Here is a 70192-nt window from a genome sequence, read left to right on the forward strand (position 1 = left end):
AGCAGCACAGCTTTCCACTGCCCACTGCTTTTGGAGAAGGGGCCATGGGAAAGCACCTCTCCTGGTTCTTACCTCTGTAGATCTCCAGCCTGTCCTCATGGGAGGGACTTTTTAAGAACACATCCTTTCTCCTGTTGATTTTTTTTCTTTTTGAGAAAAGAAAGTGGTGACAATCTTTGCTGTCATCACTTTCCCAACAGCAAGCTCATGGGGTCCCTGATAGCATGTGGGTTTTTACTTTAGCAGTTACACTTTCAGTGACAATTGTGGCTAGAAAAATGTGTGTCTACATGTCATCAGACACATGTATGTGTTTAAAAAAAATTGAGCTCATCCTAGCAATTCAGATGAATAACCATTGAGTTGATTCATAGATTTCTGTATAGATGCTGGTAAAGTTCTTTATTAAGACTAAGTCAAAGGGTCGGGGCATGGAAAATTAAAGCTAAGAATCTCTTGTGCCTTAAACAGATATTCATGGCCAAATCAACTGAATGGTCAAATCAGCTGAAGTCTTGAATAGTATGTCCCTATGGGGCAGAGAAAGAGATGTGAATTTGAAAGCTCCAAAGCCCTAGTCCTGAAAAATTTGTAATGGCCAATTATTTGTTAGGAAAAGTGAGGACTCAATTTGGCTTCAGTATAGTAAAAGATAAAAAATTAGAGCCTGATAGTAGTCTTGCTCTCTGTCCCTCACTGTTTTGTTTTGGTTTTTTTCAGTAACTTTTGTTTCTTTATTTTGTTTTTCTGACTCTTCCATCATTCTGTTTCCTAAATGCTGTTGCTGTCTGTCTTTTCACTCAAGCTCATCCCCTTGAGTTTACTTGAAACTTGGTCAGGGTTTCAGCACAGTGCTCGGCGCTGGAGGAGGTCAAGGGCTGCTCACGAACAACAATACTGGCCTGCTGCTCCCTACTCATCTGCAGAGTCAAACTCTTTAAAATGAAGATCCTGCTTCCACTCAACTTCTCCACTTGGGGTTTTCCCCAAAGCTTCCCAGAAGCAGATGGCACTTCCTGGAGCTGTGCTTGCAGAGCGCTACACTTTCTGCAGCGCTGCCTCCTCCTGAAGGATCCAGCTGGATGTGCCCTTCCCTCAGAGCTGCCAGGCGCAAGGGGAACCTGTGTACAAGCTGTTGTGCTGTTCTGGTGCCAGCCTGGTCAGAGGTGTTGTGTAGTCTACAGCCTGACCAGGAAGCAACCTGAGGACAGCTGCTGGTGGCAGGGGATGAAAGGACAGTTTTTGGGTTAAAAAGCTTGACTGTAGGAGGGAGCTTAGGCTATGCTGAGAAATGCAACTCAAATCAATTTAATTGATCCAGTAAAGAAGCATCATGACTGCAAATTGGTGCCTTTCCCTTTGCCACTGCACTTCATGATGCAATGACCTATCTGTTCCAGAGCTTCGTGGAAGGTTCAGGAAAACATGCCATAGGTTGAGATACCTCCTGGGAGGGGAGGTGGAAATTGAAATAGATTAGGAATGCTTTGGGAGAAAGCTCAGTTAAAGGGAAAAGGCAAAAGAGGATATATGTTGCATTAAGTACAAAAGAGAATAGAAACTTTATTTGGAAAATTAGTATTTTAAATAACAGGAGACTTAAGAATTATTACTTTCAGAGAAAATACAATAGGTTACCGTAGGAAAGGAGGGGAAAAAATTAAAACAAGAGACCAGAAAGCAAAGGAAGAGGGCAGAGAAGGATAAAGAAATCTCCAAAGAGATGGAGCCTAAGGCACTGCCATGGGGGCAGCACATTTTGGACTGGGGAGAGAGGCTGAATGCACAAAGAGGGAGATGGAGGCTGCCAAGAATCCTGCGTGTACAAGTAAGCTCAGACTACAAAACCATTAGGGTTTATGGCCACTTAAGTTATTACAAAACCAAATAAATTGTTTATTTTCTTAAAATGGGTTTTATTTCTGTTGGAGAGTTCTGTTTGAATGTGACATGCCTGTGCAGCCTGTGGCATGAGCTGATGTGACCGAGCCAGTGCTGCTTCCTCTGTGAGCTGTCACTTCACTTCCTGCAATGGGTGGGTGCACCCAGCTTTGCCAAGGCCACTGTGGAGGGCTTCACAGGACTGGACCTGGGTGTTTCTTATGTCCCTCTGTGTTTCCTGCTGCCCTTGTGCTTCTTCTTTGATCACATCACTCACCAGTTTTGTGGAAGGTGAAATCTATTCTGTATCTTGGATTCCAACTGTGAGAAATGTCCTTGGTAACCTTGTGTTGCTCCAGATGGTAAAATCTGCAGTCCCTACATCATTGCAGTAAGGCAAAATACTTTTCAGTGGCTTGCCTTTTATCCTAACACTTCTAAAACATTTTTATACATGATCTTTTCAAAGCTGCTCTGGGGGATTTCCACTCCCTTGCTGTTTTAAAATGCTCGTACTGCTGTGTTAACCACAAAGCTCATGCTGCCTCTCTCTGTCTCTCATTCTCTCATTTTCTCCCCATTGAGGACCAGCTTCAGTTTCCAGGTATGGCTTTACCAAAACGTGTCTTGTTGATGCTGGCAGGAGCTTGACTTTGCCAGAATTATTTCTCATTTCTGAAGGGCTATTCAGGGGCTTGGCAGGGGTTGGGGGAAGGCTGCAGACCCAAAAACATCTTGGGAACAAGTTCACTCCCTGAACCGGCAGAGTGGTGCCAGCATGTCGTAGGAGTGAGAGGCAGAGCCTTCTTACAGAGCTTTCTGTTGGTGCTTGGGAAGGTGATAAAACATTCAAGGATTGCCACAGAAGTGATAGCAACAAGGTTATTTTCCAGCTGCGAATGAGGTTATTTTAAGGCATAACACTATTGTGTTGATTAGAAGTAGATTTCTTGATAATGCAGAATTAATTAATTAATTTTTAGAATCTCCTGTGAAAACAGTAGATGTAGCAAATAAGTAAATTTGCTTTAAAATCAAAGCTGCTTTAGCACTAGACACACTTCATTAGTTGTAAGAGTGTATTTTAAATTTTTTTTTAATGCTGTGTTGTAACCTGTGTCTTGAAACCCTGATGAAGACACAGGGTCTAGTCTTATGGGAATTTATTGTAATGCTTGACTGTACCTCTGTGCAAAGGAAACCCTACTGTCTTACTCTGCTTAGTGAAAATTTGCCTATAGAGATGAGCAAACTGATGCTTGCTTAGTAAGCTTTTACTGTGCCTTGAGGATGAGGTAATATTACAGTTGGAACTTCAATATTATAGTGGTGCCTGTATACAAAAGAAAACGTTTATTCTGCTGTCCTCTGCAGCAACATCCCCTGGGGTGGCTCAGGCACATGTCCAATAGGAAATTGTTGCTGTTAGAAATACTCTCTCCTGGGGACCAGCTGGTCACTGCCCTGCAGCTTTTAAGTGATTAGGATAACAGCAGAGCAGCTCCTGGGGTTTGCTGGCTGCCAGGTGAAGTGGGAGTGAGCCCTGAGTGTTGGCAGTGAGTCTGTGTTGGTGTAACAGCGGATCCTTTCGCTCCTCAGCCTCTGTGCTGGGGGGACACACATGATGCAGCCAGGGTCCTTCTCCCACACAGGGACTCTGCAAGGGTGTTTTGTTGTCAGCAGTCAAAATGTCCCAACTCTTCCGGGGCTGGAAGGGACAAGGATGATCCCCCAGTGAGATGTCATCATCTCCTGGTTTCACATGACTCCATATAACTTGCTATATCTTAAATATATATCTCCAACTGTATAGATACTTCTGGTCATTCTTTAGCAAACTGTTATCTCTTCCACTCTGTGTGTTGAGTTGGGGCATATATTTCTTGTTCCCAAAATAGTGGGGTTTTGGAGGGCCTTAGAGTAGTAAATCATAAATAACTTCATTATTTTAATTCAGAAGTACTAGAGGCAGCTAATCTGTTTATAAATTTAATAGTTTATAAGGCAGCTTGGAGAGAGTTGTTTTAATGCAGGATGTGTTCCACTCCATCCTGTTCCTGCCTGTTACCTCCCAATGAAGTGACTTGATTGTAGACCTCTAAATTTGGCAAAACTTTTCCCACTGTGACTAAGACAGTTCTGATCTACCATAAAAGGTAGATAATTTTAGAGGGAGGAACAGGGCACCTTCTAAGACTTGCCCCTACCAAGTGTCTTAGGGCAAAGCAACAGAGCTGAACTAGAGCTGCAGAAAGGTAGGTGCATAACCTTTTTTCTGTGCCCTGTTGTATGTATGACATGGAAGCTGGTAAGTGAGGAAGGTGCTTTTTTACTGGAATAAAAAGTCCTGGAGGGTGGCTGAGCATCACCCTCCCCTCATGCAGTGAACATGGCAGAAGCCAGGCTCTCAGCCCCATTTGTAGGGTGGCGGGAGGAGGGACCCTTGTGCATGTGTAATGATCAAATCTGCGCTAACAGCCTGGATATTTTCCCTTCTCAGTCTGAGACGTGGTGGTACCAGTGCCTGTGTCTGGCTCTGCTGTCCTGGAAGTTTTGGCTGTAATGGTGCACTCACAGCTCATGGGGTAATGTGCTAACCTTTTGGGAGGGCTTGGCTTCATTTGAGAGAAAACAGGAAAAACATGTTCTTTCTTAAAAAAAGCAACCACATCATAAGGAATGTTTTTTTCTGTTTGAAGAAAGTATTTTTTTGTGGCTAGAAGAAGTTAATCTGTCCACAGTAGTTCAATGTGATATCAAGATTCCACACAGCCTCTGTCATTCTGACTGCTGGTGCTGTAGATAGAGAGCAGCAGTGCTGGAGGGAAGCTGTTTGAACATGGCTTTAAAATGCTGATGTAATTTTATATTCTAGTAAGTCATGCCCATGCTGATTTTCCTCAGTATTATGTTCTGCTCAGTTTCTGAACAAGAAGCAATTCTAAGTGTGGAGCATTTTACTGGAAAATGTTTGGGCTCAGTTTGGTGCAGTGGTAGTTAAAACGAGATAGCTCTCAATTTATAAACTTTATTTTTGTTATGAGAATTCTCCCACTTGGATTATTTCCAGTGAGGTTAAGGCATCTGCATGGAAAGAGTTGTTCCAGAAGCATTTTGCTTGTGCAGCTCATGGTGCAGGCAGGGCTGGGATGCTGAAGTGGTGGGAAGGTGCAGCTGGGAGCTCTTTGTACTGCACTGCCTTTGAGCTCCCACTCATCGGTAGCTGTTTATAGGACTTGGGTTTAGCTTCTAGTGATTCATACCACCTTTTTATGTGTGGGCAGAATTAATTCTATTTATTTTAGCATAGGGAAATCCTTTTTTCTTTTTTAATGTGTAGATTTTCAGTCTCCATAGACTGGGGGGTTTTGTGTGTATGCTGTTGCAGTGGAGTTGCAGTGAAAATCCCTTTACAGCGTGCCCTGTGTCTGTCACATCATTATGCAGCACGAGCCTCTGCTCTCTGCTTTTAAACCAGCCTTACAGTTCATGCATGTGCTGAAAAACACAAAGGCAGGACACCTTCCCCTTGCTGGAAGCTGTGAGCAGACAGAAGTGAAAGCTGCCTCAGCCCCTACCTACGCTGGCCAGGCATCAGCGTAAGCAGGAAATTGATTCAGATAACCCTTGGGTGCTCTCACTGTCACAAAGCAGCACTTTTTCCCCTGATGGTTTCCCTTTGGTTTCAGTTCAGAGAGCCCATGTGCTGGAAGCCAGAAGTAGGAGCAGAGCTGCTGCAACCCTCCCTGAGTCACTGGTGAGTGCTGGGATGGGAATTACACGCTGCCTGGGCTGGGTTGGATCACATCCCACCGAGTGCTGGCTGGCACAGGGCTGCTGTTTCTCAGCTCCTCTGAGTCTCCCCAGCTGATTCACACGGGCACCTCTCCAGCTTGGGCAAAGCACTGCTATCCACAGGGCCCCTCCTGGGGCAGCCCGTTTCTTCCAGCAGAACAGCTGCAAGCCCTGCAGCAAAGCTCCTGCAAGGCAGGCAGCAGCAGTGAACCCCTTCATCTTCTGGTTACCCAGAGGTTTCTGCTCTGCCCTCTGAGCAGGCAGCCTCCCCTTTCACCTGGGGTGTCCTTTTCTGTGCCCTGAGGTGCCCTCAGCTGTGCAGTACTATCCTGGTTGAGGCTGAGGTAGAGGAGGTGCTTTCATGGAGATACCAAGAGTCTCCATTTTTAGGGATGGCCTCTGGGTTGGGTGCATTATGAAGGTGTTTAAAGAGATACAGGCTCTCATTTCAGCAAGAGATTTGGAAGGTGGTGTACCACAGCAGAGTGCTCCTTGCAGAAAGAAATGGGAGTGATTTTGGTTGATTTAATAAGCAGTGAGAGCTCTGGATGGAAATTTGGGCTGCTGACTGTTTCTTTCTAATGTGTCCCATAACTTTTTTCCTAAAACATGTCACCCCAGCTCGAGTTTCTGGAGTTAGGGAAGATCCCCTAAAGGCAAAATGGGTAAAATATAAAATTGTTGTCGTTGTTGATTTTATTTTGGTGTGTTTTTACACATTAGCTTGCTAAACCATACCATCAGATGAGGTAAGTGCTGGAGCATAATAGGACTGGGGAAATTGGGTGCCAAGTAAACGGGAGAGAGAGCAGTAATAAGAGAGAGGAAGGAAACTTGTTTCAGGGTTGTCATCGACCCATGGCAGAGTTCTTAGGCAGTTCATCCTGTGGGTGGTCCATGCTCTGGAAATTAATGGTGACAGCTCTCCATCTGCCTTAGAAGCAGCAGGAACACTCTGCTGCTGGCATCTGCTACCGAGGCAGCCCAGACATGAGACTGGTAATCCCTCTGGCTGCATTTTGTCATCTCTGGTTGATGTGAGGAAAATAGAATTGCTCCTTATTAGATGTCAGGGAACTGGGACCCCCATTTTCAGAGGAGGAAAGATCAGCTGCTTAAAAATGAAAAAGCAAATGGACAACCATATCTGGTTCAAAGCAGAAGGCTGTTCGTTTGGAGGGACCAAACAGGGTAATTTGCAAACTCCTGTTGGAATAATAAGTCTTTAATGGCTGGAATATGATTATGGCTCATATTCCTGAGGGCTCCTGACATTAGGTGATCAGTTGTGCTGGTGTATGTCAGACATGCAGCCTGGTGAAAGGCAGGGAGACTCTCAGAAGCTGGGAAGGTGGATACTGTGTACAACCACTAACGAAGGTGCTGAGTAACAGGAGCACTTAAATGCCAGCTGTGGAATACATTTTAATTGGTTAAGTGCTTTGGTGTGTTTTTGAATCAGGCACATTATCTGTCCGCAGGATTTCCTCATCAGTCTCGATGGTTAAAGGAGAAAGGAAAAGGGATGTAGCTCTCTGAAGCCCGAGGTGCTCTGTAGCAGCTCACTCACTAATTGCTGCTCTCGTGGTCCAGGCGGCCGCTGCAGCAGGAAGGGAGGGCGGGCGGAGTGTCAGCACTGGGCACACCCTTCAGTGCCACACACAAGGTTGTTAATGGTGATGTGCCAGCCCTGCTTCCCTCCAAAAGCAGCAGATGCCCTTGGTGACCTCACAGGAGATGAGTGAAAGCTCTCAGAGAGATGCTGATGGAAGGACTCCAGTGACTGACAGGGCAGGTGGTGCACACAGAGGAGAAATAGCATCCCACAGCACAACTGTAAAACTGAGCACTTCCCTCAAGAAATGATCTGGGAACTCAAGTGTGTTGTGCTTTGATACAGTTCTGTAAGGAAAACATCTTCTGAGTGCAAAGCTGCAAGAAATGCCAACCAGAGTGGCTCTAGGGCTTGAGATACTTGCAAGAAAAAAAAAAGAAAAACCTGCAAGGCTGAGAGACTGGTGGCAAATCTCAAGGTTTGTGACTTAAGGCTTGGAACAAATGTTGATGGTTTTTCCTGTTGGAAAATTAATGTTGCATTCCTGTGCTGTGTATGAGTTATGGTAGGTTGAAAGAAAAACTTACATCACACTTCTGATTGCAGCCCTGCTTTTCTTTTTTTTCCACCACTTCTTTCAGACAGAATTAATATAGCCAAAAACGTGCACATAATTAAGTAAAATAAGAGTCTACTGCTAGAAATGAATGATCAACAGGAAAAAGAAAAATGTCAAGTTAAGTGGCTTCAACTCCTGTAACACCTAAACTGAAGGTAAAATCCCCCTGCTGCCTTTTTTTTGTATGCTCTTTGCTGGGAACCACAAAGCTATCTCCTTCTTGAATCAGTGCAATGAGCTTGTAAATTCGTGTGGGTGGGCTCTACTTTAACTGGACACTTTCCTGGTGAGCATTAAGGCCAAGACGTTTGGCCTCTGCTTTCCCCAGCTGTGTCTGAGACTCTTGTAGTTTTTTTAAGACTCAGAAAGAAAGAGTTTTCTTTTGCTGCAAGAAAACAAACAAACAAACAAAAAACCAAAACAAAACAGACAAACAAACAAAAATCAAAACACAACCGAACCATAAAAATCTCAATTCTGTGAAATAATTTTCAGATTATGAAAAGCTCTCTTCCAAAGAAGTGAGCTTTGATGCTTGTAGCGTAATCTTCGTTTTGTGGTTCTGTGAGTGTTCTATTGTTCTTCCATAGCTTGGCACCGTGTTTCCCTCTGAAACCTGTCCCCCCCTGCAGATGAGAACCCTCCTGCCAGCGGTAGCCGAGGCCGAGCGGCTGTCGGGGAGTATTTGAGCTTCTCCCTGTGTCTCCTTCGCTTCCCAGAGTAGCTCCCATGGCCTGCGACGAGCCCGCCGCTCTCTCGGGCACCTTCACGCGGCAGAACTCCTCCGGCACCAGCTCTCTGGATTTCGAGCCCGACGCCGACTACAGATTCGTGGAGAGCCTGGAGGAGCGCTACAAGTGCGCCTACTGCCGCCGGGTCCTGCGCAGCCCCCACCAGACGGGATGCGGGCACCGCTTCTGCCAGCAGTGCATCCTCGCTCTGAGGTGAGAGCACACTCCTCCCGTGTCTGCAGGCTCCCCTGGTTTCCTTTCCTAAAAAAAAGCAGCCCGCGAATTCTGTAAGTCAGCCGGGAGTGCCATAATATTACCGACCCAGTGAGAGGCTGAGGGAGTCAATGGAAGGGCTCTGTTGAACTCTGTGACTGCGTGCCCAGTGTTCTAAAGGTGTCTCTAAAGAGCTGACCCGGCGAAGTCAGCATAAAGAAACTGTTGATGTAAGCTGATACTGCTGGGTGAGGTGCTGCTGTGGTCTGTCTGTCTGCCACTGTACTCTTCAGAGGAATTCGCTGCATTGATGTCTCACAGTGTTGGATGCTGGTGGTTAGATTAAGCTGTGTTCATTTGCTTCTGTATAATTCCACTGAATTTAGCAGAATTATAAAGCTGATCTAAATATTACCTGATGCTGCAGTCAAATCACAAGGCTGCTGGCATCCCTTTGGCTTGGTACAAATTAATTTACCCCTCAGACCTGTCTGGGAATACATCACGGACTCTTTGGTGTACCTGAGGGCAGGATTTCACCTGGAAAGGCTGCAGAGGAGCCTCTTTATGTGGATGGATGTCACTCTTTATGTGATGGATGTCATTCACCTTTCATGAATTTTAGATGCTTCATGTTTTCTGCATTGTCTCTGGGTTTCCTCCCTTTTGCACTGCCTCTATGATTGTTTTCCTCCTACCTATTGCAGGATTTCTGGAAGCCTTTTAAGAAAGAAGCCATTAGATCTCCTTTTACTGGCGTAGCAAAGAGGGCACTGCTTGCAATAGACAAAGGCTGGGTTTAAAGCACACAATGAGATTTTTTGAGATATTACATTTGTGAGCTGCAGATGATCAGAGAGTGATGAAGTCCTCTTAATTAAAAAACATCTTGTGGTTTTTACCACTGAACACTCCTAGCACAAACTCTGCTTTCTGTTATGTATTCACAGTTAATGCTTTATACCCTTTCTGAGCTGTGGGCAGAATTTGGCTGTGTAGTTCCCAGATGAAAGTGTTTTTAAAGGACTTGTTTTGTTTTTATGCTATCTACTTCTGACTTCTGTCAGAGTCAGATTATAGTAAAGCCAAATTTCATAAAATAAATTGAATTTCCGTGGGTTAACACAACTCTTCTTTTGATCTAGAGAATTAAATGCAGTACCCACCTGTCCTGTCGACAAAGAAACAATAAAAATGCATGAGGTAAGTGGCTATAGCTTTATTTCAGCAGTCAGCATTTACATAGGAAAGGCAAGACATTTGAGAACAATGTGGCTTTTAGTCCTCAGGGCAGAGCAGGTTTTTTGTCTCTGAAATAGTGCTGAAGGAAGCAGTGTACCCAGTGATGCTTCCCCAGGAAGGAATTATGGCTGTCTAGCTAAAGCTTGATTTTATACCTCATGTTCTAAAGTAATTTCATTTTAGTCTTCTGTATTTCCAGTAAAGTATTGAAGAATTTCACAAAACTTTGAATCCTCCCAAGTCACCAGATGTCTGTTTTTTATGGAGATTTTATTGACTTGCTTTTTAAATGCCCTACCTTGCAAGGATATCTTGTTTATCTGATTGTCTTCATTTTCACTTGGCTAAAATTTGTTTTCTTGACTATCTCCATTAGATCTCGTTAACCCTGAGGACTTAATTTACTTTTGGGTAACTTTTAGAGGAAAAGAGAAGTTCATCCTTTTTATTTTGCAGGCTATTGTTGGTTTTGGTTGTTTTGTTTTATAATGGATTCATTTCTCCTTATTTATATTCCAAGGCTTAAAAGTATACTATATACTGGTGCTGCCAGAAATTTTCAAGAGAAATCAAATGTTTCCTTCCTCTCTCTCCTAGTCCTGATAGGAAATTATAATCAGACTGTCCACAGGATTTTTGTTTTTCATTTGCCATCTTCTGCTTCTTGCAAATTTTGATGACAACAATGCAGGAAGATCTCTAAATAAGACTGAGTGTTTGCTCTGGGGGCTTCATTTGCTTCTGCATACACAGCTGAGAATGATGCTGCTTCTCAGAGGTGACAGAAAGGCCATCTCAGCATTGCCTCCATCCCAAAGGCACTGCTTGAACTGCATGAACAGAGCTGGTTTGGCCTTCAGGGCCTGTTAACTCCAGCTGCTTTCTTCTAGATACAGGCAGGCTCTGGCAGTGGTTATACAGCTCCTGTGCTACTATTCCTTCTGGCTGTGGGATGGATCAGCATCTGTGGAATAACTACATGGGGGAAAAATCCTATGCTGACTAGAAATGTCATAAATTATTTAATTTATAGTTTTAATACAAATTTTCAATATGAATTATCAGTTATACTCACAATTATGGCATTGACATTTGAACACCTAGAAGATCTGTAGTGATGTTTTGTTCTTTTATATTATTTATAATATTCCATGTGATGGCATATTAAGGCTGGTTTGGTTCCTTTGCAGGTATTCAAAGACAACTGCTGTAAAAGAGAAGTTCTCAACTTGCATGTGTTCTGCAAAAACTTTCCTGACTGCAATTCAAAAGTAATTCTGGGGCGATATCAGGTTGGTTTGCTTGATCAAATTTTGAAGCCTTTGATTTTCATGACAGCTCTGTGTATTATTATCAGCTAAATTCCCATGATTGTCTTCAGAGTTATTGTAGCAATGTGGTTTAAGTACAAAGATTATGACAGCTGTACATTGTAAGTAGCACATATTACAGCTTTTAGCTTGTTCCAGTTTTGCCTTAGGGTTGGTTGTTTTTTTTTTTTTTTTTTTAATAAGAACCATTTGCTTTATGTAGCCTCTGTAAATTGCAGTGTTCATTCATATTCTGAATGCTTAGGTGATTGCTGATTTGAGGAAACATGCCAGGTCACACTGGGCATTTGGTATTTAATCTGCTGGTGTGTGTTGCAGGAGCATCTGCTGCAGTGTTTGTTTGAAAGCATGCAGTGCACTAATGACGGATGTCAGGATCAAATCCTTCGCAAAGACTTGAAGGAGCACTTGAGCCAGCACTGTAAATTCCGAGAAGAGAGGTGCCAGTACTGTAATACGTATGTGCTGTTAATTAACATAAAGGTAAGATTATGAAGCATTCCCAGAAATTTATAGCACCTGTTTCCCCTTGATATTGCTGAGTGAAAAGTTTCCAGCATTGCAATGGCACTTAACTCCTGAAACAAGACTTGACTGAGTATCTGAAGGAAAAAGTATAATAAATGTGCTTTAAATCATACCAATTATTGATGCTCTCTTAAGAACAGCAAGGTGATATGGGGCTTGCATTTGTATGTTTGGGATTACTTTTTGCATAGCTTCCTCTGTATATATTGCTTTACAAAAATAGAAGCCATTGCCTTGTTCTCTTTCTTTTTCTTCAGAACCATGAAAAAAATGACTGTCCTGATTATCCTGTGCCTTGTCTCCAAAACTGTTCACAAATAATTCTGAAAAAAGAGGTACTATTATTTTTTTCAGATACTGTGATTCAGCAGATCACACACATTTATGAAAACTGAAAGCTATGTTGCAGACCACATTGGCCCATGCCAATACAATTTCATTGCTCTAAGTGTTTCCTTTGTTCCTCCTAAATGGGATATATCTCCCATCTTTTAAGTGGATTATTTTGTCACTGCAAGCCATTGGTGTTTTAGAGCATGGAAAAATACCTGGCTTGCTTATTGACTCTGAATACTCGTTTTTCTGTTAAAGTGATTTGTGTTGTCATGACAGTGGCCTTTATTCACCCTTTTTGCAGGCATTTAGATTTTATTAGTGCTTCAAATTACTAAGTATTTATTTAATCACAAACTGCTTCATTAATACATGCAGATTGAAAAGCACCATGCTGTGTGTCCCGAGGCAGAAGTGGACTGTCCATATAAGCAGTACGGCTGTCATGTAAAGGTACTGTTTTACAGATATTTGTCTGTACCAGGACTGGACTTTGTCTCCCAAATCAATCAGAATAATTAAATTAACCAAATTATGTCCTTTCACAACCATTTCTGCTGGCTAAGCTGAAATACTAGAGAATTAGGACTGCCTTTCCCTCACTTTCAAGGCATAAAGGAGACATTTTGAATATTTGCATCAATAAATTTTTTACCAATAGCTTCAAAAATCTGCTTACCTTATTATTTTATTCTTTCACTTCTCCCCTCTGCCTCACTAAGGTTAAAAGAGGGAAACTTGCTGAACATGAAAACAGTGCCCTCAGGGAACACATGCTGCAGATTTTAGACAAGAATTCCCGGTTGGAAGAACAGGTAAGACATACTTAATGAGCACTCCTCGGCAGTTCTTGACTGGTTAGAGGATGATACGAGATTCTACATTTGTTGCCTGGTTTAGCTCAGCTACATTTTAAAAGACTGTTTTTATGGTCTTTTCACACCTCAGAATACAGAATAAGCTCTTCTAGTGAAGCCAGTCAATTATAGGGAAACCTCTCTGTGCTCAGGCACCTATATTCTCCACCAGGCACAGTGGGAGGTTCCTTGCTCTTGCTCACCTCATTTGCTTTCAGTCTCTGCTTTACACTGGATATGAGGTTAAGAGATAAAGTATTTTAAAGTTTCATTGAGAGGTCAGGTTGCTCCAAAAAGCAGCCTTTAGCTGCCTAGGTCACCTGCTCTGTGTGGAGGCAGCACGGAGGACAGCAGAGCCAGCTGCAAGCACCTCTCTGCTCAAGATCACTTCCTTGGCTCCCAGGAGGAGACACTGGGTGTAGGCCCAGTCCTGTTAACGGAATGAATCCAAGCTGATGGGGGACTTACTTTTTGCTTGTTTATGCAAGAAGTAAGAGTCCCAAACTGCTAAAACTTGGTTTGGGGGTGTGTATCCCTCACTGACTTATCTCTTCTGCTGGTTAGACCTCAGTAGAGGAAAAAAGTGCATATACATACACACAGAAACACACATGGCACCTGTGCATGTGAGTATATATTATCCCACTATAGAGCTGATTGGATCATCGTGATGGGAATGAGAGATAGGAACCTTTCTGCACCTGGAGCCACACAGATCTACTCAAAAGTCTCATTACCTTATGTGCAGTTCTTCCCAGTGCTTGTTCACAAATAGGGAACTTTTCCACTGTTTCTTATATAGTCACATATGTTATGATTTCTTCATTGTATGTTTTGGTGTTCCTTAGCATTTATACTCTGGTTTTTCCATCTGTAGATATCTGACCTGTATAAGAGCCTGGAATGTAAAGAGATTAAAATCCAGCAGCTAGCAGATGCCATTCAGAAGTGTGAGAAAGAATTCAGACAGTATACACAATTGTATGGTAACAATAGCAACTTGATGGTAAGCACTCAGGTGAGACATTGATTTTACCTTTTTTTACCAATTCCTTTCTTGCATCCTGAAATATATTTCTCCAGTAATAATTGTCATTAATAGCACAGCAATACCAAAATCTTCCCAAGACCTTCTAATTTTTTTACAATATGGTATTGTCTTTTCATTTTAATTGATAAAGGAGTTTTGATACGTAATCTGGGCAAAATGCAATGTACAAATTGTCATGGTCAGATGCCCAGGGCAAATGTGCAGGTGTAAATTTGAATAATGAGTTGAATGAAGTGGTGCAGTGTGAATAGGTTCTGAATGAGGGATGGTTTCTCAGTCTGTAAATGTGCTGAATTAATCATGAAGGGGCACTGGGATAAGTTCCTAAGCCAGCAGAGCACTTTGAATGCATCATATCGGTGATACTGCTGACGTGCTAAAGACTTCGCTCCTTGATTCAAAGCAAATAGCTGGTTTTATGGATATCTCTTGTCTCTACTTCCCACCCTCTTCCAATGGCATGAACTGGGAAGGCTCTGGCCAGTCACCTGGATAAGTCTGCACGCCTGGAATCACAAGTGAAACAGCTAATACAGATGGCAAACCAGCAGCAAAGTAAATTAGACTTACGGCCCCTGTTTGACACCATTGAAAATGTGAAACAGAAGATTGCCCTGATGGAGACATATGACCAGCGCCTGGGTATGTTGGCACTTTCCTGCACAGGTTGGGGGTTTGGTTTGCTGATTTACTGCTGGCTAAGTAGAGGCTCTGGTGCTACACTCAGTCAGCTGGAGCTCTTCACTAGAAAGGGCTTTCTTCTTGCATTCTGAGACCAAGCTGTGATGGTGTGTGCAGTGTTCCTCCCGCCTTTCCCACTTCACAATGTCTCCTGAACTCCAGTGGCACTGCAGGGCCACAGAGCTGGCCTTGGTCTGACTCTTGCGTTGTGATGGAGACTGGTTCTATTCAAACATTCACTGTTTATAGCTGCCAGCTTTTCTTATTCAACTACCAGCTGCAATTACAGTTTTAAAAAGTTAACAGCTGCAGTTCATAGCCTGTACTCGGGCTTGGATAGATCAGCTTTGCCAGCTTGAGTCTGGGTGCTCATTTTATCCAGGGCTCTGACAGTTTTATTTTACCAGATGTCTCTCTTTTTTTTTTTTTCTATTAATTTTTCTTTCCCTCTTCTCTCAGTTGTTTTGGAAGATCAGTCTAGCAAACATGATCTCCAGATCAATATTCACAAAGCGCAGCTCAATAAAAACGAAGAACGATTTAAGCTTTTGGAAGGCACATGCTACAATGGGAAATTAATCTGGAAGATCACAGACTACAAGCTGAAGAAGAAAGAGGCAGTGGAAGGCCGTGTGCTGTCCATAGCCAGCCAGCCCTTCTACACCAGCCGCTGTGGGTACAGACTGTGTGCAAGAGCCTACCTGAACGGGGACGGCTCAGGAAAGGGAACACACATCTCCCTCTACTTCGTGGTCATGAGGGGCGAGTTTGACTCACTGCTGCTGTGGCCTTTCAAGCAGAAGGTTACACTTATGCTTTTGGACCAAAGTGGGAAAAAAAATCACATCGTGGAAGTCTTTAGAGCTGACCCCAACAGCAGCAGTTTCAAAAGGCCGGATGGAGAAATGAATATCGCCTCCGGCTGTCCGCGCTTTGTGCCGCACACCGTCCTGGAGAACACAAAGAACACCTACATCAGAGATGACACTCTCTTTCTGAAAGTGGTTGTGGATCTAACTGACCTGGAGGAATTGTGAAAAGCGTGCTTGGTCAGTGTGACTGCTGTAAGCATGAGGAACTGCTTTTGTGGTGAACACCAGCCATGCAATAGCAACTTGCCACCAGTCAAGCTGCTGAGAATGTTTCATGGCTTTGGACTACAGGACAAATCATGAATTGCCAAAGCATCGGTCTTTCTTTTTCTACTCTTTTTTCCAAAACTGCATTTTAAGGCAGCTGAAAGTCCAGGTTGGTGCAAACATGCATTTGATGCAGATTGGTTCAGTCCAGGCTGGGGGCAGTGCTTGGCTCCCATCACCAAACTGGCATTTGGAAATGAACTTCCTCCAGCAAATTCCCAGAGCCCAGGCAGGCCTGTGGGCTCCACTCCCTCACACAGAAGTGAAGCCATCCCCAAACATGCAAGTGCATTTCATCTGTCTGCAATGGAAACATTTCAACATTATCGAATTCAAATCAATGTGTCTTGATCCCTCCATCTCCTGGATTTTTGAAGCAGGGAAAAAGGCTTCAGTTAGGCAGGGAAAAAATTTGCAAAGTATCTTGCATCTTTTTTGTTTGAATTGTGTTTTTCCAGAAAGCCCAGAGGAAGGAGCCAATGCCTCTTACTTTTTTAGCCTGTTTTTTCAGCTGTACAGAGTACCCCCAGGTCACAACAGCATTCTTGTGTCCTTTCCATTCCTGCCTAGTGCCTTGGGACTGGTTTCCATTGGTGGGAAATATCCACAGTCCCCATCTGAAGCCAAAAGCTGCAGGTGCTTCTCACCTCTCAGGACACGGCCAGAGGCAGGGCACTCAGCCAGCCTGCCAGCTCCTGGCTGCACTGCTGGAAGAGGGGCAAAACTCCTGTTCTTTTGCTTCCACATCTGTGCAAAAGAGATGTTTTCTGGCCTTACCAACTCTACAAAAGGCAGGAAGAGCTTGGGGAATAGCTCATGTAACATGCACTTTTCCTCCTAGAAGTTTGGGGAAGAATGGGGAAAATTATTTGGGGAGTGAGGTTGCTGTAAGAATCCAATTTTCACAATCAGTGCAGCTTTAGTGTTTGTTAAAGGATGACACCGCTGCTGACTGTGATGTTGGAAGATCTTAATTTTTTTTCCAAGTTCCTTCCATACTTCAAGGGAATGCATGCATTGTACAGGGTTTATTGGAGATGCACTAAAACCACCAAGATCAGGCATTGAGGAACAAGTGACACTGAACACATGTGCCTTTTTAAAGCCCTCTGGGTGCCTGTAAGAGGGACGTACTTTTGCGTACTCAGTCATTTTGTCATTACAAGTGGCAGAATTTTGCATCCCTCATCTTTTACAGGTCAGGTAGGGAAACACCATGACATTACCCATTGCTCTGAAGCTTATCAAGAGACAGCAAGAAACTAAGCTGGTTTTAGAGTAAGAGTAAACTAGGCGGGATAAAAATCAAAACAGGGCACAGACTGAAAGGTGTAAGATGGAAAATTCAGGAGGGCAGATGTGGCAAAATACAAAATGCTCTTCCCATGCCGGATGTTGATAACAAGCTAAATAATTCAAGGATTGATACCAAGATGAAGGCAAAATACTTTATTTTGTATCTGCAGTCTTATTGCTAGATATTTACTTTCCCACACTGTTTTCAGGACATAATTCAGACACCTATATTTTCTAACTCAGGGATGGAGGGGAAGAGACCTTAGTAATCTGTACCTCATGGTGGGTTAGCACATGTGAAATCTTTGTTTTGATCTAGAAGTCCTTTTTGTTTTACAGTGTCTAAATGTACCGAGACACCATAGGGACTTTCCATGTTCCCTGGGGACAGATTGTGAGGAACAAATTTTATTCTTGTGTACGACCACCATTAACTTCAAGAGTCATTTCAGCTGTAACACCTAACAAATTAGGCATAACACTTGGTTACAGAAAGAGCCAGCTTGTTTTTACAGTGGTATGCCATTCTGTGACATTAACCCTGAGCCTGGATTTCACATCAATTATTACTTTAATGTTTGTCATGTAACTTTCAAAGTGACACAACTTGCGTAATAACCACTAATAACTGATGGGAATGTACCATCCATGTGTCCTGGGGCTCTCCAGTACATTGAGTGTTAAATTCAGAAAGTGATAAAGAACTCGGACCAGCAAGGGAGGCAAGATGAAAGGGATGTGTGTGGTCTGTATCCTGGCAATTTCCCAGCCCTTTCTGCCTCCACCACCCCAAATGTAAAATGCCGGTAAGAATACTTGCAGAAGCATTAGAGCTACTTAAATGTTTGTGAAGAAGTTTGAGCATGAAAAGAGCTAAGTATTATTAAAACTCCATTTCTAATTGTTAGAATAGGTGATGGCATAGTGGTGTGGATAAGTGTTTAGTGTTTTCCTTGACAGATTTTGGAAGCATGTTTGGTTTTAGGCAGTTTGTACGGCAATCTCTCCTCTACCTACTGGTTGGGTTTAGGTTTTTGCCATGAATATTCCTTTTAAAATTCTGAAGCACAAATTCATCCTGGGTGATGGAAACACCCCTTTTGAAATACTGCCTGTTTTATAAAGAATTAGTTGAGAAAATTAATTTTTTTAAAGACAGTCTTCTTTAAATTGGTTCTTTTTAGTACAGAAATTAAGAGATTTATGTTAAAAATTTCAGTGATTTTTTTACTACTTGCAAACAGGGTTTTAAATTTCATCCCATTTCTAATAAAGAATAAAAAATGTTGTATAGCATGAATTGTCAGGAAGAATTTTGATGTTGCATGATGAATACCAAAAAACTTTTCAATAATATTGTACTGGGTAAGTAACCAAAAGAGCATAGGTTATTTCTACATCAGCACACCGTATGTTTCTAATGTATTTATTGATAGTTTGTAGTTGTTCGAATAGCTCCTACTACAATCGAGGCATTTTTCTAGCCGAATGTCTTTACCGTGTACATAAACTAATGTAAGAATAAATAATTTTATCATCCTTCTGGAGGGACTGTGGCCTATATTCCTTTTGGCTGGACTGAAGCAAACTTTTAAGGATGTGGAATATTTGTTTACATTAATAAAAAAAAAAAGAAAAAAAAAAGTCATCAGTGCTTTAGGTTAGGAATCAATGTGCTTCATGAGTATTTTGTTTTGCACTTGGATACGGCAGAGCAGCCGCACATTCAAGCTCAGTAAATCCTAAGGTGGATCAGATGAGTATCCTCGGGGTGTGAGGATGCACCGCGATGGCAATTTGCGGCTGGGGCGGGTTTGGGCTCAGCAGGGGTTGGATTTGTTGCGGTTCAGAGCAGGAACAGGAACTGTTCCAGTATGCCGTGACTACGCGCGCTGGGGAACACGGAATTTTGCAGCGGGGAAGGAGACACTGGGCAGGGCAAAGCCCAGCGTGTGGGAAGGGGCCGTGCCCAGCCGTATTCCCGCCCGTGTCCGCGGCCGTGGCCGCCGTGAGGGAGGGCCGGAAGCGGGGCGGGCGGTCCCCGCCTTTCCCTTCCGGGTCGCGGCGGCGCCGGGCGAGGGGCGGCGGAGGCGGGCGGCCGCGGGCCCAGCGCCGGTGGGTCGGGGGCCCTGGGGCGGCCGGGGAAGGGTGGGCCGGGCCGAGGGTGGGATCCGTGATCCAGCGACAGCCCGACGCGTAGGTGTGGGTAAAACCCCCCTGCGGGTCTGGCCTCCGGTTCCTGGGACAAGGGGACGAGCCTGAAGGAGCTTTCCCCGCGCAATGTGGCGCAGTGTCATGGGATGGGGATGTGATCCTGTGTCGTGTGCTCCAGGATGACCCTGCTGGAGCAGGAGGTTGGACCGGGTGACCCTCTGTGGTCCCTTCTAACCTGTCCCACGCTTTGGTTCCATGACGCTGCCCTCAGGCGTTTCTGAACCTTCACCCCCACCCCGCAAAGTGTCTTGGAAACGGTGTTACTGAGTGTCCTTTTGCCTCTGACTAGATATGGATAACAAGAAGGATGAAAAGAATAGGACGCTGTGTGCAGGCTCAGAAGAAGGGCTGAAGGCCCGAGGTAGGCGCTGTGATCTGCTGCTGCTCTGTTGGTGTTTGTTTGTTTATGTGTCACCCTGTTGTCACTTACCGAGTTCGGTCACCTACAGAGGCCAACAGGCCATGGCACACCAGAAGAGTGGGGAAAACAACAACTAGCCCCTCAAAACAGGGGTTTATTGTGTTTAAGTTCTACTAGGAGTCATTTCTGTAGGCCACAGTTACTAGCAGGCTTGTACTGTTGCCTTGTGTTGCCTTCAGGAAAAGAAAAAAGGAAACGAAAGCGTAGCAGAAGCAGATCCTCATCTGTTTCATCCACCTCCTCTTCTAGCAGTACTTCCACTTCTTCCTCCTCATCACGCTCATCATCGAGGTCATCTTCTTCCAGTAGTAGTAGAGGTAAGCTGCCTCCACATGCACGTGATTTTTTCCAGTTTTAATGGCACTCCTGAGAGCATTTAAAGCTTGTTTTAAAAATTACAGTGCAGAATGCAAGTGCTACTTTTTCAGGGTGTTTCTCTCCTTAACCTTTCCTATTGTGTGGAAAGGTGCCACTTCACACGCAGTTTGCAGTGTTCTTGTTTTTGAATTCCTTCAAAAGAGAATGCCATTCAAATAAATGTTACTTGGTAACAATATACTGTATATATTTAAGGCCCTCTGTTTGCTACATTTTCAAAACACAGATCTTTTTTCATTTCACCAGTTTAGACCACAGTTGTGGGTTTGATTTAGTCCTGCTTTGGTCTGAACATTTCAAGCATTTAACTTTGAGGACTCATGTGAAGCTGGCACATCTGCAGAATCAGTAAATCAGGTGTTTTCAGTTTCCATGTTAGTCCAGTAAGTGGCAGTAACTTAATGAGCTCTCTCAGGGTTAGTTCAACCTTTGTCAGTATATATAGCTGAACTAAAGCATTTTCTTTGTATGTTTCACATTTCTCTGTGTCTTATCTGGAAAACAAATGCCTTTTTCAGAATGCTGAACTTACAGGATTTGATTTTGTTGGTTTTTTTTCCTTAATTTTAGATTCTCCTAAGTCTAAGTCAAAGAAGAAGAAGAAAGAAAAACACAACAAAAAGGTAAAAGTTTATGCAGAGAAATAAGTAGTTAACAAACAAAACAGTCCTTTATATTTCAATAACCTTAAAGCCATATAAGACAATGCTTTTGTCTGTGGCTGTGTAAATCTAAATCGTGCTTTTAGGGTTGTGGTAGCTGAACTGATAAATGGGCATTTGACTTTATACAAAAAGAGAAATAATTTAAAAGTTACTTTTGCCAGTCATTGCTGCTCCAGATGGAGTTTAGAGTAGTCTCTGAAGAAAAGAGAAGTAGGGAATCTTGATAATTTAATAGAATTTGTCAGAAGAAATTATTTATAGTCAGTGAGAGAAGAGAGGGGTAAATCTGTGAGTGGTAAATTCTTGTTGTTGTAATTTTTCTATTCCATTTTCAGTGATTTTATATATTGGAGTTACTTTAAAAGAGAGAGAACAAGGCATCAGACGTTTCCTGTTCCTCAGAGTGCCAAGGGTTGCTAACTCTGGTGCATTACTTTCCACTTCTTGTCCAGTAGTGGCTGTCCTGACTTGAGTGGCCTTGAGAGATCCTTGTGGGTTTGGGGTTTTTTGCTCTGGTTAGCCTGTAAGCACAAGTGTGTGTGGCTTATTCTTGTAGAAAAGGAAAAAGGAGAACAAAATGAAGAAAAAGAAAGAAAAGAAGAAAAGGAAAGAGAAAACAGGACCTGTCCAGCTTTCCAAGGTATGCTGGTCCAAGTGTGTTTTATTTCTCTACCTACATACTTAATCTGTCCTGTTATAAAAATGTTTATGAGATCACCAGTTTGATCATCAACCTCTAGAAATCTCTCTGTTGTTGTGGACTGTTGGGAAGTATGAAAGATTATTGTCTCTAATTTTACATACGATCCGTAATGATACAGAACAAAGCTTATGTCTTTTTAACATGTGATCTCGTTTCAGTTCTTCAAAAACAAAAAGAAGAATGAGAACTACAGCATGATAACTGGAAAGAAAATTAAGATGAAAATAAAGAAGACTAAGGAAGATATAGAGGTAAGAGTTAAGTAGTCTAAATGTCCCTCAGAAAAAACGCTGTGTCTTTTCATATTTTTCTAGTAGTAGTTTTTGTGAAAGAGTGGGTCTTGCAGTTGAGAGTTGTAAACTGAGTGTAGCTTTTAATGTGGCTGTGATGCCCTCTGAGAAATTTTAATTCATTCTTTTGGCAGGTTTTATGTTATGAAGCGGCTTAGAATACTCAGTCATGAACAGATAAACCAAAGGATGCTTGTGCAGGTTCTTAGAATTTCAGCTTCTAATCATTAGCCAATTTGTAGCTTGTTCGTACACTGGCATTAATTATATTCATCTTCTTTCAGTCTCTTGTGGTCAGATGTGGTAATTGCTACTTCACTGTGTTTTTGTAACACATGCAAGACTAGCCTTTATTTAGAGAGGAATTTTTTAAAACCCAGTAGTATTATTAGGACCACATGCTACTGCATTTTCTCAGAGCAGTCAAATGCTTTTGCTGAGATACCCAGGGAAATAAATACCATGAATAGTGTTGTGTGCTATTGCTATAGATGTTTGGACTCAGCACTTAAATAATACCTTCAGCCTTCAACAATTTCCACACTTTAGGGTGACCTGCAGAGGTCACTGGTACTGGTCAGGAAGTGTTACTTCCTTGAGGTATCCAGCTTGGCAGATTCTGGTTCAGCCCTAGTAGTTCATTCTACAGCTACCAAAGCAGTCCTGAGCATTCTGTGTTAAATTTGACTGAAAACACTTTATCTTCTCCCTGTGACACCAAAGTGTGTGTTAAATTATGCTGAATGTTTGCCAGTTCTGTTCCAGTAACCTGCTTGTTACAATATTTGATGTCAAATATTTGATGTTGGCCCTTTTTTTGATTGGTGCCTGTGGTCTTGCTGAGTTGAACAACATCCATTCTTTACAGTATTTAAAGATTCAATAATTTTCTATAAAAAATGCTGGAATTGACTGGTTGGGCCACGTTTTACGTGAAGAAAGAACCTAAATTCAGGGTTCTGTTATGCTGCATAAGCTGCTGATTGTGCCTAGGGAAAAAAGAGATACTTTCCAAAGCACAGGACTTTCTGTGAGCACAGTGAGAGTTGCCTCAGCCACCAGAGAGGAGCATCTCTTGTGCCTGGGAGTTCTCTCCTGGGCAGGCTGTGAGCTGCACGATGACAAACCCAGTGGAGCCTCCTTAGGGAGCCACTTAGGAAAAGTCTCATGGAATGATGACAGCTTGTGTCCCCAGTAGACATTGCTGGCACTTCCCACGCCTCACTGGTAGCTGGTTAGACCCAGCTGTGCCAGTGGCACTTGCCTTGGGATGTGAAAACCCCCAAGAAAACAGAGATCTGTGTCCTTGCTCCTGAGTGCAGGTCTGTTCAACCACTGCCTCTGCTTGTGTGCTCTACAGAGAGACCGGAACCGTGCCCAGCTCCTGGAATTCCTGAACTCTGCCTTGTAACGGGAAGAGTGCTCACGAGGACTGGTGGGTGCCCCAAGCCAACCATCATCCTAGCAGAACACTAAAGGGAAACTCAGGGAAAAGGACACCAAGTTGGACAAGACCAGACCATCCTACAGAGTAGAAAATTGGGATGTCTTTTTTTAATGGCAAAACAAAGAGTAGCTAATAACTTGTTAATGGAGATCCATGTCCTCCTTTTGAGATCCTAAGGTAACAGCCAAGCCGTTGTGTTTTAGAAAAGCCCAAGTGTGTGTTGTTCACAATAAGAAATGACACAATGAAGTCCAGCAATGTAATTTCTATCCTAACTGCATGCAGAATGCACTCTTGATGTCAAATGTCTTAATTTTTCTAGTAGTTCAAGCAGAGTATTTGTAAATGTCTATTTGAAAGATGAGGTGTTTCTTTTATGTATGGTTTTTTTCTGCTAGTGGTTATGCTTATTCTAAAGAGCAAATTGACCTTTGTAAATAGAACATCCTTTTACATAAATTATTTTTTTGAAAGTTCATTCACTAATACATTATTTTCTTTCAGAATTTGAGATGTAGTGTTTCTCTGGACAGTTTATTGAGCAATCTCTCATTAGAAAGTGTAACAGCAAAATACTCTAGGAGCAATAGTGGTAGCAGATTATTTTTATCCTAAAATAGAAGCAGGAAAGGTCTCTGGTTTTGTTTGTTTATCTGAATCAGTTGTTCAGCTCATAATAGATTATTTACCTCCTACATCTGGAGTTGCAGTTCCTAGACTAAAAGCTCTGGAGTTGTGGCCTGCTGTTCTGATCCTGTGAGCCATGTATCAAATCTTTCTGTCTCTGAAGTGCAGCAAGATTCATACCATGGATGTACCTCAGTGTGATGGAGAGAGAGCTGTGGAATGGAGCTGAGGCAGGCAGTGACAGTGACCTCACAGGTCTGTTGACAGGCCACTGTGAGATAAGACAGGTCTGGGCAGGCAGCAGGAGCCCAGCACAGCTTGTGGGTGTGCCATCTGTGGTGATTTGCTCAGTGCCTGCACTCTTCCTTCCAAACCTTGGCTCTTGGTTACCCAGCAGGCCCCCCGTACACAAACCCTGCTGTGGGAGTTCACTTGGATCACTCCTGAGGCAGGGGCCCCTCAGGAGCTACGGTTTAGGCGTGCCTGAAGGGAGGACTCAAGGGGAGTTGGCTTTGACAAGAGCATCAAGTGTACAGCAGAGTGGGGAGAGTTCATTAAAGAGCAAATGGAAAACTGTGTCTGTGTCTGCTGCGCTGTTTTGAAGTAAACCTGAAGATCTGTACCATTCCTGAAGGGATAATTTTGTAACCGTTTTGATGCGTGAAACCTTCTGAAGATGCTAGAATCCTCTCCTTTCCCTAGTTTTCTTTTGTTGTGAAGCATTTTCTAGTTGTTGCAGAGATGTAACTCTTTAGAGACTAAAGCCCTGATCCAGCAGAGCAACTCCTTACATACTTATGAACATAAAACTTACAAAAACATAGGTAAGAAATGGAGCTTCCTTGACTTTTAATCCAACAATGGAAAGGGTTTTTTGAAAACACTATTCTAAAATGTCACTGGGGAAAAAAAATCCAACCAAACAAGAAAACCCCTTTTATTTATCGTGGGGATTATGCTTTGATTTATGCTACTTTGGTATTTTCTAGCTAGTGATGTCAAAGTGTCTTGCCCAGATAAGAAGCTTTTGTCTCTGGACTTTGCATAACAAGGTTAATTCCAAACATGCTCTTAGAGGATACCATCTTTCCCATTCCCTAGGTTATAGTTTATATAAAGATAGTGTAATTTTGGAAAACTTGGTGCAAGGTAGGGAGTAGAAGCTTGGAACATGGAAAGAAAATAGGAACAGGAAACCCAAAGATCACAGTTGTAAAGAACTGCACTGGTTGGAAGGTTCATACTTAGTTTAAATAATTTTGTAGCCTTGGTCAAAATCATAGTAACTGCTGCCCTGTTCTGCATTAGTTTGGAAAAGACAAAAGGCCTTTAGTAATATGTTGTGGACTTCTCCTCCTTTAGGGTTTTGGTAGTTTTCACTCATGGTACAAAAATTAGTTAAACTATTTCTTTCCTGGGTTTTGGTGTGTATTCAGGACAGGCATTTTCTGTTTTTCTTGACATGCTGGATATGTTTTGGTGATGCTTTCAAATATTTCTGTGCCAGCATTTACTTCTAAGCTATTATTTCTTCTAGAAAGCCAAGCTGCATGAACTCTGTGGCAGTGATTCTGCTTTATTCTCTCCTGCCCAGTCAGTTACAAGTGCTCTCTGAAACTTCCCAGCAGTTGCTGCTTTTATAAGCCTCCTTTTCTGTCCTACCAGTCTCCATGTTGATTCTTAGGTTTCTAAAGATTCTCGAGTCATGTTGCATCTTCCCCTTCTCCATCTTTCCCCACAAGCACTGAGACCATTGTGCATCTTCTTGGGACTGAGTATCTTTGAGGCTGCTGTTGGGAAAAGGCCAACAGATTCCACTCCTCCCTAGTGAGCACAGGCCCTTACAGTCAGAATATTTTCCTTGCCTTGCTCCCTCAGGGAAGAAGTTAATTTCACTGACCTTTTCACTAAAGCACAGCTTCTTAGTACTGCCTCAGATCCTGTTGTGGCAGCTGCACCACAGACTGAACCAGATGAGAAGGTTACAACAGCGAGAATCTGGTGGAAATTATTTGAGAAATTTGCATGAGGGAACTGTGAAGCAGCGTGGGATGTTAACCTGATAAAACACATAGAGAGACTTGCTGCCAGGTCTACCAATAAGTGCATGTTGTGGGCAAAGGTGAAAGCTGGAACAATGGAGCAGTGGAAAAAGTGTGAGGGAGGGGTGGAGAGAGGCTGCCATCAGGAGTCATGGAGTGGGGCAGAGGTCAGGTGGTGAGGCAGGGGCTGTAGAAGCTTACCTGGCTGGGCAAGTTAAGGTTCTTCCTACAATGCTGAGTAACAGAAGTCTTTTAGATGTGAAACCTGCCTTTTGTGTGAGTCTGTGTGTGTGTGCGTGTGTGACAGTCTTCCCTATCACACTCACCTTCGGTGGTCTGCACCATTTTCCATTCTGAGAATCACACAGAACTCGACTGATTTTTTTTTTTAGCAGCAGAGTTTTCAGAAACAGAAGTCACTGTCATGGAAAGGAGAGGAAGGACACATTTTCTGAACTGCTGCTGCTGTGCCCATCTTCCTTGGCGCTGTTTAAAGTATTCCATCCTAGCCAGTTCTTGTGGGCAGTGCAATCATTTGTTACTCATTTCCTTTGAAGTTGGCTTGAACTTCACTCTTTTGCCCACACAAAAATGTAACAGAGATGAAAAGCTGAGGAAATACTGATAAATGCCACTTTGACTTGGAAGTACCTGGCTCCATGGAACTAAGGTGTTCTTGCAGGGCTGAGCAGGCCCTGCCGTTTTGGTAACAGTTCAATATTGAGTATGGTTAAACTTGGGCAAGTTTTGCTGTTTGGGTGTACTCGGGATTTCTTGCTGCAGGGATGTATCATTCCCAGTCATCCTCTGCAGCAGAAAAACTGAGTGAGCTCTACACACCGGATGAGCAGAGGTCAGAGAGGCTGAAGTGACTTGCCCTGGGGTCACTTGCTGAACCTTTCCTGGTGTGGGCAAGGGCCTTTATGGCTGGTGGAGCTCTGATGTCCTTTCATGTGTCAAACACACTCCTCATGGTCTTCGCTGTGTGTATTTAGAAACAAGTTTCCAAAGTTTTGGTTCAATACTCAAGGTTGGGACCTCCCCTGTCATTTGAGGACTCAGTGGAATGGCTGGATTTTATGTCATAGTGGGTTTTCCTGGAGGAATGAGGTCCTGGGCACACCTGACAATCCTTCAGTTTGCACCTGGTTATATTTGAAGCTGTAGCATGATGAGTTTTTGAGGACCTGCTTTTTAAAATTATTGGCAAACACCGATCTACCTAGTTCTATCTCTGGACAAAATTAATCATCAAAACTACTGCCCAGTGCAAAAGATTGTGGTTTATTTGCCTGCTGAAAACAGGTATTTTTTCTCCCTGCCTGCTCAATTTCAGTCTTAAATTGTGCTTCAGGAGTATGACTCGTGGTGTTGTCTGAGGGACGAGCAGGACGTGGTGCTGAGGGGTCTAAGGAAGCCTCTTGAGAGCCCTTTGGAGCAGCATGAAGAACATCATTACTACCCAGCCTGAGAGGCACAGTGCTCATGATGGCAGCTGTTCCCATGCCAGTGCTGGCCACTGGTGCCATCGTCCACTCAGGGGTGGCAGAACAGTGGTGTGAAAGTGAGGAATCTGCGTTTTTCCGGAGAGGAAGCTGATTAGGAAGATGCTGCTTGTTCCCTGCTTGGTCAGTGCTGGAATATCTGCCGGTAGGTGGCAATGCTGTCCAGCTGGAATGTCACAGAAATCTTTTTTTTTTACCTTTGGAGGTTGGCTTTGCACTTTCTTATTCTGAAACCCTATAATTAGCCTGCGAATACCTAATGATGGTTGTTTATGGGGAACGTGTGTTAGTGCTGTCCCATGAATTTAATCCAGTCTTTGTTCCTTTCTTGCCCTTGGCTGCGCTGAGGACAGACAATGGTCTCTTCTGCTGGTGCTTGTGTGCCAAAGGCAGAAGGAAGCCTTTAACTTCTCAGTAACTGAATGCAACAGGAGCAAGTTGCTGAGAGCCAGCAGGGGCCTGGAAGTGCATCACCCTACCTATGACTGCTGAGTTCTTCAGAAACTGCACTCTGCTCTTCTCCATCTCCTAAATACCAGTGCCAGAATATAGAAAGAACACTCACCAACATGAGTATTTCAGTGTCACTGCTTCATAGCACATCTAGTTATTTAAATAGTCTTCAGACCAAATTAAGTGCAATTTGTTGCTTTAGGCAACCTGACACTGGAAAGAATCAGGTTGGAAAAGTACTGTAGATGGACTGTGACCTGATAGATGCCTCAGGATACAGCATTGTGAACACTAAACAGATGTAATAGTAATTACATTCTGAGAGCAGACACTCTGATGTCAAAAACACAGAAGCTCTTTTCCTCACTTTGGTGTCTCTGTCCTGGGTTAGATAACATTTATTTGGTAAAGGCAATATGTGTCTGTGGCTAAAATATAGAGGTAAAATGCTATAATCTGTGGGATAATCCTAGCCAGGACCCTAACAATTTATAATATTATGAAGTGTCCAGTGACAAGTGTGTACAGTGAGTTCTTGTAGGCCCCTTTCTCACTTTTCTGTTGTGTTTTTTAAGATCTCAGCCTGTAAGGATTTTCCCTTAGTCTGAGAATATCTTTGTGCAGCAAATGCACAGAAAATACATGGAGACCTGGGCCCAAGACTCAGCACCCAGGGCCAGCAGAGCATCTTTCTGATGTAAGCCAGCTTGAGACATGGCTTGTTTGACCACGCAAAGGGAACAAGAGGTCCCTTGTGCCCACAGCCCACACACAGACAGCAGTACCAGGGAAAGGCAGGCACTGAAATTACGATGTCTCTGCTGGCACAGGTGAGTGGAACTGAGGGAGGCCTAATAGTCCTTCTTCTGTTGCAGGGCACAACCAAAAAAGCTGTGATGGATGCAGTCCAGTTCTTCTAACAATGCTTTTTGGGCAGAACTACAGTACCATATGCTTTGGCGGGGAGGTGTAGCAGAACACAGGAATATCAGAGTGGCCATTCAGTCAAACTGTAGTTTTCCTTCTAGGAGAGGGCCATAGCAATGTCTGGGGGAAGTAGGGTAAGCAGCAACACAGATTTGCTTGTCCACAGCTTCTGGCAAGGAGTAGCTCAAGCCCTGTGCTTGAGCACTGTGGTTTACTAACCCCCTGTACTCACACGGTCTCCTTTTGGAACCACTCATCTGTCCGATGTGCAGAATGTGCTAAGCAATGCAATTCATGCTTCACTAATACCTCATGTGGGGGAAAAAAGGTTCCCTTTTGTTAAACACATGCATGCTTTGTATATATAATGCTTAGCACAGGGAGTCCTGAGCCATCTGGGGCCATCTGCTGATATTAAAGTGTTCCAGTACACAGGATCAGGTATGGAATCAACAGAGTGACTCAAAAGTCACTGGAGACAAAACACCCATTTTGTCTCCCATATCATCTCCTTTTGTGGTAATACTGGTTAATGTAAGACGTGCTTGGAAGCACATTGATGAAGACTTCCATTCAAGGTTGTATCTGCAGCCCGTGTAGTTTCAGAGAACTTCAGACCTTTGCAATTGCTTAATCCTGGTTATTTATCACCTTATATCTTGAGATCTGATTGTAGAGGTAGCAAGATAGAAGGTGGGCAGTTGCATGTGTAGCCTGTAGAGAGAGGATGGAGGGGTTTTTGTTTAAATCAAGTGCCTTTACCATTTGTGCCTTCCTGCTTTGATACATACACAGTAGGGTAGTGGAACAGCTGTTGTGTTTGGCTAGATATAGACAGATTATATTTCAGGAGATCTTTAATTAAAGACAACAAGTACAAATAAATTGGTTTATATTCCACAGCTTTGCTTTAATTCTCCAAGGTTCTGTGTTGAAATGTATAAACAGTGCAGTGTCAGCAGACAGGTATTTCCCTCAGAGCTTACTCCAATTCCCCATGGCATGACAGCTGCCTGAACTCTGTGCTGATGTGGGTGAGGAACCTCAGCTCCTGCCTGCACATCCCTTCTGGCTGACACGGCCCGTGGCCAGGCTCATCTCTAGAAGCCACAGGAGCAGGGCTGCACAGCCTCCCTGTGAGAGCAGTGGCTCTAAGGAGTGCTGACCCCCAGAAGCTGAGCAGTGTGCCTGAGCTGCTGCCATTAATTATTAGAAGGTATAGCAAGTCTAGGACTGCTTTTTACTGGGTGTGACAACGTCCTTTGGACAGCACAACACTGTCAGCAACGGGGCAACAGTGATGCTCTGAGCTGATACTGAAAGCCTTGCTCAGTTCTGAAGAAATGTTTGAGGATTTAGAATGGTTCTTGTTCGGTTCTCTTTTGTTTGTTAGTGATGATGTGCTGCTAGTTAACCTTTCATTCTCAAAGCATTAAGACACAGGATGAGCTCTCAGGAGGTGCTAAAAACAGATCAGAGGGTCTCATCAGGATTTTTTTGTTGTTTTTACACTAGAAGGTAGTGCAGGCCAGGAGAAGCAGAGCTGTAGTCAGACAGTTACCAAGGAGGACCTGATCTTCACACTCCACAAGTTTCATGAGAGTTTATTTCAGACCACCATTAGTCCAGATTTGTGGTTTGTGAGCCACCTGCAATGGATCATTTGGGTTGGCTTTAGCCAGAAACAATCGGGTTAGCCTGCTGTGTGTGCCCAGTGCCATGGACCATAGCACAGTAGGTGGGGACAGTCAGGAGTTTCATGTTCCTCATTTGAACTGACACTAATATAGCCATGCCAAATGTGGAATTGGGACAAGGCAAACATGAGTGCAGAGTTGTTGCTGCATGCTGAGACCAAAGGATCATTTAAGGTTAAGTCTACAGCATTTCTAAGAAAAATGAACACCACAAGCAGTGCAGCAGTTGTGCACCCTGATCACCTCCCAGCTCTGCTTCAGTACTTGCTGCTGCATGCACAATGCAGGAGCTCACAGTCAGTCTCCAAGCAGCTGGCTGCAGGCAAACATGGTACTACTTCTACCCCTGTAAGAGCACCATATAGCATGGAGTAAGAATAGATTTCTCACCGCTTGGTATCTGAATATCCCTCCATCATCAGTTCCTACCATGTGCCCAGTGTAGCTTCCAGAAGTGGTACAGGGAGACTGATACTGTTCAAGAGTTTGCATTACATTTTATTGCAGAATTAGAAATGAGAGGTAAGTTGAGGCAAAACAACTGTCACAAGGACTGCCACAGCCTGGCCTCCATAACATGCAGGGCTTTGACCAAAGGTCAGATCTGTCTCCCTTTGCTGCACGAGAATGGTGTCTGCCAGCTGGAAGTTGTTTATGAAGGGCACAGCACGATCACAGGCTGCTGTGATAGTGTGAACACCCTTCAGTGATTTCCCTGGCTTAGTACATTGCTGCAGGGAGGTTACTTACTGCTGATTCCCCTTAAGAAAGAGTGAGCATACTACTGACACTGTGCTGTAACAAAGGGTTTTGTGGCAGTGTGTCAGAATGTCCCATGTGTCCCAGCAGTCCATCAAACATCACATCGATGCGGTCAATACTGAAAGTGTCAAACAGAACATAAGTGCAAATAATATGAATACAGAGCTGCAGCATGAAATTCATGAACTCATCTCAGCCTTCAGTACTGTACCGTGGCTAGCAAATATATAAAAAAAATATGGCTGACTTTTTTCCAAACTAGAATTGTTTCTGGGAATTGCTGGTGACACCCTTGCTAGAGATCCTACATCTTCTAGACAGCTAAGGCTATGCTAAGTATGTCAAGCCTTGGTTTTTACTTCCTCTACACAGTCACATTACTTCACAAGGACATATGGCTGAAAAACACTAAGCTGATTGTCAGAAGGCTTTAAACTCTCTCTCATTGACCTCGAGTTGAAATAGCCTGTCCCAAACTGGATGCTGTATTTGGAAGCCCTGACTTTTTGATTAAAAGTGAGCTGCTTTCTGTCCCTAGGAGGGTTGCTGCCAGCAATGTTTACCAAGGGGTAGAAACTAGCCTGGTGCTAGTAAGAAAGCCTTACTTACATAGAAAATCTTACATAGCCCAGAGGGGAGAGAGGAAGAGTCAGAATCTCAGGCTCAGAGAGCCCTTACAGGGTTGATCTTGATCTTTGTTTTAAGCTGCCTTCCTCCATCTCTGGAAGAAACTGCACATTTCTAGTCTAGGATAGATTTCATGTACTGGAATTCTTCCCAGAACTGGCACAGCTTCAAAGGGTTTTAATCTTGGCTATAGAACCCACATGCTGTTGCAAAGATCCCCAGGGAAAAATAGCTGGAAACGGACAAAAGAACAACAAAGCTCCTGGGTCCTCCAGGAGGCTGTACCCCACTGAGATGATTCCCCAAAAGCCAGTCATAGAAGCAAACCCTCTCTTTGTTCCCCATCTCCAATTGGTCACCACAAAGCATCCTAGCCCTTGGGTTCTCCGCAGGACACTTGACTTTTCACAATGTGCCCTACTGTTCCCTTTGCTGCTGAGAGCTCTCCCTACAGATGCTGAGTTAGGGCCTTAGCAGCTTTTCCTTAGTGGCATTTTCCTGTCTCTTCAAGGTCTCAGAAGAACCTTCATCTGCCAGAGCACTTCAGTCACTTACAGCAGCAGAAAGTTCACATGATCTCAACTGTTGCCACTGTACAGAGAGCCCTGGAAAGGAATGCTGAGTCCCTTCACCCTTTCCTTTACAGGGATATTCTACTTCAGCCCTCTGTTAGGCTTGGCCATAAACATTGATTTCACCCCACTGATTTATTTCTGGGGTGTAGGGAGGTGCACTTAGCTCAGCAACACTGAGCGCTGAGGCCCCAGAACAGCACTTGACACAGCACTGAGGAATCCACCTGTGTGTCTACACAGCAGGTTGATAAATTTCTATCTACTCTGCAGGTGCAAGGTTCAGGGGGTTCTGCCTGCACAAAAGAGAAAGTACCCAAGAAACTTGAACATGCATAAACTGGTGGTTGTGGAACATGATTGGTCTTTAGCCTCAAAAACCTTGGGTCTGTTTCTACTCAGGTTGCATTGTGAACTGTCAGCAAAAAAGGGGATCAAGAGCAGTGCTGAGGTTACCTGTGAAGTTTGTTGTAGCACTGAGAAGGGCTATTAGCTGGAAAAGGAAGTGCAGTTCCAAATCAGATACTAGCTTTAACTCACAAGCCTGATCCTGCAAGCCTCACTCATTTAAGTGGCTGTCTTGCTTTCAGCAAGATTGGTCCATCCAGCAGCTCTCAGTAGCTTGAGCCAAAAGTTCTTATAGATAACTACATCCAGGCTGGAGGGGAAAGGGAGAAGACAGACATAGCAAAACTAATTCATTTTCCACAAGAAAGCAGTAATAAAAATGAGATAGTAAGTGAGCCTGGCCCTTAAGGTTACTGAATAGCTACTGAGTTAAAGGAAAGGCTACCATGTTTGTTATAAATGGTGTCACAGACTGCAGGCATCAGCAGTGCTCACTACGGACACAGCTTCCAAGACAGAGACAGGCAGGGAAAGAGAGATGGAAAAAAAGAAGAAACAGTAGAGTTTAAAAAGGGTTAACTGGAATTTTGAAATATCAGTGTCTAAAAACCTTATTCAGTACAGAGTCAGAAATCCTTGGTGTTCCGAAATTCTGGCATGCTCCAAACCCTCCTGTTGGGCTGGGTGCCCCGTTCCACATCCTCAGAGATGGTCTTGATGTCACTGATGAATGGGGAAATCCTGGAGCGAGATTTAAATGTTGTTAAGGAGAGGCTGGTTCTGTTCTTTGTGTTCCATTGCTTTGCAAGCTTCTTGGCCTCTTCCTCCTCTTTGATCTTCTCAGCAGCTTCCTGCAGGACGGAGCGGAAGAGCCGGGATACTTCCTGCGCTTCTGGTTCGTACTCTGCCACAACTTGCCTGAACCTGGAAGCACAGTCAAGGCACAGCTTTGATTAAAGACATCAAATTACAGATTGCTGCCAAATCGCTGTGCTAGGCTTGGAACTTGCACTTTCCTGCTAAATGAGACTCCCTGGACTGAAAGGAACAACAAAAAGGAGGAGCGATGAAGATACGCCCAAGGTCTTTAGAATCACAAGTAAGCCAGGGAATGTAAGGAAGCGATGAATCACTGTTTCTTATAAGCACAAGAAATAATAGGGAGAACCAAACAAAGCTAGAGGGCAAGTTTGAAACAGAAGGAAGTGCTCTTTTCACACAACACCAATTAAACCAGAACTCAGTGCTATCAAGAGCTTGAGAAATAAAATTATTGGACAAGTTTGTGGAAAATGTCCCCATCACTGATGATTAAACATGATTGTCCAAATTCACGTCATTGCTCGAGGTAGTCCCTGAACTGCAGCTTACCAAAAGCTCAGGATAGACCAGGGAAAGCCCCACTAGACTTCCCCTGTTTTCCATTCTTGTTCCCAATAGCATTACCCAATGGCCTCTAGACAAAGGAAAATCCAGTCACTTTGTTTGGTAGTCTTTCAATATTCAACCTTCAGTGAAATAATATTTCATCTTCCTATGGATTTCTGTAAGATAAAGGACTGGCTCAGCTGAAAACGTCTTGGTTGGCAGCACGATGCTGGACCTAATTAGATAACTCTGAATTACTTCAGTGCCTTCTCAGCAAAGAGCTCAAAATGGAGTTTTTTGAAATTTAGCTTAATACCAAGGAAGTGAAGCATCACCACTGTTTATTTTGCAGTTGAGGAAGAAAAGATGCAGAGCAGAACAGTTTTTCTGAAGCCACTGAATGGGCCACTGGCTGGGCAATGAAGAGATCATGCCACTCCTGACACCATGTTGGGTGAATTGTTCCCAGCCTGGAGAGTGTGGGGTCCACTCCCAAGGCTCACACACGGTCACGTAGGTATTCTGATTATTCTGTAATAGTATGCATTTGTGACAGAGGGTAATATGGCTACTCTTCTCATAAATAATCAGTCCTTAATGTAAAATTGTACCGGCAAGCAGAGTTAAACTAGTACTTCATTAAAATCCAGATATTTGTACTCCAGGGAAGCTACAGTGTATAAGGTAAGCATTTTGACATTTTTCTCCAATGGAACTTAACAGGGATGGAAAACAGTAGGATTGTATTTAAATAAGCAGAAGCTGATAGAGTAAGATATTGCTTCTTGGGTTTTGATAAGCCCCAGGAATGTAAGAAGGAGTTTAGCACATATGGAATTGAATTGCCTAATGGTGTGCCAAAGGACATCCAAGATAATAAGGACAGGAAGCAAGCCAAAGAGAAAGCAGAAAGACTTTTTGCATGTTTATGTATTTTGACTCCAACTGTGGAGGCCTGAAATTGGACATGCATCATGACACCCAGCTGTATCCCTGATATTTCTCTCCCAGCAACTACTGGCAGCTATGGGTACAGTTGTGGAGACACCAGTGTTGTTTTCTGAGGGGACTCAATGTCAGCACCAAGTCCCCACCAGTGTCAAGCCAGAGCAGTTGGACACAAAACCTTCCAAAGTCACCAAAATATTTCTTAATTGTTTCAGTTGCTTTGGATGAGTTCTAAATCCCTCTCCTTTGCCCCCTCACCAAAAACCTCTAAACTTTGAATGTTTGGGTGCAAAAAGCCTCTGAAGTGCTGTAGTTCATGCTCATATTTAAATGCTGGCACAGTGATGCCAAACTGAATTGTGCAGAGCCTGGAAGGGCAAGAGATGATCTCTTGCTGAGGGTTAGCAGACAAGAGCAGGAGCTCAGGTTTGTTGGACATTGCAAGCTTCCTTTCTGCCTTCTGAGGAGGCATGGCAGTTGCATTATCAAAGAGCCCAAAATACAGTTTTCACAATAAATTCGTTTTTCCCTTTATCCTATTTGAAGCATAGACAAATGAATCCATAGAAACTCAAGTTTTCACGACATTCTTATTATTATATCAGGGAAAGCAGCTTCAAAGGATTTCTATTGCAGAGGTGAACAAAAATGAGTCATTCTGCTATTTTACTTCAATGTGTGTTTTAAAGTGAGGCACTGTTATATTATATATATAAATATCATTACATCCTCCTCTTTTGTATTGGCAATTGTGCACCCAAAAGGCCTCCTCACTGCCTTCACTTCCAGAGGCTGTGTGTCATACTGCTGGATTGTGGTTACAGAGCAGGGAGCAGCATGCATCAGGCTATTACTGGGCCAATGCCTGGCTCTGGCAACAAGAGAGGAGATGGATGATATGACAGCAAATACACCCCCTGTGCAGAGAGCTCTAATGCTAGTGCCCTGTGTTGCTGATAACACTCCCAACCAATCCAGCTGAAATCGTTTTCTGAAATCAGTGTAACTTTCCACCTGCACAGTTATCTGCCTCTTTGCACTCTTCTTACCTTAGTTTTGTCAACACTGCTGTTAAGATTTACCTCCAACTTTTCAGGACCAACACCATAACTACTTCTTAAGGATTTGAGTAGGTCTAAGAAACAAAGAGAAAGCAATCCAAAAGACTGTCAGCCAGTCACACAATGAAAAGCCTCCCTGATTCTGATGGAGAAGGGAAAGGGGATCCTTTTTTCTCTCCTAACAGGAGAGAGACCCCTTTAGTCTCACCCCTTTATTAATACTCACCTAACTTCAGTACCAGCATGCTCGTGTAAGGGACAAGCTCATGTAGGAAGTCCTAAAGGAGTGCACACCACAAATATTTCTCAGGAGAAAAGATGGACAGGTTATCAGGGCTGAGCTCCAGCTAAACCAGTCTGTGTATCACGAAAAAAGTTATGTTTTTGCTGCAGGCACCTACACATAACCGAAGCCCTCTTCCCCAGTACCCGTGAACACCAGTTGATGTGCTGGATGATCCAGCAGTCTGCTCTCTGCACAGAACACCCAGTATGTAAAAACAGAAAACCACTGGAATCAAGGAGTATGGCCTTGTATCTTGGGAAACAAACTCCACACAAAGCTGCTCAGTGGGGTTAAGAGCACAAAATTGCATAAGGCTTATCTGTCTTCTCGCACAGGTTAACACCCTTACACTTTTGCATGGGATAGCTTCAAACTAGGCAACTGCACAACCATGTCCAGAAACACCTCAACAGGGTTTCTTTAGTCATCCTAAAAGCAGACCTCTCTATCACATTTGTGGCTCAAGCTGTGGAACTGCTGGTAGCTGTCCTGGAATACATCGTGCAAGTCATGAAGCCTGAGACGTGACAAAAACTCACCTTGACCCAGCACAGCTCTGGGGAGGGTGTATAGGCATACACAGGGATGAGCACATTCCCCAGTCCAGGCAGTGTTTGAATCAGAGTTCAAACGAATTTGTTCTTTAAACTGTGATCCTTCCATTGCTTTACAGGGCTGTCAGATTTCAGAATCCAGCCGTGCTTGGCTCATACTGGCACTGCTTTTTAAAGCTCTGTCACCTGCCTGTGCTATTCTGTAGGTCCCCCGTACAGTAGGTTCCCTAAGCACAGCCTGAACTCTAAAGACCTGTTAAATCCAGTGAAAGTCCATGGACCTAAACAATGTGCTTATAGTTCAGGGTATTCCTTAGCGCCCATCTGAATGGGGAGCTCTAAGTAGATTTAATCATTCAAAGAAAATGTGGGGTTGCTTAGTGCTAATAATTAGCTGCTGACTCCTGAATCTATATTTTTGAGCAATAATTCTAGTTATAGGGTAAAGCTATGAATAGCTTTGCTAGAGAAGGCTCCTTGACTCCCAAAGGATTACAGCATTCACACTAATTGCAACACTCATGTCACATCACCTCAAACTTAAGCTCATAATTGTAAATAAGTCCACTTCTGATTTTAGTAATTTGTCTTACGTTCAATCTTACAAGGAAGGCCACTTCAGCTCTACACCATCCATAGAAAATTACAGTCCTTAGCCTGTGATATTGATAACAACTCAGATCACCAAAATGCGGGTTTACATTTCCAGACTATGGAGTTTTTTTGTTGCCTTCTGGGCACAGGAGGACAGAAACAAACTGCTTCACTTTTTCTGAAATTGAAAGAAATTAACAGACTTTATCTAACTCTGACTAGGATTAAAGCTCTGAGTAAAGATGGGGAAAATCTAGCATTTTTTGTTGCCTACATACTATTCTACTTGTTCAGTTTAACCATGGTAGTTAGGTACAACAGGCCTCACCAAATTCACTGTCATTTCCTTCAGCTCCAGGATTTAATTTTAAATAGCCAGCGATCTCTAACCCAGTAACCTAAAGCTAAGTTACTCTTGAATGCAATGGCTTTATTTGCATGAGATGAATCAGAGTCTCCAGATACTGATGCTATTTGCAGTGTATTTGAATCCTTTCAGAATTCCATGAGACTCAAAGAGAAGTTTCTATTGACCCAAAATAAAAAATAGGCAGTCTGGATCTGAAAAAAACCCTCTTCCATTTGTGAAGTGCTCCTTTCCAGCCTCCTCCACATCTAAAGAAATAAATCTGGAGAAACTTTGCCTCTTAGCAAATGAACCCATACCCACAGAAAAGGACAATTTGGGTAATCATTTAGATCTTTAGAGAATGAAGTGACATCTCTGAACTCAGATTCTTACAAAGAAGGAGACCTTGCATGACACAAACAAAACAAATTCTGCAGTCTTGCAAGATGCCTGCCACTTGTGTTATTTAAGAATTATGTGCTTGTCAAGTGCAAAAAGGACTTCAAAAAGGACCTCAGCTCTTCAAATATCTAAAAAAGAAGGGAAAGGATCAAGCTTACTATTTCAGTCAGAACCAAGGACTCCAGTAGGGTACACGCTCTGCATTTGAATTTCCCAGTGTAAGCTCACAAATGTTTTTTTGGTGGAAGATTTTTCTAAAAGCTGCTACTTATTAGGAAGTCACAGAGTATTGGAGAGAAAGCATCAGCAATGCAATGATCTTGTTATTAAAGTACCTCGCTGGAAATGGGGAGGTTTCATTGCATTCCTATTATACTCATCTTGTGAAATTTCGAGGAAGATACTAAAATCTCCATTTTATCTCACAGTCTGAGAAGATAATTTATCCAATTTTGGCTTTCATTTAAATTGCAGGCTCTATCTTTTTTCTTTCTTTCTCCTGTACATTTTTGCTCCGAACATGGCAAGCCCCATTCTTTTTCTTTGTTCCTCACCAGCAATGAAAATTCCATGGAATGACAGAGGTCTCAGTTAGAAGGTAGAAAAGAGGATGGGTCAACTCTTAACATTTCCAATACAAGATGAAAGGATTATTGAATAAAACTAGGACACATTTGCTTAAGATAAGCAAAACACAGGTTTTTTTATAAAAGAGTTGTAGTCCAGGAGTGGAACTCTGCCACAGGATTCCAAAATGTTATAAATTTCCATGTGTTCTAAAAGAGAAAAGCCTCCACAACCTAAACAGCTGAAAGAAAAAGCCACATGAGCCAATTATGGACATAAGGTCCACTTGTGGCTCCAAAAGTCTCCCAGTTACAAGGCACAGTAAGTTGGATGCTATATATGAGGTGTAATTGTCCCTGCTGTTGGATTTGCTTCCTTCTCCTTTGCTCTTTTCCTTGCGCTGATGTCACTGCTGAAATTTTCAGCCTCCAGGGTTCCAACACCACTGGCCACTCTGTCACATACAAACTGTACATCAGATCAGCCAGACCTTTGATGCAATCCAGTTCCACCATTTTTGTGGCTGTGATAGTCCCTACTCAGTCACAGAACTGAACCAACAAAGGTTATGAAATCCTCATTTTTTTAGTGTGGTTCTGCTAACCACACAAGCTCTGTAAAATGTGCCACTTCTTGAATCATAGTGTAATACAATTTATGACAGCACCCTATTTGTAAAAGGAGTTTTAAGAGGGTGGTTTTAGCCTTTTTCAATCATGCTCACACAGAGTCCACCAACGCTGTTGGGTACATTTATCTACTGCCATCAGTATGCTGAATCCTGAACAACAGTGAAGGAGCATTACAAGCTGCACTGAAATCACACATCTTGCATGATCTGTCTCAATCAAAAAAGAAATATCAGAGCAGCAAGTTGTATATGGTTCAGCTTAATACTTTCCTGAAGAGGATGAACCTCGGGGCCTCCCCACTCCAGCAGCCAAATCCTGTTGGAAATGGAAATAGCCTGTTTGCCAGACAGGCCTTGCTCAGTGGCCCTGGGGATGATAAAGACAGCTCTGAATCCCAAGGGTTTGAAGTGGCTTGTTTACAGCATAGCTTGGAGTTACACAAATACAAGGCAGGTGTTGTTCCCAGCAAATTCTCACTGGAGAGGTCTTGGTCACTGAATGACCCCAAATCTCTGCTTCTGCCACCATGGCAACTTTTGCAAGAGCCAAGGCTCTGTGTGCCAGGTTGTTTCCAAGGTTCAGCCCCAGGGAAGATGAGGACGAGAGAAGTAATTTCAGCATTCTTTCCTGGCAACACCCACTGTAAGACAGAGGACCAGCTATTTCCAGAACTTTTACAGTTGCAATTCAGAGGCTGTAGATTCATTTGTTCAAGGGAAAACAGAAGCCAGCATATGCAGTGAGGGACTGGAAGGTGGTGAGAACCCTCCAGTATATGTCCTGCAAGGACTGTGTTCCCTCTAATCCCAGCTGAAGACTATGTTGGAACAGGGGAAGGTGATTATAAAGGCCCATTTCACAACTTTGCTTTGGCTAAGGTGCACTTCAGGGTCACCGTTCCTCACTTTGCCAAGTTTGCCTTCACTGTGCCAAGTGTAAGAGTTTATCTTAGAACAGCCACCCCAAAAGGAAAAGAGCCACACCCTTCCCTTCCAGTCTGGATGCTACAGCAGGCTTAGATCGATTTCTAAAGGCATTTTCACTGGAGGTCACTCAGCTGGCAGGCAGCAATCCTAAGCCTAGCACTTGAAAGGCTCAACAGCAAGCCTGAGAGGCTGTGCCTACATCTTCACTGCAGAAGTCAGAAGTACCACTTGGCTGTTCAAGCCAACTGCATGTCCCACCTGCATCCCATGACCCCATGTCTAGGGTGAAGAGGGAGGGTGGGGAAGGGAGACATTCTTTGGGAATACCTGGCTCACAGGCTGAAAAAAATAATAGCACCTTTTGGCTACTTTGGACACTGGGAACAGGTGCCTCAACAGACCTGCTGGACAGCTTTAATCAAGAAGGCTCCAGTGAGAGGGGGGAAACACCAAAGGAGGTTGTTCAGAGGCTGTGGAACCTCTGCCCTCAGAGATATTCAACAGTGGACAGGACAAGGCCCTAAGCAACCTAATCAAACTTTGAAGGTGGCCCTACTCCAAGTAGGAGGTGGAAGTACCTCCCTCTAGAGGTCCCTTTAAACCTCAGTTTCTCTAAGATTCTAAAGCCTGAAGCAAAAAAAAGCCATCACAATACATAGATGGCACCTGTTTGTCAAGCAAGGTAATGCTGCTCTGGCTACTCAGGAGCATGAAGTACTCAAGCCAATGTCAGAGGGAAATAGCATGTTGTAACTTCTTGGAGGAAATGATGTTGTGTCAAACTGACTTTAAACATTAGATTTCCCTTCTCTCATGAAGACACTATCCCAGCACAACTCACGATACAGGATGCCAAGTTTTGGTTCTGTCAGTCCTAGCAACCCTCACGCTCTCCTCACACATCATAAAGAGGAAAGGGGGAAAGGCAAGGCCTTCTACTGTACCTGAGGATGACAGGCCCGCAGTAGGAAGGGTGTATCTTGGTGCACATGTCCTCCAGCTGCAGGCGCTCTCCGGGGCTGATGTCGTAGCTCTGCTTGGGGTAGCTGACCAGCCAGCCGTAGTCCACCCCCGTCTTGATCTTGCGGTACTCGTTCTCCCGCTCCCGCTGCTGCTTCTCTGCCTGCTTGATCTGCCAGCTCAGCTCCATCATCAGCGTTTCCACCACCATTTCTGTGGGGCTCCTCTGGGAAATGCGGTTGGGGGGCTCATTCCACCTGAACCAGGATGCCAATGACATAATGCTCTGTGTGTCCTTGCTGGGAGTGGGTTGAGGGTAAAGAGGGAGAGAAAGAGAATAGTGCCATCATCAATACACCTCAGCTGAGAACATTCTTCCCTCCCCACCCCTCCAGTCTGTTGTTAAAATTGCCACTAAATAACCACTTGAAAACAATTGGTGCTGGGCACCTTGAGAAATCTCACTTGTAGCCTCCAGCTTGCTCAGAGGGTGAGACAGAGGGCGAAGAGGCACCGTCTCCCTAAACTTCCACTCACCGTGCAATTAAAATGAGTCACAGTCCTTACACCTTAAGTCAGGTTACAAGGATACCTTGCTCCCTCCAGGCTAGGCTGGGGAAGCATTCTCCTGCCCACACATGGGGCTTAGGCTCACCTGGCTGAACTCTCATGGGAGGGCATGACCTTGCAGCAACTGGGAGATACATTCTAGCCAGGAGATCCTTAGAGAGGAGCCAGAATTAAGTGACCTGGTGCAGAGGGTTGAAGCTGATGCTCACCAAGTACTCATCAAAGCTGCCCTATCACTCCCTTCCCCAGTTGGACAGGAGAGAGAAAATGTATTGAAAGGCTCATGGTTGGAGATAAGGACAGAGAGACATCACTAAGCAATTATTGTAAGGCACAAAACAGACTCCACTTGGGTATATTAGTTAATTACTAATCAAATCACAGTTCAATAGTGAGAAATAATCCCAAATCTTAAAACATCTTCCCCCACTCTTTTCTTCTTCCTGGGCTGAGCTTCACTCACAGATTCTGTACCTCCTCCCAACCAGCAGTACAGGGGGATAGGGAAAGAGAGTTGTGGTCAGTTCACTACACATTGTTTCTACACTCTTTCCTCCTCAAGGGGAGGACTCCTCACATCCATCTTTGTTCCAGCACAGGGTCCCTCCCACAGGAGACAGTCCTCCATGAACCTTTCCAGTGTCAGTCCTTCCCGTGGGCTACAGTTCCTCATGAACTGCTCAGGTCTCTCACAGGGAGTACAGTCCTTCAGGAACAGGCTGCTCCAGTGTGGGTTCCCTGTAGTGTCACAAGTCCTGCCAGGACACCTGCTCCAGCATGAGCTCCTCTCTCCAAGAGGTCATGCCAGAAGCCTCTTCCATTTTGGTCTTCCCATGGGGTCACCACCTCTTTTGGGCATCCAGCTGCTCTGGCATGGGATCCCTCATGGGCTGCAGGTGGATCTCTGCATCCCCTTGAACCTCCATGGGTACAGCTGCCTCACCATGGCCTTCACCATAGGCTGCAGGGGGATCTCTGCTCCGTTCTCTGAGGGACCTCCTGCCCCTCCTTCTGCACTGACCTTGCGGTATTTAGAGCTGTTGCTCTCCAATATCTTCACTTCTGTCTCCCAGAAGCTTCTGCTCTTTTGTTTTTCCCCCTTCTCAGACCTGTTATCCCAGAGGTGCAACCACCTGGACTGATGGCCTCAGCCTTGGCCAGCACAGGGTCCTTGCTGGAGCCATCTGGAATTTGCCTTGCCAGATATGGGGGAAGCTTCTGCCAGTGTGTCACAGGAGCCACTGCTGTAGCCTCCATCACTACCAAAACCTTGCCACACAGGCCAAATACACCTGGGGAGGTTTGCTGCTGCTGTGCTGTAACATCAGCAGCAGAGCTCTCCCCTGCCTGGGCAGCACTCACAGGGACCTGAGCTTCAAGGCCAGACTCAGCTTTAACCATTATTTAGCAAATGTGTTGCTGCATGCAGCACAGGCTACACCAGCTTCTACAAGCTGAAGTCCAATTATTTGCCTTGCTGCAAGGAGCACTCCTTCAGCACCACCACCAGTGCCAAGGGAACTGAGGCTGCTCTGAGAAGGAAGCAGAAGCATACCAAGGTTTAAATTGTTATTACTTCTAAGTGAGAGGTTTCTACTTCTGGGGACTTACCCAGCACTTAGAACAAATCACATAAATCAGCTCAGAAAAAGATGGAATTAACTCCACCCAGCCAATCCCTTCATGTTGTCCCTTCAGGAGGACAATGCATGGAACAAAGTTATTACCTATTGTACTTGTATTTAAACACAATGGAATCCAAAACAGGCACTAGGGAGCTGAACAGGAGCAAAACAGCATCTGTTTCTTCACACAGTGCACTTACGTGCCTTGTTGCTCCCTTCCATTAGCCCCTGGGGAGAAGGGGTGGCACAAATGATGATTGCAGCTGGGATTACAGAAAGGCCACTCCTGGCAGCAGCCCAATCAGGACATGGCGTCAAAAGTTAACCTGAGGGCAAAGGATTAAAGAGTCTGATTCTGCAGGGCCTGAGCAAATCCTCACTATTGGGACACAGACACGAAATGGAGGAAAATATGCTTTTGATTTAAGCTTCACCTTGGGGGCTAAGGCCTCTAGTGACAATAACAATCACCAAAATCTTGTAACTACACAGTACTCCCACTAGAGCTGAGAGTCATGAGCTCCCAGACTCCCTGGATGAAAAATGATCAACAGGATTCTGCCATGACTGCAAGGAAAAGACGCTTCCATGCATCATTCACTTGTCATAAAGTAGCCTGTTCTCTTTCAAAAACGTTCATGCTATGAAAGTAAAATGCTCCAAAAACCTGGATAGTTTGTACAATGTCCCATGTCTGAGATTATTTCTAATGCTTAGGCTTTTCTAGAATCAGGAAGTTTTCCAAACTGCATGAAAGGACTGGTTTTTCTAGTCCTGTAGCCTACTTCTCCCAGCAAGCAATACCAGTTCCTTCAGAAGGCAGACATAAAAGGGCTGAAAGCTTCCACAGGTCACAGAAGCAGCTACCTCAGAGTGTCAGGCTGCAGATGCTCTCCTGAGACTGCAGGAACAGGAGCACCTGGGCTGGTTTACAGCGCCTGTACAGGAGAGATCCCGGCAGTGATCACTGCTTGTGTCCTGGAGCATCAGCTGTGATTATCCTTGTGACAGCAGCCACAGCAAGCAGCTGCTGCAAGGACTCCTGCTCCTGTGTCATCCCTGTGCTCTGGAGGAGGAGGAGCAGCCAGTCCTGCCATTTGTGTCTCTCGCCAGGGTGACTCCAGCTCACAGCTCCCACATCACCACGCAGAGCTCTTGTCCAAGACACAGGAACAAGCTCAGGCTGGAACTGATGTGCTGACAGCCTCAAAGCCGTGATCCTGCCACTCCAGCATGCACCTGGATCTTGCTACATGGTGGCCTCCACTCTCCATTACACATCATTAAGGATGAAGACCTTTCTCTTGGTCTGATCATCCCCTGTGTATCACTAACAGAAGTGAGGAGCATAACAGGCCACAAGCTGTTGTAAATAACTTAAAGTCTCCTACTTCTTTTCAGCTTCTGTGATGACAGTTATTTCTGTAAGCTGTTACAGGTACCATTATTATTTCCATTTGTGCCTTTATCTGATGAAGGTGAGCATGCCCTTCTGCATTTTAATTCTGGCTATGACCTGGTCTCACATTGGTTTAACTCTGCTGACTTCAGTGGCATTAGGAGTAAATCAGTATAAAGCATTACAACTGTGAAGCTGAGGAATGCCCTTCCAGCTATTCCTAGCTCACCAGCTGTTTCATTAGAAGAGGAGCAAGAGAGGAATTTAGTGGTCAGACTGGGAAAGAGAGCAAGGAGATGTGGATTTTGCATGATCCTGGGCTGTTCTTACTGTCTCTATGGTTTTTAGTTCCACGGGTCTCCCTTAAAGCAAGGCATTCTGCATGAGAACCATTTTACTTAGTACTATTATCACAGAAAATAAGCATAAAAATATTTTGGATACCTTGTCTGCTGAACCTGAGCTTTGCCCAGTCCCAGAGCTTTCAGAAAGCTTTTCAGAAAGCTCTGGTAAAAGGCAGAATTGCTTTTGGTTTGGGAACATGGATACCTCTGACCCCAAATGGGGCTTTCACTTAACTGCCATAAAAAAAATCTGCTTTCAGATGAGAAGAATATAAAGGGAAAGCACCTCACCTGCAGTTGAAATGGCCTGTTTTCAAATGAAGGAAAATCCCATGCAAGTGTTTCCAAGCAGCTTGTGCTGGCTGTTCCTAAGGGAATCTTGTTTGTATGAGATTGTTTCCTTCCCCTTCTCTCATCCATCATCTCCTCTTTTGGAGAGCTGGCAAGTGGCCATCTCTATTTAGCAGGCTCAACAAGCCACCACTCTTCCCACTACTGCTCTTATCAGCCTGCAGAAGATACTGTGGGCTCCATTAATTGTGGCTGCTGGCTTTAATTTAAAGTTCACAGGCTAATCATTAACTGACTCAAAATGGCTTTCCCATGTGGAAAACCTCAAAGGACTGTTGGCAAGATGTGGACAGCTAAAGAAAGGCAAAAGTCACAGACTGACCTTCTTATTGGAGATAAGGACAAATTTACACTTACCAAGTGTTCACATTAAAATTATGTTTAAAAAGAGACATTGCCCCAGCTGTACACAGATCTTTCTGTTGCACACTTAGTCCATTTTTTAATTCCTTCTAAGAGGCTATCCTGGCAGCTGACACAATCCAGTTGATGAACTATTCTGGTGTTACTCAAGCAAAATTTACGAGGGGTTTGTGTAAGTTCCACTCCAGAAACAGATCTGCATGTTGAGATTTTGGTGTCATTGACCCCAGACCTTTGTCTAGAAGACAAGACTGCCCCTCACACTGTTGGTTGCAAGTGTGACCAATCACTTCACAGAGATTTAAGCACACATTTACCCTAGCTATGCTAAAGTCTGGAACACCTCTCTCTCTCTCACACAGCCTCTGAGGGGTTGCTTCAAATTTTAGCAATTGTTAGTAAGTCCGTCTAAGAGTTTTTCATGTGAATGTTTCCTGTTAGTTTTGCCTTTCTTCAAAATTCCTTTTTGTTCTCTACACTGTCAGCAATTCCTGTGTTTTTCTCCTCCTGTACTTTGCAGCTTTCTCCATTCTTTTCTCAGGGCATGTTCTAAACAATTTCACCTCATCTTCCACGTTCTCACCTTCTCCCATGTTACCCCACGTGATTTCCTCTTCTTGTTCCAAAGAACGCACCACAGAATCATCAGAAATATCAACATTCACATGCCTTATCTGTTTTTTCACCTTCTTAAAACAGGATTTCAGCCCTTCCGAGCCCTTTTACCAGCAAAGGGAGTATCCTTGGCCTGGTCTCTGGCTGGTCTTTGGCCAAGTGGAGGCTGTTCATACAACCTGACAGATACAATCTCCTCCAGCCTCTTGCAGGCTGGATAACCGCTTGCAAAGACTTGTTACTTAGCAGGGCTGCTTTCCGATAAACCTTGAGTCAATCAGCAGGGCCAGTTTAGAGTATAGAAAATTAACTCCTGAGAATAAAAAAGTCCTTTCCATTGATCCTTCTCCTAGCTCCCAGCTTGTAACGCCCTGCAGGATAGGAGAGGAGTATGCAGAAGGTGGGAAATGTGCAATTTGGAAAAAAAAAGAGAGTAGAATTGGACTGTCTATAAAGGTATATCCTCTCTGACAAGTCTCCTGGGGTTTGCCTTTGGCTTCCAAGTCCAGGAGTGCTGCTGACAATCCTGTGTGACTCTCAAGAGCCTTAGGGGTGTGGTGATTGTGTAGGAGCAGAAGGAGAAGCCTTAAAGGGTTTAGGTGATAGGAGCCTAATCCATAATCCAGTGATGTCAATAGACAGGTTGTCACTTAGCTGTAGGTAGATTTCCAGAAAATCCGTCATCATCCAGTCAAAGCATACAACAAACAGGGCTGAGGAGCTGGGAAATGCCTTCCCTCCCTTCTTGTGGGTGGTAGTTCCCTACAGTTACAGTCAGAGAGCAGAATTTGCTCATGCAAGATACTCAGCCTTTTTCCACACATGCCAGGCCACAGGGTAACAAACAAGGAAATTTATTTATAAAGTGGGTCAAATCTCTAAATTGTCCCCATAATTGTACTTTTAGAAGACACATAATCATGGGGAAGAGAGACAATGAGAATCTGCAGAGCACATTAAAATTTGTTTTAAATTATTTACTTCTTTAGTAAAGTTTGGATTACATTGTCCAGGAAAGTCCAGTGTCCTTCAGATACCAAAAGGTATCAAGTACCTGCTTGGACTGCAACCCATAGGTAGATTGAAATTGGTTTGGCTACACTCATCTCTGAATTCTGTGCTAACTGATGCAATGTTTAACAAGCTGCTCAGGCAGAAATTGTGGCCATGGTTGTGCTGCTGACTCTATCTGCATGAAGTAGCATTAAGTAGCAACAGCATCAAAGATGAACCTCAAAATCTATTTCTCTTGTGATGAAGATATTTTAATTTTGTTCCAAAGAATCTTAGCAACTTCTTCTAATTAAGAAACTGCTGCCAACACCTTCTCAATTTTATTTATATAGTCCACCATAGCTTTGTAAAAGAATCCCTGTTCTATGTTCTTCACCACTTTCTGGTTTGCTCAGCCTGGAGAAGAGGAAATTGAGGGGAGACCTCACTGCACTCTACACGTTTCTCACAAGGAGAAGCAGAGGGGCAGGGACTGATCTCTGTGGCGTCCAGAGACAGAACCCAAGGGAGTGGCCTGAAGTTGTGTCAGGGCAGGTTTAGCTTGGGTGTCAGGAAAAGGTTCTTCACCCAGAGGGTGGCTGGGCCCCAGAACAGGCTCCCCTGTGGTCACAGCACCAGCCTGACAGAGTTGAAGGACCATTTGGACTACTACCCTGGGGCATACAGTGTGACACGTCAGGATGTCCTGTGCAGGTACAGGAGCTAGACTTCAATGACCCTTGTGGGTCCCTTTCAACTCAGGATATTCTGTGATTTTTTTAAAGTTACTTGCCATTATTCTCTCCAAACAGAGCATTTTACCTTACCAGGGCTGAAAGAACTCTATTTCCTATCTGTCTGGAATCTCACTTCTTGTTCAGTGACATGGAAGGCAAAGGTGTTTACAGCTACTTGCCACGTGATTGTAATCTCAGGGGAAATTATTATAACCTCAACCTGAGATGCTACAAGGCAATTAATGCGGAAAAAGCAGTAGGTAGAGCTTGTCGATCAAGAAATGTAAAAGCAATGCAAATACCATGATATTAACACAGCAGCATTCCTCATTCTGACCTGCAAAATAAAGAGAGAGAACTTTGGAGGACATTCAGGGGGTTGCTTATAGACCACAGCAGAAACCGTGTTTTGCTTTATAAGCACACTGATTCCCCTGTTGTGATGGACACAAGCTATTTCTGGACTAAAAAAAAATTGAAAATCACAGTGGTTAAAACGTTTCCAGGTACACGACCCTGTTACAAATACCAAGGAGCTTTGAATAACAGAAGTGCAGGGGACTAAGCGAATGCTTTAAATGCAACCTTATTGTCAAGTCCTCGTGGTTGCAGGTGTTTAAGGACAGCCCAAAGCACCTGACAGCACGGGAGCGAGCCAGCTGCGACAGGGCACTGTGGCACCTCGGCATGCCTGGCAATGCCTGTCTGTCCCCAGCAGGGCTGTGCTCACGGTCCGACCTGCCTGCCCCGGGCTGACAGCTCCTGCTGCTGCCCAGCTCTGCCTCCGACTGACGAGCGCTCCCAAAAAAGCCTGACAGCCTTGCTGCTGCTCAGCACGCTGCCCCATTTCTGTGTTCGCTTTTCTCCAGCAGCCTGGGCATTGTCAGCATTATAGAAAGGGACCGGCTCTTTGTCTGCCGTGTTTCCACAGAGAGTTACAAGTCACTTAAGCCTTTAGTGAAGGTGCATGACTAAAAATCACCGCTAGGTAAACGTGACAATAGGGCAGTCGGAGCGAACCAAAGGTGCTGCAGGACAAAAAAGAAACAAAAGTGGTACTTTTTCTACCAAAGGAAAGGTTGAGCGGCCCTCTGGAAATACCACAACAGCAATGATATACGTGAATATATCACATTTTCTACAGCTGGTAGCCCTCACAAGATTTTTTTTTTTTTTAATGAAAGCCTTTAAAATTGAGAACACACTCAAAGTACTGCTCTTATCTCCCCAGTATTTGTGTAATTTGTAATACAATCTTAGAGCTTCAATCTTCCAGAAAGTAAGTCCATCTGATGCATTTTACATCTGCATTTTGATTGCAAGAGGGATAAAGAAACAAGAATTGAGTACAAACTGGGCCCCAAGTTCAGGCATGAATGAGAAAAATGTTTTCCAGTCACTAACCAAAACACAATGAGACAAGGTAGCTGATCTAACAGGTACAGCTTCATGATCTACAGCAAAGCTACACAAATGTAATACAGATTTGCCTCGCTGAAATAAATGAGAGATCTGTTGATTAACTCCAGATGAAGATCCAGTCTGCAGATCTTAAAGAAAGCGTGAAGGAAGGGCCCAATAGCTTGGAGCTCTGCTAATGCCTGGCACTCTCTACAGAAGGTAATCTATGTGTTATCTGCAGAAGCAAAAGGGTGGGCTCTACTCAAATCTGCTCATGAAGCAGAGCAGTATTTGGCACTTTGTCTACTTATCAAAACAAATGAGATCCCTTTGTTGAAAAACAGGACTGTTTTCATGCCAATTTCTCACCCATGCTTGAAACAATGTAGTTTCTAGTAGCAACCATAAAAACACTCTGTCATACAACTTACACTAAACTGTTACCTAAACCTACAGAAGACAGGAAATTAAAGCACAATGAATTGCTCTGTTTGACTGACTTGTTATTAAAACTCCTATATATTGCTCAGATCTTGCCATGTTGGATCAAACACACCTTCAGTTGTATACCTTGCTTTGATCTCTGCAGACTACAAAGCCAGGTTTCCAGTCGGGACAGAAGGATGTGAAGTATTCTTCACCATTCATTCAGCTGTGTAAATGAGAGTTCAGAAGGGAGCGCAGACCCATAGCTTTTCTGTTATTAAAATCATTCAAACCACCAGAAAAAAATACTCTGCAATAAATCTGTAATAGCATCTGATGGAAGGCTCCAATACAAAAGGCTTTCAGATTAAAAACTTTGAGAGATCCCCAGCTCATCTTTCTCTATTCTACTAACTACACAATGTTATTAAAGGGGCAGTAATGTCACAGATTGGAGTTTCTAATACTGTCATCCACTGCAGATACTCATATGTAGAGTTATATAAAGAGATTGAAACTCTGACCCAAAGGCATATTCCACCTGTTGTCAGGTCCTCTGAAGTTTATTTATTCATATATTGTGGCGAAGACCAGACTAAGTGCTGTGAGAATGGGCAGGTGAGATGTGCATTCTCCATGCAGGCTGAGGACTGATTCTCCTGGGAAAGCAGGAGTAGCTCATAGCATCGTAAGGTGAAAATGCATAACAGACACCTGTACATTTCTGTTCAGAACTGAACTTTAGTTACAGTATCTACCAGAAAAGATATTGACCAAAGGTCCCCGAAGTCCTGCTCTGCCACGATTCACTGCAGAACTTCTCCTACAGTGAGAGTTTTCTCTGTACTGCAGAATACTAGGCCCAGTGTTAAACTTAGATCATTGTAATAGGAGCTACTTAAAAATATACATTGCTCTAAAATTAGCAACCAAAAGAAGAATGCTAAATTTACAGCTTGAAAACTTAAGCCTGTCTTTATTGGGATCACCTGCAGCATTGGCAGAGCTCTGGGAAAGCTTATGCTTTCCCCCCTGGAACAGCTGCATGTCCCACCTGCGGGCACAGAGAGAGCAGTCTCTGTGAGCAGTGAACAGCGCTGTTGTCACACAGGTTTTAATTAATGTATCAGCATCAGGAGATGTACAGTGTGTTCCATCCCTAGTTACACTGCCATAACTCAAAAGTTGCCTGACTGACCTTCGTGGTGCCTCGCTGGGGTTAACAAACACTGGACTTCCACACTGCAGACACTTAGCAGGGCAGGTGTCGAATCAGAGAGATTTTAAAAATGGCATAAGCAGAAGGCGGCATCAACCATGCTTTCCTCCTCGATCCCCCGTCCTTACGTAACCAGTTACCCAGCGCTTCTCGGTGACCCAGGCCAGCCGTGCCCGAGCCCCGCCTGGGAGAGCGGTCAGAGCACCGCGGCCCCTTTCCCTTCCCTTCCCTGCCCACCCATCCCGCCTCACCTTTGGCACCAGCGCTCCCGCTGCTTGTGCGGACAGACAGACCCAGGGCGAGCCGAGAGGGTACCAGGAGGAGGACGTGGCTTGAAGTCAAGCCCTCTAAAACTGGCACAGCAGGCTTAAACCCACACTGGGGTATGGATTAGCCCTGGTGACGAGATATAACAGCTGGGCTTACGGCAGTGCTTTTGAGCGATTAGAGCTTGGTCCAGTACCTCCACACACACACACACACACACACACACAGCTTCCCGGCAAAGAGCCGGCACCTCTCGGCTCAGCCAGACTTCGGCACCTGTTTAAAAGTCCCTCCAAACCACGAAAACTTTGTGAGGTTTTCTAACCCGCAGCTGAGCCGGCTCTTTGAAGAAATGCAAGTACTTGAGGGCACTGGGACTTTCTGCACGGCGGGGTTCGCTCCCGTCGCCCCCCGGCCGTGTGTCCCCGGGCTCGGGGCTGTCCCGGCGCTGTCCCGGCGGAGGCGGCCGAACCCCGCCCTGCCGAGAGCCGCTCGGGCCGGGCGATAACAGGGAGCGGGGACACCCCGGCCCCGGGCTCCTCGCCGCAGGGACAGAGGTCCACTCCGCCGGGCACCACCTCCGCCCCGCCGGGCACCCCGCCCGCCGCCACCGGCGATGTCCCCGTTCCTCCTCCCCCCGCTCCTCCTCCTCACCGCGGTGCCCGCTCCGGTCCCGCCGCCGGCGCCCAGCCGGGGCAGCGCCTCTCGCCGCCGCCGCTCCGCCGAAGTTGAGCGGAGCCGCCGCTCCGCCGCCGCCGCCGCCCGCGCCCCGCCCGCGCCGCCGTTCCCATGGCGACCGCGGGAAGCCCGTTCGGCCCGGGAGCTCCGCCCGGGCACCCACCGGCACCGGCACGGCGTCAGACCCCGCCGGGACTCACTGCTGTAGACTGGATTTGCACCGACAAATAAAGAACGGCGCGGAAACCGGATCTGTTCATTCATTTCTCGCCAAGTCCTTCGGGAGCAGAACAGAACAGCCTTCGGCCACAGAAGACACAAGGGTTTCGCCGGGTTTGGAGGCAGGAAGAAGGATGAGCGCTCGGCACGGGAGATGGAAGGGCATGGGAGAGAAGAGGAGGAGGAAGGTTTTTACAATGAGGGCAGTGAAACACAGCTCCGGGTTGCCTTGTGAGGAGGTGGATGTCCCATCCCGGACTTAAGGGCACGTTGGACCGTGCTCTGAGCAGCCTGACCTACCTGAAGATGTCCTTGCTCATTGCAGGGGGCTGAACTAGATGGTCCCAGTCACACACGGCCGGAGTGTCCCCTGTGAGCCCACAGTTCTTCACCGAGCCTCTTCCCACAGTGCAAAAATGCACAAAACCACCTACAGTATCATTGGCCAAACCCCCACCAAATCAAGGAGAGCCAGGCTGTCAGAGGGCTGCAGAGCCACAGCCTTGGGACAGGACAGGTGACAGGTGACACACTCAATGGCACGTGCAACTTCAGCATGTATGTAAAGTCAAACATGTCCCCCCTGAAAACCTTTCATAAATTATGGTCCAAGTTCTGACATCTTGGGATTTATGCAGCACTCACACAGGCAGAGGACAGAGGTGTTTCAGGCCATACGTGTGCAACACACATAAACCAAAACAGCCCAGCTAAAAAGATTACAGATTACAAGATGCCCAGTGCAGTCTAAATTAAAATGTATGAGAATGGGGGAGTTTTAAAGTTTAGTTTATTATTAGATCAAAAACCACAACTGGACTAACAAAGAGATTAGAAGCATTTTTCTCTGCTAATTATCTGTGGAGGATTACTTGTCTGTCCTGAGCTTTGATTTATAAAGCTTTATAACCCAGCTCAGTTTATAGAGGTTTATAACATTCTGGGTATGCTCTGCTCTAAATGGGATTGTTCGGTTTAAGTAAAAACTCATTTTACATTAATAAACGTCATAATATTTTTATACATTAAAACCTATTTCAAAAGTCATCAACTCTGACTAATGCCTAACAAAACCCCCTTGAAAATACTTAGTTTTCAGGTGTATTTTCCAGGTTATATTTTCAATGCAGTGAATTCCTGGAAGTTCTTGTCGTGAATCAGAGACATTGATGATTGGGGAATATCTTGGGGAACATTTCTTTGCAGATATATAAGCCTCACAACTGAAAAATCATTCATCTCTCCCATATCTTACTTAGCAATTGAAACCATGGATTCTTTTACTGTTGTACTGACAGGACTTACCAGATCAGTCAGCACTCAGATCATCAGTTGCTTGGTAGCAACGCTCTGGTAACATAGATGGAGGGAAGATTTATTCAGTGGTACATTTTCCAGGACACTCCATGACAATCAGGTTTGCCCATACTGCAATTTGCAGTGCATTTGAACAGTGTGTAGTGTAGTGCACTTGGGCCTGCTATTTTTCACCATTTGTCAGATGCTGCCCTGACTCACCTGAGCACACTGCTAACACTGCAGATGTTGCTTGCAGAGCCTTCATATTTTGGTGTCAAAGTCATGGACCTCTGACAATGGCACTGAGGATGGTCTTCTCCAACCAGTAACAATCATATTGCTGCTATCTTCTGCATGGGTCCAACCAGAAGCAAATAATCCCACTCAATCACTAACAAAAAGCAAATATAATATGGTAGGGTTATATTTGGCCTGCTGGTTTTTGGCTGAGTTGCTGAAATGTGCTAGGTAATATTAATGGGGCTCACAGAGGGAACATTGCTTTTTCATAGACTTACAATCTTGCTTAGAAAAGTGCCACTTTCATAGCTAAATACCATTTTTTTGCAGTGTTTGTTTTTCCTCAGCAAAACATTTTTTCATTTACTGGAAAGATCTTCATGCTATTTACTCCAAATCCAGTTAGCCCACCCACACAGATGTGTACCATGAGCAAAACAAGAGGAAGTTCATTCAGTCTCCAGCAGCAATCCCCAGGCTTTGCAAGGCTGAGGCCCATTTTAGAACAACTGGCAATGTTGCCATGTCTTTTCTAGCACATACTTCTTTCTCTCCCCTCTCTCTGTCCCCTTTCTCCCTCAAGATGTTATGGCTGGGTCAGTGGGTTGTCTGTGCCCAAAAAGGCTGAAACACTTGGGTTTGATATCTCTGCTGCTGGAGGTGCACTGTCAGGGACCACTGGGCCAGGAGGTTAAAAAAATCAGCTCAGAAAGGAGTGTCCTGGGTCAGTAAAGGACAGATGCTTAGATATGTTGTTCCAGAGCATAGCTGGATGATGGGCTTGGTCTTTCTCAGGGAAAGTTAGAACTATTCAGATTGGGCTGTACACTCTCCAGGACTCTTGGATAAACTTATCATAGAATCATTGCAGGGAGAGCTGTGACTAAAGTCACCAGCTTTTCTACTGTCACCTTCCACAAGCTCCTGAGTGACAGGCCCTCTGCTGTATCTGAGTAGGCTCTGATGCTGGTTTTTGCTCTCCCTCCCTTTTTTTAGGAGAAGATGATAGCTATGGTTTATTAGAACCTAGAATTCTGAAGCCACAGATAAGAGAATCACAGAGTGTTACAACGCCAGGAGTGGGAAAATATTACTTAAATTTAGTATTAACTAGAGCAAAGGAAGAAAGTTAAGGACAGAAAATCAGGCATAAGCAGTGACTTCAGAGAAAAGATTTGTATCACGGCCAAATATTTCTTGTGGATGAGCCCCCGAGGTAAACTCTAGGAAAGCAATAGAAAATGTTTGCATCACTGTAGGAAGATGGAATGAGTTGCCTATGAGGAGCACTATACCTCTAACCTCAGTGCCACTAGGAAATAAAAACCTACAAATGTTTCTTCTCTACTGCTTGCACTGCCCACTCAGGGCAGTCAGCTTTCACTGCTGATTCCTTCTGACAGACTGCACCAGTGAAGGGAGGCTGGGTCTGCACTGCTCCTTGTGTGCTGCTGAGCATCCCTCACCTCCATGCAGTGAGTGGAGTTAGCCGGGCACCTCAAACCCAGCTGCACTCATAGAGAACACCCAGAGCACAGTAAACAACCAACCTTCCTGCCATGACACGTCCCCTTCTCTCTGAAGTGTCCTCTAAACCAGAAATCCAGAGTGAGCACTGGAGGAGATGTAGAACCCCTGATGGTTTTAACTCTGTGCAGCACCAGAAAACCTGAGCTGCAGTTTTTAAACTGCTGTTGCTTCCCTCTTGCATTCTGTTCACCCCTTAAAAGTAATTTAACTAGTCATTACACTAGTAGTGTAGTGGTCTGTTTAATTGCTGATTATCTTCCACCAAGCAACTTAACTGAGTAAATGCAAATTCTGTATTTTTAGCTCTGAGTGAAAATGATGAAGTGTCATGAAATACTCAGCCAAAAAACAGATGTAGTAAGGCAAGCTGAGCAGCAAGAAATACAACACAGATGGTCATGATAAATTAATTGAAGACACAAGGGGGGGAGATGCAAAAAAATGCCATGGAGCCTATAAGCAGACAGATGTCAAAAATATCTGTGATTATGCACTTAATTGCACTCTCTGTGATTGCTTGATTCCTAATGTACACTGTTGACAAACAATAATCTCCAAAGGGCATTGCCAAGGTTGTTGGCTTTTAAAATGACCACATCTCAAATGCTGATACAGTGCATAATGTCACCTTTGCAGAGGTAATAATTTTTAAACATTAATTTTCATTATGTGATGAAAATTTCCCTAGTACTAGACCTCTAACTACTTTCACACTATATTTGGTTTTGTCTCCGTCTTATCAAAATATGTGTTATCTTACACTGATGTAAATCCAGCTGGCAGCAATTGACGGATATCATTAGCCACAAGAGGCTTTGAATTATTTGTCCTCTCTCATTCAAAAGTGAATTTTTCACTGTTCAAAATTCAGTACAACAGGAGTTTTGCCATTAAATTCAACAAGACCAAGACTCTGTCCATGTTCTGTTTGAGTTTGTTCCAGAGTCTATTGAAACCAATGCAGGGGGAGGAAGGATTTAAGCTGATTTGGAAAGGAATTAAAAAACGGGGAGGGGAGTGTAATGATAATGCCATTATTTCTCTGAATAAAAATACAGAGGGAATTTCATTATTGCTCCATTCAGTGTGTAACCTCATTGTGTCACTGAAACTTCATGGGATGTGTTGTGCAAGGAACACTAACTTCAACATATACATCCCCTTCAGGAGAGAGCAGTAGGAAGAAAGAAGGCAAGGACACCTAGGTAGCTGCTGTGGGGATTTGAAACTGAAGGACAAAACAGTAGTAACAGTAGCCAAGAATAGCCAAGAATAGCCAAGAACTGAAAACTCAACAAGCCCCAGTGGGATCACACTGTTTGTGTAGAGGCTCCCGAAGAAAGCAAACCCCTCCTACTCTGAGACAGACAGAGCCCTGGAGTGTGCCTGTATTCCTCCTTGGGTCTAACAGATATTTCTTTTAAACACTTATGAAAAGATGCAGAGTACAAAATCTCCTTGTCATTACACCCTGAAACCTTAAAGCCTACATTCCACAGTTAGGGAAGTAGGATCAGCCCTTCCTCGTTGCCAACAATGGCTTAAGAATGAAAGTCCCTGAAATGGTGATGTTTCAGAGAGAGGCAACCTGTTGGCATTTGAATTAAGCCCATATTTTCTCAGATATCATCTATATCCATGGACTCTTTCCAGGGTCACCCACACAGCACATGGGAGGCACTTGTATCCAAGTAAGTTTCAACCCAGCATTTGGGGTTCCCCTTGCACTGCTCCACTGACCTGCTGAGCACTCCAACACTGGCCATAAGCCCCAAACACCTCTTGGCACAGCCGGGAGCAAAAGCTGGCATACTGCAACCCTCATGCTGGCTTGGCCCAGGAGAGGATTTTCCCTTTGGTGAGGCTGTTTCCTGCTTTTCATCTGCTTTCACCTCTGAGCCTGCACAGAGGGATCTGCTGCTGCAGAAGTTGAAAGAGACTGGCTCATATGGGCTGGAAGAGCAGAGGGCAGGCACAACAATTTACCCTTTCCTGCACACAGTGTTTTGGACAGGCTGAGTGAGTGTGTTGCCTCTGCTGTCTCCTGACTTGTCTGGAGCAGCATGTCTAAAGCCTGGAGAGCCTGAGTGTTGCAGGGACAAGGGAGCACTTCAGCTGCTCCTTGTGGGTCACAAACAAGCCTTTAAAAAGCATCACAAGGGGAAGGTGGGGAAACCTCAGTGTGAGTTTGTTTTCCCAGATTTTATCAAACTTGCTGTCTTTAAAATGTGAATTCTGAAGGTAAATCTTAAATGTCTTGAACATAATTCCTTCAGTTAAACACCCATTTTCCAAAAGATATGTAGCATTACCCACGCACAGACAAGTATTTCTTTCAGTGTGGGAGGTCAACATTTGAAACTCTAATCCCAAAAATACTGAGATTTATTCTAACTCTAGAGCATTTTTATCTACTTGGTTAATTTTTTTAGATTTAATTTAAATCCAACCAAACGACTGCCCTTTCCTGAAGGCAGGCCCCAGTCCAGGGCACTTATTCATTCCCTGGCATTACACTGGGACTATCAGCAATTGAGGGCAGGGGAGCTTCGCTGCGGAAGTTGTTAAATGCAGTGATTTAGCAAGAGCATGGTTCAGTCTCTTAAGCAGAAGGTGATCTACAGAAGCAGATGCATCTAGTAGATTGTATTCACAACACGTACAGAGTCTGTTCAGCCAGTCCTGAGCCTCTGTGCCCACCAGTGAGTTGCAGAACCTCGCTGAAGCACAGTCCTGCACTGGAAGGTAAAATTGAATACCTGCGGCATGAGGCAGCAGATGCAGGAGATCATGCAGAGGCATCAAGAGAGATCATTCATCAAGAGATCACTCTCTGCATCAAGAGAGCTGTCCAGACTGACACAGCTCAGGCTCAGCCTAGATGAGATGTTCTGATATGATGCTTACCTGACACCCCACCCTTCTGTATGACAAGAATTGTTTTCGGCCTGCCAGTGGAATGTTCTACAACCTAACTCAAAACACTAATTACTTGACAGGCTAGTGCTCATTTTCCTATCATTGCAGATGTCTGTTTTCTGTTGTGATTCTAAATGGTTAAGCAAGCTGTATACTGGGAGGCATAATCTGCTGTAATACGCTGTGGTCTGATGCATGCACCTAGATTGGAGTGTTACTTAAGCTTTAATCCCCAAGAAATCAGTGATTACCCACAGGAGACAAATGGAGGGCTGTTTATAGTATAGTTGCTAGACAACAGTGCACCACTGAAAGTATATTTGTCCAAAGATTAACTGCATCTCAGAGGGTGACAACTTTTCCAGCCACCTGTTTCTGAAAAGTGAAGTTTAAAACATCTAGATTTTCAAAAGAAAGGAGAGCAAGCTGATGATTGCTTGGCATTTTCAAGGGCACAAGGAAATGATGAGTGCAGTGCAGAATGGGGAGGAAGGGGCTCCTAAGGCTTAGTCTGCTGAGAAATGAAGGAGCAGTATGATGAATACTCTGCACAGATACCTGCCACCCCTCTGCACACACAAGGTGTGCATTTTCCCAGCTTTTATACACCAGTGCCAGCCAGCTGCTTTAAAGCTTTTCATTCCCTGCCTCCCTCAGAGAGTAAAACCAAAAATAGTAAAGAAATTACAGAAAGCATATGTACCATCGAATCCATCTGGTTTTCTCCTGTTTCCTTTCCTGAGTGTTACAGCAACTACCTTTGTTCCTTTTGGAAAAGGGGGATATGTAAATGGAGCAGAGCTGGGCTGCACTTACCAAGATCTATTTGGCAATGCTCAAAAGCAAACTGTATGGATAATACCCAATTTAAATGGTGTTCCCTTTCTTACAGCAAGGCTGTCACACTTAGTTTTGCCTCTTCCAATAGCTTTACCTCTTCTTATAGTTTTTATTTGGTTTTGGTTTTTTTGGAATTTTTTTCTGTCTCTTTGACCACACTGTTTTTATCTTCTTCCCAATACAGCAAATGAAACAAAGAAGGAATATGTAGACAGGGGAGGGGGTCCATTCTGTGGAAGAAGCAGAGGGATAAGAAATCCAACAAAGACTCAGAAAAGCAAGATTTTCCTGACCTGTCATTTCAAATGCTGCTTTCATTTTTTAGGAATCAACTGTCTGGATTATATAGACTTTACAATATATGGCCTCTGTGTTACTTGACAACTTTCTGAATTAATCTGGGTTGGGTTTTTTTTTTTTTTTTTTTTTGCAGGGAGAGATCTGTTCAAAATGTACATGAATTCTTAAAAATCTAATCCTCTTAAATTATTTTCTCAAAGCAGCAGTGTGAGCAGTGCTCCCCCTTCACAGCTCGGATCACTGGCTGGCCCAAACACAGGGAAAGGACTTTGCTGGAGAAGCTGCAAGGCAGATGTGGCTGATGCTGCGGGGGCTGGGAGGTCACCCCAGCCACCATAGGTGTTGGGACACATGAAGCACATGGTGGCCTTCCCTGACAGTTCTCCATCTAATCTCTTCCTGAACACACAATGGCAGGGATCCTGTGGCCTCCCTGGGCTACTAGCTACAAGTTTCATGGTAAGATTTTTCTTCCTATCTAATTTAAATTCCTTCACATAGATTAACCTGATTTGCCCTCACCTTGTACCAAACAGATGAGGAGAACAACTGCCACAGTAGAATATTCACCTGTGGCTTGTATTTATCCCGTGACCTGCTGTGACCCTCTTATTCTTATTTTGCAGTACTTGTGCCATTTGTGTAGTTGTACATTCCTAAATGCATAATTTCACCTTCTTCATCACTGAATTTCTTTCTGGGCCATTTTCCCTGTTAGTCCAAATCATCTTAAACTCAGGCCCCAACTCCAGGTGAGTCCTTCAGTCCTTTCAGGCAAAGAGGTCATAGCAAAATTATATAAATACATTCTCCAGTTAGCACCACTGGACATAATAGTAAAAATATCCAGTAGAGACAGGCTCACAGCACATCCCTGTGAGACCTTATTTGAAATTACCTCTTACTGAGATAAAGGAACCAGAGAGACCTCAGAAAGTGGTTTTTCAACAAACATTTCTTTGTTATGGTGCTTCATCTACACCACAGGGTCCCTAGTGCACCATCAACTTTTAAATTGTTGCACAGAAATCTGTGCAGCTGAGAGCAGGATCTGGCCTGCACATTAGTAAGATTTGCTGTTCTAGTCTGTTTCAAAGTCATCAAGATGAAGACTCTCTGTTCTTAGCTGGAGTAGTGGCATTAATGCACATCAATGCAAGAAAAGCAGAGAAATATGTTCCCCTAAGCGCTACCTTTTTGTGGGACAAAGGCAGTCAGGGCCAACCACAGCTCCCAGGACACTCATTTTAGACACATATATACAGAGCCTCCAAAGTACATGACACACATCCTCCCAGAATAAAGCTAGAACTTGTTTGCGCATTCAGAGGAAGATTTAAACCTGTGTTATCTGCATGAATATGAAGGGACAGAAGAGAAATTATATGGACTTCATTAAAGATGCCCTCCCAGTAGATGTGCCAGGAAAATTGCATCCATTGTACCAGAGCATTTTGTTTCTCTTCTAGGAATAGTTTCACAATATGAAAGTTCAGAATGTGCGGGCTCAGAATTGTGAGAAATTTTGCTGCTTTTTTGCCTTACCTAGCAGAAAACCCCAGAATGTGACAGATTTTGGTACCTTATACCCAGCATCAAAAACACCAATTTAATAAATGGATTATTTGTCCAAATAAAGGAACTGAAGCTGCTGGAAAAGTGAGGACTGGGTAATCAAGCAGCTCTGTGAACAAGAGCAGAAGCAGTGTAGAGAGAAAATGTAAAAGCAAGAAGTTATTTTCTCATGCAAAAGCTGTCCACCCCCTTATATCAAGAAACGACAAGCCATTCCCTTATGGAAGTGAGCAAAAAATACTGAACATCTCTGTTCAACATTGCTTTGCAGATTAATTCTCTGTAAAAAGACAGTTTTTGTCCCATCACACTCGGTGCTTTGATCATGGAGACACATTTGGTGTCTCCATGGACTCAGAGAGGAAAAAGACTTGAAGTGCATCAAGTGAATACTGTTGCTGCTCCAGTCTCTGAGAGGAGACTCTCATCACCCCACCCCCCCACCCCCGGCCCCCCACTTCTAGTGCTTGTAGTTTGGAGAAAAAAAGCCACACATGGAGATGGGCAAGTGACTGAGCCAAGTTCCAGGGTTGCAGCTCAGTCCATCAGAGGGAATGGAGGTCCTTTGTGGCAGTGGGAACAGCTCCTCCCATGGCTTTGCCTGTTTGGAGTGGATACTGCAGCTCTGCTGACCAAGGGCTGACAGCCTGCAAATGGTGCTGGTGCTAAAATACATCAGTTACTTTCTCAGCTCATGTCTGGAAGTGAACATGGAAAGGAATAGGTTAAAAATGGAACTCCTTTCTTTCCTGAGCACTGCCATTACTGTGAAATGGTCTCTGCTCAAAGCTTGCCTACTGGGAGGAAGAGACTGTCATTTGAGAGCACCTACTGCAAGGATATTCTTATTCTGCTCTGAGACTGCTTTTTCCCAATTATCTCAAATAACATATTCCATAAGATTCAAGGATGTCTTACTTCTTTCATGCAGTCAAATCTTAATTGCCAGCAGAAGGCAAAACAGAAACCTGATGAACAAGGCTACTCTCCTGAAGAGAGAAGGCTGCAGGCACTGCCCTCTCTGAGGACCCATTTTAGCAGCAAGTAGCAGAACTAGACAGATTCCCCTGGAAAAATTACTGACAAAAAGTCAGATGCAAAACAAATGATCTGTTCTACTTTCATCTGCTTATTGCTAAAACAAAATCACTTGTCAGCAAGGGGGACATAAACACACAGTATGTTGTCATAGCCTGGCAGCTTGTACCGTCTTCATTTTGCAAGGACAGTCCAGGACAGATTCCTGCAGGCAGTGACCACCTTTCTCTGACTGTCTGCGTGCTTCTGAGAGGGAAGTGCTCACACAGCCCTAATTCTGGTGGGAAATGTAACTTCTGCAGTGAGATACTAGCAGAAGAGAATATATGATGATCAAAGCAGAGAGTCTGATTGCCATCTTATCTTTCCCTCCAGCCTCTGGTTGTCTCTGGTTCCTCCTCAAAGCCCAGCCCTACACCCTCATATGAAATGTGGTGTAGAGAGGGTTTGGGACTGGACCCTGGTGCCTACCAGGAGTGTGGGTCCTGCACAAACTGTGAAGCTGTTCCATTTCACGGAGGGCTGCACAGCCCTGCACAGAAGGAGCAGCTGGACAAAAAGCCCTCTTCACATCTTGTTGCTGGTCTGGTGACTGTGGAGGAGCAGACAGGTTAAAGCAAACAGTGCAGAAGCAGTTAGTGCTCTGCTGAGAAAGAGAGCACATGTAGATTGGTAGATTGACCCACTCTAGGTGTTTGGCCCACTCTAGAAGTCCAAACAGCAGACCTGGTGATCTAATGTTCCAGATATTTTCCTTTTGATGAAGTACATTTCTGGTGGCTGCAGGTCAGTAATTATTACCCTGAAGGACTGGATATTCAGTGTAAGGTATACCAGGAAGCTGTGCTGACCCCACTCTGTTCACACCAGTATGGAACATCACCGATGCATCTATCAGAGCAGAACCTGGCTTGGGATACCTTCGCCCTCTCTTTTACTCTCCTGTCACTCCTGCTCTGAGCAAATCATCTGTGCCACTCGCACACTCAAACTTTGACCTTCTGTTTTGAGCTCTTTTCCAGTCTAAATTTTAACCCAGCACAGCCACAGAGAGTAGAGGTCTCTTTTCTGCTGCAAATATTTATCTAGCACATTACCGATGCTTTGGGACATAATGATAGAAGATTAGAGTGATCGCGATCTCTGCAAAAAGTGGCTTTTCATGATCTGTGAAACACAGCTCATCCAGAATGAACCTGGTCCTGGACCAGCAGCTGAAATGCAAGGAAGCAGAAGGCAAGAAACATTAATGTGTTTTCAGTGATAGGGCTACAAGAGGATTAATTCTGTGATGTCTGAGTCCAGCGTTCCAGAAACTGAACTGGCTTCTGCAGAACAATTCATTATCTCTACTGAAAGGCTTTGCTGAGGATTTGAAAAAGGACACAGAGAGTGGCCAAAATATCACACTGGCTCCAGAGGCCTGATCTTTGGCATTGAACTGATGTTCATTGTATGCTAGCAAAAGAAAGCTGGATGGTGGAGATAGACACCCATGGGCACTATGACACTATAAAAAGTAGCAGGGCCAGCTCAAAAATGGCTGAGGCAATAGTACAAGGGGAAGAAGAAAGAAAGATTGAGTTGCAGGAAATGTTCACTGAGCTTACACAACAGATTTTTTTTTCCTCCCTCCATAACATACTGGTGCTTGACAAAGACAGATAAATGCAGTTTTGAGTTATGATACCAACTGTAATGAAATCATCGCACCGTCGAGGAATGCTGTTTTCAGCAGAAACACATCGGTCAACTCTCACATGGGTTTCAGAATCCTGATTCAGATGGCTTTGTGACAGGATTTACCTGCACATTTATTCTTTAAGGTAGTTCATAGCTATTAGAGCTATTATTCAGCTCACTGGGTGGCTTATTTATTTTTTATGGAAGCTGTAAGTGTCCTGAGAAATGGCCTTCTTCCCGGTGACCAAACAGGTACCATACGGAGAGCTCCTCGCCTGCCATCTGCTCCAGCCTGGTGGGAAGGACCAGCTGCGGAGGCAGCAATCACTCAATTTCCTCTGACACTTAGTCCTTGAGGTCTCTGCTGATTGCCCATAACAGTCCAGTAAGTCTTAGTTGTGATGTGCACAGCTCTCCAATAAGAAGTGGATCATGGCCATCTGTCCCGCTAACAGGCCAGAGTCCTCAGTGGTGATTCTGCCCCGCAAACGCAGGTAGCGCCTCTGAGGTTAGCACAGCCCTAACAATGTCTGGCAGCCAAGGACCTGGCCACTTCTCCGAGCCTGCACTTACCACAGGCAATGCTACAGTGCTCTGCTTGGCTGAGGGCTCTGGCACCCTTCACACAGCCAAATGTGTCGTGGCTGCTGGGGCAGCGTTTTGGCAGAGGTCAAGCAGTGCGCAGCAAGTGACGCGTGATGTGAGGGACGACAGCCGGGGCGCAGCTGGTGCCCAGCGTGTTGCTCACCTCGTGCCAGGGACACACCGAGTCCTGGAATCTCTAATGAGTGATTCTTCTGGAATAGGGTGAATATGTGTGGGGGTGTGTGCACTCTTAGCATGTTTGGAGATCATTTAATGATGGATGTATCCAGGGAAGGTAGAAGATGCACAAATATTCAATGCACAACTGTTTTGGGAGCTGATTACAGACATTGAGCTGTCCTCTCAGGTTTCAGGCTGAAGAATAAGACCTCATGTCACTGGTTAAACTGTATTTCAGGCACAACAGGACTCAGGAGCTGTGCTGCAGGAACTGACTGACAGCAAGGCACAGAAAAGGGATTAGTCCTTCAGGTCAGCAAAAGAGGAAAGAAATTGAAATGACAAAAATAGAGTGCAGTCCCAGAGGTGTAGATTGCACTGCATGACTGTGGAGCACCTTGTTTTAGAGGTTTCTGAAAGTGACGGAAAGGGCAGGAAATGGAGATCTCCTGCCGATCTCTATTACCAGCTCTTACTCCATTTGCCCTGCCACACACAAACCTGCAGACACACACCTGGGTTTTTAAACACATACTTAGCAGCCAGCATGAAGAGGACAAAAAGTAAGAGTCACAGAAGTCTGTTCTTAATAACTGCACAATGAGAAAACTTAAAAAGAGGAACCTACTGACTCTGAAGTAAAAGATGCTCAGGTTATTATAAGATGATTCAATTTCTTGAAGTTGAAAATACTGGTGCTCCTGTAGTTTTACCAGCAGCTTTCAGATTAGGCATCTGCTCAGGCATTGTCTCGACTGGGTGTGGGGATCACTTCAGAAAAATGGCTGTGGAAAATCAAGCCCTCCTTCTATTCTGCATGCTGGCTGCAAGGCAACCACTGATGCCATTCACCAAGAGCAGGACCAGCCAGAGCTTTTTGAGGCACTGGTAATGTCGTATTCACTGAATAAACAACCTGTTACTCTCACTGGAGTGCCACACTAAGCACATGGGCAGATGTGGAGGTGCAAACAGCAGAACGGGGGTACAAATCACTGCTCATCCCAAAAGCTTGTGATGGGCAAGTCCCAGACACAACAGCTCTAAGCACAGATGAGCTGCAGTGGTGGAAAAGGCATGCTTCATTTCATTCATTCATTCATTCATTCATTCATTCATTCATTCATTCCTAACACCGCTGCTTTTGCTTCCTGAGACCCTAGCAGATGTTTTAAGGCTCCCTTCTCAGAGAGGGGTGTTATTTTCAAAACCCATGCCTTTCAGCTGCAGTCGCTGCAGCCTTTGAAAGGAAGGCAGGCTATTGAAGCAGAGAGGAGTCAAGCTCCTTACACTCCAAGGGACTTTGGGACCAAGTGTGGGCTCATCTCTGTAAGTAGAGGTGAACTGCCAGGAGTGTTGTGATTTTTTCCTATGCAGCCACCAGGCAGGGCCCAGAAGTGAGCAAACTTTCCTGATGCAGCTCAGGTTAGAGGTGACAACAACCAAACCAGTCCTAAATCTTGATGATCTCTGCCTACCAGTAGCATATGCCCTCAACATCTCTTAACATGATTGACAATTTCTGCTGAAAAAGAAAGCTCACCAAATATTACAGGTCAAAACTCAGCTCCTATATAGAGTTGGAGGAAGGGTTTGGCCCTGTCTCAGCAGCACCAAAGCACACAACAGCTTTTAAAGGAATAGGAATAGACTGAATAGCTAGAAGCAAGGCAGTTTTACAGCAAGGTCATGAGTCCCCTCCACCATGGAAAGGCTTTTAGCTATTTGAAAATTATTACTGCTCAATCTGAATGTGGCATCTTTAAGGACCAAGATGTCACTTTTTCTCATAGCCTGGTTCCCTCCCTGGAAAAAACCCTGGTTCACAGATAGCTTCGAGCCAGTAACTAGCTATTTAATTGCTAGAAACAACTCAGAATTAATCACCAGGCCCCACCGGTGCCTGAACATGTCCATACCAGGTTATATTGTCATGTCCTTGCACACTGCTCTGGCAGGTGCTGGTGTGATGGCAAAAACTGACAGCTGTGCCTCAGGTCTGTCCTCAGGAATGGTCACTGCTGTTAGTACTGGATTATTCCTGCTCCAGCCAGGCATGGAAATTTGCATACGAGGCCTGCATGGAGACTGCACCATGGCTTAAGCTGGTTTCAGTTGGCACAAGTTTCTTGGCACTAGTGATGTGATACAGATATTTCAAGCTCTGGAGGAAAAGCAAGGCCAAGCTTTGTTACAAACTTTAGGTGAAATCCTAAAATTAGCATTAAGCAGAGTGACTGCCTGAAAAATCAGAGTGACAGCTTGTGGATTGAAGATAGAAAACTGAAAGCCTAAGAGTTTCTATGGGGCAAAGTGCTTCAGGTGGCTTTGGGCATGGCTGTGCACCAGCTGACACACACACAGGGTCTTCCAGTTAAAACTAGAAACAAATTCACCTCTAGGCTCTCCTCAGGCTTCTAAAAAATTCTCTGTTTGATCTCAACAGCTCAAAGATAAAACTTAGAAGTTCTCAGGACTGAAGGAACAGAATCTCAGAGGGAGTTTTAGCTGGCTTGCCTGGCCGATTGATCAAAGACACTCCCTGTTCAAACAGATGGGAGCAGAGCAGGTCCCTTCATGATCCAGCAGAGAAAAAATTTCCTCCAGCACAAAAATAGCCTACACAAACCTGAATGTGTATTACAACCTAAATAGCACTGCCTCCCATCTGTTAGATAAGGCATAATCAAAACCTACAATGTCCTGCAAAAACTGACAAGGAACTCTTTGCCTGAGACAGAAATCTCAGTATTGTGTTTCTTGAGGGACTCTCACTGCCATGGAAGGGGTGGTCCTGTGTTAGATCTGACCTGCACCTCTTGCTTTTCCCAGAGTAAGCTGGCTCCTTACAGCACGTGCTGAGAACACTGGCCCGTGTCTTTCTCATTCTGGCCCTCTCATGCACATGCCTGGGCTCTTGCCAGAGCTGCTCTTTGTGCCATTTGAGCCAAGCCCAGCTGAATTCCAGCACCACAGACTCATTGTGAAAGAGAGGAGATCGCTCTTGGTAACATCTCTTCTCCTCCCTGACTCACTCCAGCGACTCACAGCAGGTTCCCAGTGGCCTCACAAAGCTCCCAGCAAAACCTACCTGGCAGCTCCCTGTTTCCCAGCATCAGCAGAAAACGGGCAGCCCCACAGCCATCTCAGTGCACAATGCTGGGGGCTGTGCTGGGCAGGCAGCCAGCCCTGCTAATCCATGCCAGGGCCATGGAGTAACCATGAACATCCCTGGCATAGCCAGGAAGGGCTGGACATGCCACGGAGCACAGTTTGGGCATGCAGGCAGGCAGGAGAGCGTGGCTGTGCTCCTGACAGGATTTGCTATGGGAGGGTCTTTTCAGGGAGGATTAGCAAAACTTGCCCCTGAGCAAGAGGTGAGCAGGACAGCTGTGGCCAGGAAGGGTGTGCTTGCAGGAGATGAGCACTGGACCATTTTGGGGATGATTGCTGCTGCTGCTGCTGCTGCTGCTGCTGCTGCTAAAGCTCCAGGCATTTGCAGCAAGGTATTTTAATGGAAACTAAAAGCTTTGCAGAAGGACAGTTTGAATCACAAGTGAGCGACAGAAAATTGACAGGCTAATTCTATGTTTCATTTTTAGCAGCATTATTCTGAAGTGTAGGATGGTGGTTAACTGATTTAACCAAGTTCTTACTTCACATAAGAGAGGCAGAACAAAGAAAACTACTTTTTTTTTCTTTTTACAATTTTTTGTTATAATCAAGCAGCAACATGCATATCTTTAGCTAGACTTCCATCTATAAACTTAATTGCTAATGAATGTTATTATAAGAATAGTTTTGCTTCAAAACTATACATAGAGCAGTAACTGTGCACTTAGGTTTGTGAAGAAACAAATAGTTTTACTTTTAAATTCCATGTGATTTCTGTTGCCCTCAGAATGGCTGAACACACTAGAGTGCAGACTTTGGAGATGCCCAAAAAATGTACCAAAAGATAAGCCAAGAAAAGAGCAGTTTTCCCTGTCCAGACAACCTCAAGGACAGTGCCCAGGGATGGATTACCAAACCAGGCAGGCTGCCCTAGGAGGGGGTGCAGGCTGTGTCCATCAGCCAGGATGAGTGTAAGAATGGGGGGTTCTCCCCAGATCCCAAGCCCATTCTCTCCACAGAGGGTGACTGAGGTACTTCATCTCAATCTCAGTGGGCTCCAGCTTGAGGGACAGAGGTGTGCTCCCAGCTTCTTTGGAATCATGCCCAGAAGGATCAGGTGCCAGCATCAGTTCCCAGTGGTACATGAACTTGTGATTAAACACACAAACAAAACTGCTGATAGGGGTGTGCCTACATTAGGCTGAGGTGTAGGCTTAGGTTAATACCCAGTTTTGTACAGTGGGTATCACAGTGGGATTTACACCGGGAACAGGAATCTTCCAGGTTAGCTGGTGCTCCTTTGTCCTTAATCTAATTTATAGCAAAGATGTAGTGTTTGACAGATGCTGGCAGGATGAAAATCCCCTCTTTCCTCTCCAGCTGCCTCTTGGTGGGGATAGGATGGGGGCAGATGCAGAAGACAAACCTCCTCAGCCCTTCCAGCTGCTACTTTCCTGGGAAAGCCTGAGAGCTCAAGTGCTTCTGGGGTACTCCTCTCCCATTTATGGCTTCGTTTGATCCCATTAGGGTGTCTCTGCAGAAATGCACACACTTGTGGCACATCTTCCCTGCTGTAATTTCCCTTTGCAGGGCTCGCAGCTTGGCTCCCGCTGTGCTCCTGCTTTGCAGAAGGGACCAGAATGTCACATGGCCTCATGCTCCACCCTGACCCCAGCAGTGCCCAGCAATGCTCCTCTGACTCGCAGCTGGCACTGGTGGCTTCCCACGCTGGCAGCCGGCACACACTGAGTGCTCACGGCTGCCAGATTCCCACTAAGGGGTCTCACATCAGCAGGAGAACAGAGCCCTGAACCCTGCTGGAAGCTGCCTCCCTGCCTTCCCTCAGCCACCTGAGATATGGTGACAGCTTTCCTAATAACATTTCAGAGTTCTGATAATCAATAATGTTTAGGGGTTCATCAGTTCTGCTTTGTTTTCCTCTCCTCCAAAGGTTTGATCTCCCTCCTTACAGAGAATGTAATTTTTAGAGTGTTGTTCAACAACACTTATCTTTTCACAGCAGCAAAATCCTTATTAATGAGCCTATGAGCAATGATTATTACCCTGACTACCAAAGGCCTTTGTGTTTGTACTTCTCTTCCTCA

General features: G+C 44.5%; 3 protein-coding genes across 6 annotated transcripts; 2 read left to right on the forward strand and 1 right to left on the reverse strand.

Annotated features, from left to right (window-relative positions):
* The first annotated feature begins 8543 nt into the window (after positions 1-8543).
* Positions 8544-18896, forward strand: TRAF5 (TNF receptor associated factor 5). Of its 3 annotated transcripts, none has more exons than XM_066316143.1 (10): positions 8544-8794; positions 9940-9997; positions 11227-11328; positions 11629-11850; positions 12153-12230; positions 12607-12681; positions 12951-13043; positions 13963-14103; positions 14610-14778; positions 15277-18896. In XM_066316143.1, the coding sequence occupies exons 1-10, from the start codon at positions 8580-8582 to the stop codon at positions 15852-15854; spliced, it is 1731 nt and encodes a 576-aa protein (XP_066172240.1). In that variant the 5' UTR covers positions 8544-8579; the 3' UTR covers positions 15855-18896. The 3 variants fall into 3 exon arrangements, with proteins under 3 accessions (XP_066172240.1, XP_066172238.1, XP_066172239.1); XM_066316141.1 differs by having other exon boundaries at positions 11686-11850; XM_066316142.1 differs by having other exon boundaries at positions 11686-11850; positions 13963-14091.
* A 419-nt stretch (positions 18897-19315) lies between these two features.
* On the forward strand, positions 19316-24572 carry LOC136359484 (protein FAM133-like). Its single transcript, XM_066316144.1, has 7 exons — positions 19316-19367; positions 19756-19827; positions 20067-20204; positions 20836-20888; positions 21487-21570; positions 21792-21884; positions 23284-24572. The coding sequence occupies exons 2-7, from the start codon at positions 19758-19760 to the stop codon at positions 23332-23334; spliced, it is 489 nt and encodes a 162-aa protein (XP_066172241.1). The 5' UTR covers positions 19316-19367; positions 19756-19757; the 3' UTR covers positions 23335-24572.
* Positions 24573-29809: 5237 nt separating this feature from the next.
* Positions 29810-52618, reverse strand: RD3 (RD3 regulator of GUCY2D). Of its 2 annotated transcripts, none has more exons than XM_066316147.1 (3): positions 52542-52618; positions 41562-41876; positions 29810-33854 (listed from the first exon to the last, which is right to left on the reverse strand). In XM_066316147.1, the coding sequence occupies exons 2-3, from the start codon at positions 41855-41857 to the stop codon at positions 33557-33559; spliced, it is 594 nt and encodes a 197-aa protein (XP_066172244.1). In that variant the 5' UTR covers positions 41858-41876; positions 52542-52618; the 3' UTR covers positions 29810-33556. The 2 variants fall into 2 exon arrangements, with proteins under 2 accessions (XP_066172244.1, XP_066172243.1); XM_066316146.1 differs by lacking the exon at positions 52542-52618 and adding an exon at positions 51872-52092.
* Positions 52619-70192: the final 17574 nt, after the last annotated feature.

The sequence above is a fragment of the Sylvia atricapilla genome, chromosome 3 (assembly GCF_009819655.1).
Source record: "Sylvia atricapilla isolate bSylAtr1 chromosome 3, bSylAtr1.pri, whole genome shotgun sequence".
NCBI classification, from domain to species: Eukaryota; Metazoa; Chordata; class Aves; order Passeriformes; family Sylviidae; genus Sylvia; species Sylvia atricapilla.

Excerpts from the sequence above, each read along its gene's own strand:
- LOC136359484 (XM_066316144.1), top strand. The coding sequence starts at position 19,758 with ATGGATAACAAGAAGGATGAAAAGAATAGGACGCTGTGTGCAGGCTCA. Across the intron at positions 20,205-20,835 it reads TTCTTCCAGTAGTAGTAGAG|ATTCTCCTAAGTCTAAGTCA; the intron begins GTAAGCTGCCTC and ends CCTTAATTTTAG. Across the intron at positions 21,885-23,283 it reads AGACTAAGGAAGATATAGAG|AGAGACCGGAACCGTGCCCA; the intron begins GTAAGAGTTAAG and ends TGTGCTCTACAG.
- TRAF5 (XM_066316143.1), top strand. The coding sequence starts at position 8,580 with ATGGCCTGCGACGAGCCCGCCGCTCTCTCGGGCACCTTCACGCGGCAG. Across the intron at positions 9,998-11,226 it reads AAACAATAAAAATGCATGAG|GTATTCAAAGACAACTGCTG; the intron begins GTAAGTGGCTAT and ends GTTCCTTTGCAG. Across the intron at positions 14,779-15,276 it reads GACATATGACCAGCGCCTGG|TTGTTTTGGAAGATCAGTCT; the intron begins GTATGTTGGCAC and ends CTCTTCTCTCAG.
- RD3 (XM_066316147.1), bottom strand. The coding sequence starts at position 41,857 with ATGTCATTGGCATCCTGGTTCAGGTGGAATGAGCCCCCCAACCGCATT. Across the intron at positions 33,855-41,561 it reads TGCGGGCCTGTCATCCTCAG|GTTCAGGCAAGTTGTGGCAG; the intron begins GTACAGTAGAAG and ends CTGTGCTTCCAG.